General features: G+C 45.6%; 15 non-coding genes across 15 annotated transcripts; all 15 read right to left on the bottom strand.

Annotated features, from left to right (window-relative positions):
* Positions 1-9,636: 9,636 nt before the first annotated feature.
* On the bottom strand, positions 9,637-9,708 carry trnaq-cug (transfer RNA glutamine (anticodon CUG)). Its single transcript has one exon. It is a non-coding gene; the product is annotated as a tRNA-Gln (tRNA).
* A 2,079-nt stretch (positions 9,709-11,787) lies between these two features.
* Positions 11,788-11,859, bottom strand: trnaq-cug (transfer RNA glutamine (anticodon CUG)). Its single transcript has one exon. It is a non-coding gene; the product is annotated as a tRNA-Gln (tRNA).
* Positions 11,860-12,631: 772 nt separating this feature from the next.
* Positions 12,632-12,704, bottom strand: trnaf-gaa (transfer RNA phenylalanine (anticodon GAA)). Its single transcript has one exon. It is a non-coding gene; the product is annotated as a tRNA-Phe (tRNA).
* Positions 12,705-14,848: 2,144 nt separating this feature from the next.
* On the bottom strand, positions 14,849-14,921 carry trnac-gca (transfer RNA cysteine (anticodon GCA)). Its single transcript has one exon. It is a non-coding gene; the product is annotated as a tRNA-Cys (tRNA).
* A 2,145-nt stretch (positions 14,922-17,066) lies between these two features.
* trnac-gca (transfer RNA cysteine (anticodon GCA)) lies at positions 17,067-17,139 on the bottom strand. The gene has a single exon. It is a non-coding gene; the product is annotated as a tRNA-Cys (tRNA).
* A 2,531-nt stretch (positions 17,140-19,670) lies between these two features.
* Positions 19,671-19,743, bottom strand: trnaf-gaa (transfer RNA phenylalanine (anticodon GAA)). Its single transcript has one exon. It is a non-coding gene; the product is annotated as a tRNA-Phe (tRNA).
* Positions 19,744-21,887: 2,144 nt separating this feature from the next.
* trnaf-gaa (transfer RNA phenylalanine (anticodon GAA)) lies at positions 21,888-21,960 on the bottom strand. The gene has a single exon. It is a non-coding gene; the product is annotated as a tRNA-Phe (tRNA).
* Positions 21,961-23,983: 2,023 nt separating this feature from the next.
* Positions 23,984-24,056, bottom strand: trnaf-gaa (transfer RNA phenylalanine (anticodon GAA)). Its single transcript has one exon. It is a non-coding gene; the product is annotated as a tRNA-Phe (tRNA).
* Positions 24,057-26,079: 2,023 nt separating this feature from the next.
* trnaf-gaa (transfer RNA phenylalanine (anticodon GAA)) lies at positions 26,080-26,152 on the bottom strand. The gene has a single exon. It is a non-coding gene; the product is annotated as a tRNA-Phe (tRNA).
* Positions 26,153-28,175: 2,023 nt separating this feature from the next.
* trnaf-gaa (transfer RNA phenylalanine (anticodon GAA)) lies at positions 28,176-28,248 on the bottom strand. The gene has a single exon. It is a non-coding gene; the product is annotated as a tRNA-Phe (tRNA).
* Positions 28,249-30,270: 2,022 nt separating this feature from the next.
* Positions 30,271-30,343, bottom strand: trnac-gca (transfer RNA cysteine (anticodon GCA)). The gene has a single exon. It is a non-coding gene; the product is annotated as a tRNA-Cys (tRNA).
* A 2,144-nt stretch (positions 30,344-32,487) lies between these two features.
* On the bottom strand, positions 32,488-32,560 carry trnac-gca (transfer RNA cysteine (anticodon GCA)). The gene has a single exon. It is a non-coding gene; the product is annotated as a tRNA-Cys (tRNA).
* A 2,144-nt stretch (positions 32,561-34,704) lies between these two features.
* trnaf-gaa (transfer RNA phenylalanine (anticodon GAA)) lies at positions 34,705-34,777 on the bottom strand. Its single transcript has one exon. It is a non-coding gene; the product is annotated as a tRNA-Phe (tRNA).
* Positions 34,778-36,800: 2,023 nt separating this feature from the next.
* On the bottom strand, positions 36,801-36,873 carry trnaf-gaa (transfer RNA phenylalanine (anticodon GAA)). Its single transcript has one exon. It is a non-coding gene; the product is annotated as a tRNA-Phe (tRNA).
* Positions 36,874-39,018: 2,145 nt separating this feature from the next.
* On the bottom strand, positions 39,019-39,091 carry trnaf-gaa (transfer RNA phenylalanine (anticodon GAA)). The gene has a single exon. It is a non-coding gene; the product is annotated as a tRNA-Phe (tRNA).
* Between the last annotated feature and the right edge of the window lie 16,471 nt (positions 39,092-55,562).

A 55,562-nucleotide genomic window follows, 5' to 3' on the forward strand; every position in this document is an offset into this window, starting at 1 on the left:
ACCTGTGATGGGCACTCGAGTTAAAGCATTGGGAATATAAAACCTTAAACAGTGGGAAAATACGTAACACAAGGTGAAACATGCGGTGTACGGAGTTGATTCGGACAAACATTCATGGCATAATCACATAAAACATAGTTTTCATCGGGGCGTCCTCCTGTAAGACTGTGGGGGAGAAGGTCTGTTATCGCCAAAGTCACAGCGGCTCCCTGCGGTGAGGGAGAGAGGGAGAAAGAAAACCCCCCAATGTTCAAAGAGAGATTTTCCGTTATCTGGCCGTGGAATGTCCATCTCCATTCCCCTACACTTGCAATGAGTTCAAATATAGGACAAACCTATTGTCAGGAGTGGGATTAGAACCCATTCCTCCACTTGGTGACCAAATTTGCTTACGCTTAGGTAGGAGTTTACCTTGACCCTGACACCTTGGACATTTCAGCGATGCTGACATTGAGCTCCCTTATCTCGAAGATAACGTTACAAAAATCAGTACAAAGTAAATGCTTTGGCAACCTTACACTAGATGAAGTCTTTCCAATTATGTACAGTCCATATAAAGAGATGACTTTAACAGGTGATGAGAATTGAGTGAAATAGTTGAAATCTCATTGTTACAGAGGGTTTAATTATTCTTCTTTCGGTTCCAACAGAAGAAAATTTATGACCAAGATTTCACGGGTTGTAATGGCAAGCAGTCCATAAAGCTTAAAATCAACTCCCCCCAATGTGGGCCTCGAACCCACGACCCTGAGATTAAGAGTCTCATGCTCTACCGACTGAGCTTGCCAGGCTGGCTGTCCAAAAGTCAAGAAAAGGTCATCATGAAAACCCAGAATTTTTCAGTTCTAAGTCTGGTAAATTAATCTGTCACTTTAATTTCTCAGTGAGTGGTCACAATTACAGTATAAGACATATGATACAGTTCACTCTGAATGTACTCAATGCTTTGACAGTACAGCATCTACGTAGTAGATTGGCCATCACATCACAATTCATCATTGGAAGTAACACTTCATTTGAAATCTTAACCCTTTAGGCGCCAGAGATTATGGATGAAATAAATGTATAAATAAAAAACTTCCTGAGATACAGAGAACTGAAGACGGGGCACAGCTCTGGGTCGGCAGTGCCCCTGGAGGCCCGTAGAAGCTCCACACTCCAGTTGATTCTTGGATAAAAGGGCACCCAGCCGGTCTCGAACTCGCGTGAGGCGGAGCAGGGATCATCCACCCCGCACACGGCCAGACTTTGCCCGGCCAGGGAGCACCTTCTGCGGGTCGGAGGCTCCGGGTCGGAGCCCCTGGAGCCTGGAGCCCTCACCGGGCCCCGAACTCGGCTGCCGGAGGCAGTGCAGTGCCTCATGGATAAAAGGGCACTCAGCCGGTCTCGAACTCGCGTGAGGCGGAGCAGGGATCATCCACCCCGCACACGGCCAGACTTTGCCCGGCCAGGGAGCACCTTCTGCGGATCGGAGGGTCCGGGTCGGAGCCCCTGGAGCCTGGAGCCCTCACCGGGCCCCGAACTCGGCTGCCGGAGGCAGTGCAGTGCCTCATGGATAAAAGGGCACCCAGCCGGTCTCGAACTCGCGTGAGGCGGAGCAGGGATCATCCACCCCGCACAAGGCCAGACTTTGCCCGGCCAGGGAGCACCTTCTGCGGGTTGGAGGCTCCGGGTCGGAGCCCCTGGAGCCTGGAGCCCTCACCGGGCCCCGAACTCGGCTGCCGGAGGCAGTGCAGTGCCTCATGGATAAAAGGGCACCCAGCCGGTCTCGAACTCGCGTGAGGCGGAGCAGGGATCATCCACCCCGCACACGGCCAGACTTTGCCCGGCCAGGGAGCACCTTCTGCGGGTCGGAGGCTCCGGGTCGGAGCCCCTGGAGCCTGGAGCCCTCACCGGGCCCCGAACTCGGCTGCCGGAGGCAGTGCAGTGCCTCATGGATAAAAGGGCACCCAGCCGGTCTCGAACTCGCGTGAGGCGGAGCAGGGATCATCCACCCCGCACACGGCCAGACTTTGCCCGGCCAGGGAGCACCTTCTGCGGGTCGGAGGCTCCGGGTCGGAGCCCCTGGAGCCTGGAGCCCTCACCGGGCCCTGAACTCGGCTGCCGGAGGCAGTGCAGTGCCTCATGGATAAAAGGGCACCCAGCCGGTCTCGAACTCACGTGAGGCGGAGCAGGGATCATCCACCCCGCACACGGCCAGACTTTGCCCGGGGAAGGGCCACTCTGGCTGGGCATGGCCCCCACTGAGCACCCCCTGGAACCCCTGGAGCCCCCGGAGCACCTCCAGAGCCACCCCCCACTCTCCCCAGATTCTGCCCGGGGAAGGGCCACTCTGGCTGGGCATGGCCTCCGCCGAGCACCCCCTGGAACCCCTGGAGCCCCTCCAGAGCCACCCCCCACTCCTCCAGACTCACCCCGGGGAAGGGCCACTCTGGCTGGGCATGGCCTCCGCTGAGCACCCCCTGGAACCCCTGGAGCCCTTCCAGAGCCACCCCCCACTCCTCCAGACTCACCCCGGGGAAGGGCCACTCTGGCTGGGCATGGCCCCCACTGAGCACCCCCTGGAACCCCTGGAGCCCCCGGAGCACCTCCAGAGCCACCCCCCACTCTCCCCAGATTCTGCCCGGGGAAGGGCCACTCTGGCTGGGCATGGCCTCGACTGAGCACCCCCTGGAGCCCCCGGAGCACCTCCAGAGCCACCCCCCACTCTACCCAGACTCTGCCCGGGGAAGGGCCACTCTGGCTGGGCATGGCCTCCGCCGAGCACCCCCTGGAACCCCTGGAGCCCCTCCAGAGCCACCCCCCACTCCTCCAGACTCACCCCGGGGAAGGGCCACTCTGGCTGGTCATGGCCCCCACTGAGCACCCCCTGGAACCCCTGGAACCCCTGGAGCTCCTCCAGAGCCACCCCGCATTCCCCCAAACTCAGTCTGGGGACGGGCCACTCTGGCTGGGCATGGCCTCCACTGAACACCCCCTGGAACCCCTGGAGCCCCCGGAGCACCTCCAGAGCCACCCCCCACTCTCCCCAGATTCTGCCCGGGGAAGGGCCACTCTGGCTGGGCATGGCCTCCGCCGAGCACCCCCTGGAGCCCCCGGAGCACCTCCAGAGCCACCCCCCACTCTCCCCAGACTCTGCCCGGGGAAGGGCCACTCTGGCTGGGCATGGCCTCCGCTGAGCACCCCCTGGAACCCCTGGAACCCCCGGAGCCCCTCCAGAGCCACCCCCCACTCTCCCCAGACTCACCCCGGGGAAGGGACACTCTGGCTGGGCATGGCCTCCACTGAGCACCCCCTGGAGCCCCCGGAGCACCTCCAGAGCCACCCCCCACTCTCCCCAGACTCACCACGGGGAAGGGCCACTCTGGCTGGGCATGGCCTCCGCTGAGCACCCCCTGGAACCCCTGGAGCCCCCGGAGCACCTCCAGAGCCACCCCCCACTCCTCCAGACTCTGCCCGGGGAAGGGACACTCTGGCTGGGCATGGCCTCCACTGAGCACCCCCTGGAGCCCCCGGAGCACCTCCAGAGCCACCCCCCACTCTCCCCAGACTCTGCCCGGGGAAGGGCCACTCTGGCTGGGTATGGCCTCCGCCGAGCACCCCCTGGAACCCCTGGAGCCCCTCCAGAGCCACCCCCCACTCCTCCAGACTCACCCCGGGGAAGGGCCACTCTGGCTGGGCATGGCCCCCACTGAGCACCCCCTGGAACCCCTGGAGCCCCCGGAGCACCTCCAGAGCCACCCCCCACTCTCCCCAGATTCTGCCCGGGGAAGGGCTTCTCTGGCTGGGCATGGCCTCCACTGAGCACCCCCTGGAGCCCCCGGAGCACCTCCAGAGCCACCCCCCACTCTCCCCAGACTCTGCCCGGGGAAGGGCCACTCTGGCTGGGCATGGCCTCCACTGAGCACCCCCTGGAGCCCCCGGAGCACCTCCAGAGCCACCCCCCACTCTCCCCAGACTCTGCCCGGGGAAGGGCCACTCTGGCCGGGCATGGCCTCCGCTGAGCACCCCCTGGAACCCCTGGAACCCCCGGAGCCACCCCCCACTCTCCCCAGACTCACCCCGGGGAAGGGCCACTCTGGCTGGGCATGGCCCCCACTGAGCACCCCCTGGAACCCCTGGAGCCCCCGGAGCACCTCCAGAGCCACCCCCCCACTCTCCCCAGATTCTGCCCGGGGAAGGGCCACTCTGGCTGGGCATGGCCTCCGCCGAGCACCCCCTGGAACCCCTGGAGCCCCTCCAGAGCCACCCCGCATTCCCCCAAACTCAGTCTGGGGACGGGCCACTCTGGCCGGGCATGGCCTCCGCTGAGCACCCCCTGGAACCCCTGGAACCCCCGGAGCCCCTCCAGAGCCACCCCCCACTCTCCCCAGACTCACCCCGGGGAAGGGACACTCTGGCTGGGCATGGCCTCCACTGAGCAACCCCTGGAGCCCCCGGAGCACCTCCAGAGCCACCCCCCACTCTCCCCAGACTCACCCCGGGGAAGGGCCACTCTGGCTGGGCATGGCCTCCGCTGAGCACCCCCTGGAACCCCTGGAGCCCCCGGAGCACCTCCAGAGCCACCCCCCACTCCTCCAGACTCTGCCCGGGGAAGGGACACTCTGGCTGGGCATGGCCTCCACTGAGCACCCCCTGGAGCCCCCGGAGCACCTCCAGAGCCACCCCCCACTCTCCCCAGACTCTGCCCGGGTAAGGGCCACTCTGGCTGGGCATGGCCTCCGCCGAGCACCCCCTGGAACCCCTGGAGCCCCTCCAGAGCCACCCCCCACTCCTCCAGACTCACCCCGGGGAAGGGCCACTCTGGCTGGGCATGGCCCCCACTGAGCACCCCCTGGAACCCCTGGAGCCCCCGGAGCACCTCCAGAGCCACCCCCCACTCTCCCCAGATTCTGCCCGGGGAAGGGCCACTCTGGCTGGGCATGGCCTCCACTGAGCACCCCCTGGAGCCCCCGGAGCACCTCCAGAGCCACCCCCCACTCTCCCCAGACTCTGCCCGGGGAAGGGCCACTCTGGCTGGGCATGGCCTCCGCCGAGCACCCCCTGGAACCCCTGGAGCCCCTCCAGAGCCACCCCCCACTCCTCCAGACTCACCCCGGGGAAGGGCCACTCTGGCTGGGCATGGCCCCCACTGAGCACCCCCTGGAACCCCTGGAGCCCCCGGAGCACCTCCAGAGCCACCCCCCCACTCTCCCCAGATTCTGCCCGGGGAAGGGCCACTCTGGCTGGGCATGGCCTCCGCCGAGCACCCCCTGGAACCCCTGGAGCCCCTCCAGAGCCACCCCGCATTCCCCCAAACTCAGTCTGGGGACGGGCCACTCTGGCTGGGCATTGCCTCCACTGAACACCCCCTGGAACCCCTGGAGCCCCCGGAGCACCTCCAGAGCCACCCCCCACTCTCCCCAGATTCTGCCCGGGGAAGGGCCACTCTGGCTGGGCATGGCCTCCACTGAACACCCCCTGGAACCCACGGAGCACCTCCAGAGCCACCCCGCATTCCCCCAAACTCAGTCTGGGGACGGGCCACTCTTCCCCGGGTTGCAGGCTCTGGGACTCCGGGGATGACCACCGGGGACCAGGCCCTCCCTTCGAACCCGGGGACCCACACTTAAGCACCCCCACACGGGCTACACACCCTTGGTTCAGCCCCCTGGAGGTCCGTGCCCTTGGTACTATACCATGGAAGTCCGTGCCCTTGGTACTCTGACTGGAGTACCAAGGGAACGGCCCAGCACTCACCACAGAGGCTCGCGCCGGCCCACCTTTCGTCCCCGGGTACCCACACTTAAGCACCCCCACACGAGCTACACACCCTTGGTGCAGCCCCCTGGAAGTCCGTGCCCTTGGTACTCTGAGCCACTTTAAAAGATAAAAAGCACCAGGACCCCAAGGCCCTGGCTCCCCTGTCCCCTACATCACACTTGGAGGCAGATTCCTTGCCCTCCACTGGCTGCCCCCGCGCCCAATGTACTCCATAACCGAAGAAGAGAGGGGGACCCGGAGGCCGGCCTACTAGGGTAACAGGTTTAATTTAGAGCCGGGGCTCTGGACCACCAATGCCAACAACCCCGCAGTGCGCAGGAGCCTTCGAAGCTGGATGAAACCAGAACGGGGCCCTACGATGGCGGTGACCAGCCAGTTGATAGCAAAGTGAGCCCTGGACAGGCGCTGCATTTGACAAACTCAGAGACGAGGAAGGGACCGGAGTCGGACCAAAAATATGCGCCGGCCCTGCCCCCCGCCCCGCGCAGAGCCATCGGACACGTTGAGGCTGAAGGGGACTGGCGCAGAGCCCTTGGGCCCAGGGGCTAAGCGCAGCCATCATCCTTCAAGCCGCGCCTCCTGCTGCGCGGGGGTGAGTGACAATGGGCTCGGACTGTGGTTCCGTCGGACGCGTTGAGGCTGAAGGAGACTGGCGCAGAGCCCCTGTAACAGGGGCTAAGCGCAGCCATCATCCTCCAAGCCGCGCGTCCTTCAGTGCGGGGGTGAGTGACAGTGGGCCTGGACTGTTGTTCCACCGGACGCGTTGAGGCTGAAGGGGACTGGTGCAGAGCCCCTGTGCCAGGGGCTAAGCGCAGCCATCATCCTCCAAGCCGCGCGTCCTTCTGCGCAGGGGTGAGTGACAGTGGACCCGGACTGTGTTCCCACCGGACGCGTTGAGGCTGAAGGGGACTGGCTCAGAGCCCCTGGCACAGGGGCTAAGCACAGCCATCATCCTTCAAGCCGCGCGTCCTTCAGTGCGGGGGTGAGTGACAGAGGGCCTGGACTGTTGTTCCACCGGACGCGTTGAGGCTGAAGGGGACTGGTGCAGAGCCCCTGTGCCAGGGGCTAAGCGCAGCCATCATCCTCCAAGCCGCGCGTCCTTCTGCGCAGGGGTGAGTGACAATGGACCCGGACTGTGTTCCCACCGGACGCGTTGAGGCTGAAGGGGACTGGCTCAGAGCCCCTGGCACAGGGGCTAAGCGCAGCCATCATCCTTCAAGCCGCGCGTCCTTCAGTGCGGGGGTGAGTGACGGTCCCATCTCCGGAGACGAGGGGCCAGGCGCGGGGGAAGCCAGTCAGACTGACGCCCCGCGCCTGGTGGGACCTCTGTCTCGGCCTCGCTTCCAACGTGTCCGGCGTGAGGTTAGCCGGAGCAAACCACAGCCGCAAAATGTAAACAAACCCGCAGTGCGCAGGAGCCTTCGAAGCTGGATAAAACCAGAACGGGGCCCTACGATGGCGGGTCTTGAGTGCCAATAGACCAAGCTCCTTGTCTGGTATACATAGAACCATGATTTGTACCATTTTCATGGTTGATTCATGGATCCCTGCTCCGCCTCACGCGAGTTCGAGACCGGCTGGGTGCACTTTTATCCATGAGGCACTGCACTGCCTCCGGCAGCCGAGTTCGGGGCCCGGTGAGGGCTCCAGGCTCCAGGGGCTCCGACCCGGAGCCTCCGACCCGCAGAAGGTGCTCCCTGGCCGGGCAAAGTCTGGCCGTGTGCGGGGTGGATGGCCCTGGGTCTGGGCGGCGCTAAGATCACGGAGCGGGTCACCTCCGCGTACAGCCCGTGGTCAGCGTGACACTGTGCTCTGCCCCGAGCAATCAGAGCAAACAGCAAGCTTCTGGAAGTGCCCGGGAGTCTGGTAAAATCAAGCCGAAAATAGACCCTCTCATGCCGGGTCTGAGCGGCGCTTAGAGCCCGGAGGAGCGCGGAGCGCGGGGCTCCATTCAGAGGCTCCGTGATCCGCCTTACAACCAGCTCTCACCTCCGCGTACAGCCCGTGGTCAGCGTGACACTGTGCTCTGCCCCGAGCAATCAGAGCAAACAGCAAGCTTCTGGAAGTGCCCGGGAGTCTGGTAAAATCAAGCCGAAAATAGACCCTCTCATGCCGATAACGATTTCCTGGTTTCCTTACATAATTACACACAGTGGTTACTTCTGGGATTGTATTTCTTGCTTGCTCTGGCAAGGTGAGCAGTCGTCCCTGGGTGGGCTCGAACAGCCGAAGGCGCTAGCCGATTGCGCCACAGAGACGAGAATATAGGCGTATCCATAAAAGACTTGTGCCTCTAATTGCAATAAGAAATGAAGAAAAACTCTGGATTCAGAGCGCTAACGGCTATACCGTTGAACCACACCTTTCTACAGGATGTCCTGTTTTGAAAATAAGTATGACATTTGATCATTGGGCTATATCAAAGAGAGCAGCATTGAAGTAGGCAAACTTCTGCTTCATGGTTTCATTGTGTGGTGGTCATCACATCTGCCCTACACGCAGAAGGTCTTGGGTACAACATTCAGCGAAACCAAACATGTTACCAAACATGTTCATGCTAACAATGTTCCAACGAAAGCATGCTGTTTATGTTTTATAGATCCTTTCCAGGCCATTTATGTCCTGATCTCGCAAAATATCCAATAGACCCAGCATTCCTATTCATTGTATTTTTGAGCAAAGACTAACATTCAGGTACACATGCCGAAACCCGTGATTGAACCAGGAATAACGTAGCGAGAAAATGAACTAGTTCTGTGTGTCCTTTTTTCTTTTCTTTTGATTAAACATAAAACAATACAGGACACGACCAGGGAGAAAAAATCGTAATTAAAAGAACTTAATAGTTACATAAAACATAACATAAAATAAAATAAAACAAAATCACATTTAAATGAAAATAAGGGTCCTACTTGGTCCAAGTCAATCAAATTAGTGCTTATCCAAGTTAAGCCTGAATGTCACTGTTTTCCATTCATCCAATGTCTAATGTCTGTTACTATGTCAGTCAAGTCTTTGATCGTTGGCGTGGTTGGTGTCGAGCATTTCTTTGTGATGGCCTTTTTCTCTACAGCCAAAAGTATGTTCCAAGGGTATCCATTTATTGTGTCCATGGCAGGAGTGTTGAGGCCCAAGTACATAGTTTTAAATTTGAGTGGGATGGCAAAGTCAAAAACAGTCTGCAGTGCCCTGTGAATTTCAGTCCATTATTTTTGAGCAACAGCACAGCCCCAAAACACCTGATAGTGGTTTGCCTGCTGGGTTCTCCAGCAGTTAGCATTTCCTTGTGAATAATGGGCACTTTGACATGGTGTGGTGAAAAAAACATATTTTTCCCCTTCAGGCATGTGATTTTGTGGTCTTCCTCAGGGCTGTTCCTACATTTCCACACTCTTGGTCAGACAAAACCAGGTTAACTTCTCGTTCCCATTGGTTTAGAATATACTTAGCAGAACGTTGTCCAGATCACCAATGCATTGAGATCATTTAGAAATGATTCCCCTCGCAAGTTCTGATTGATTGGTTTCAACAAAGATTACTGTCAGAGGATTATAGTGGTCATTTCTTTGTTTCATTTCTTGCTTATAATAAGTCCTATAAAAGTCCTGTCTCTCCAAGTCAAAGGATTCCTTCAACACATCAATGCTTTTCATTTGATTTTCTTTTGCAATGCGGTGAAACGTTTACGCCTTTTGTAATCCAGGCGTTGAATCATAAGCTTGGTCATAAGAAAACCAGCTCCAGATTTTAACAGCTTTGTTTAGTTTGTATGCTTTGGTTGGCTCCTTTCAGAGGGTAAGCACAGATTTTACCCAAAGATTCTTCTTGTTTCTGCACTTTTTCAAAAGAGTAGCGCTGCTCTTAGGGCACTCAAGGTTCCCCCGAGATTTGAACTCGGATCGCTGGATTCAGAGTCCAGAGTGCTAACCATTACACCATGGAACCGCAAACTCCTCCTTGGAAGGATAACGGTCATCCAAAGCTACAAGTCTTTACGTCAATCATCCCTTGCCAAAAAAATGAGAAACAAGGAGTGAAAACAGTGCAAATAATCTTGATGTGCAGCAATACTTTTCCCTCTCTTAATACAAAGTGTAGCAGCAGTAAACTAGAGGGAGAAAGGTATGGGTTTGAGGGCTCTTCTTGTGGGCTTTTCTGTCCTTGTAAATATTTTTCATAGACAAAAGAGTAGGCATTCCCTGTTTACTAAACAGGCCCTTTGACCAAGGAAGCCGCAGCGCCATAACGATTTCCTGGTTTCCTTACATAATTACATACAGTGGTTACTTTTGGGATTGTATTTCTTGCTTGCTCTGGCAAGGTGAGCAGTCGTCCCTGGGTGGGCTCGTACCACCAACCTTTCGGTTAACAGCCGAACGCACTAGCCGATTGCGCCACAGAGACGAGAATCTAGGCATATCCATAAAAGACTTGTGCATCTAATTGCAATAAGAAATGAAGAAAAACTCTGGATTCAGAGCGCTAACCGCTATACCGTTGAACCACACCTTTCTACAGGATGTCCTGTTTTGAAAATAAGTATGACATTTGATCATTGGGCTATATCAAAGAGAGCAGCATTGAAGTAGGCAAACTTCTGCTTCATGGTTTCATTGTGTGGTGGTCATCACATCTGCCCTACACGCAGAAGGTCTTGGGTACAACATTCAGCGAAACCAAACATGTTACCAAACATGTTCATGCTAACAATGTTCCAACGAAAGCATGCTGTTTATGTTTTATAGATCCTTTCCAGGCCATTTATGTCCTGATCTCGCAAAATATCCAATAGACCCAGCATTCCTATTCATTGTATTTTTGAGCAAAGACTAACATTCAGGTACACATGCCGAACCCGGGATTGAACCAGGAATAACGTAGCGAGAAAATGAACTAGTTCTGTGTGTCCTTTTTTCTTTTCTTTTGATTAAACATAAAACAATACAGGACACGACCAGGTAGCAAAAATCGTAATTAAAAGAACTTAATAGTTACATAAAACATAACATAACATAAAATAAAATAAAAACAAAATCACATTTAAATGAAAATAAGGGTCCTACTTGGTCCAAGTCAATCAAATTAGTGCTTATCCAAGTTAAGCCTGAATGTCACTGTTTTCCATTCATCCAATGTCTAATGTCTGTTACTATGTCAGTCAAGTCTTTGATCGTTGGCGTGGTTGGTGTCGAGCATTTCTTTGTGATGGCCTTTTTCTCTACAGCCAAAAGTATGTTCCAAGGGTATCCATTTATTGTGTCCATGGCAGGAGTGTTGAGGCCCAAGTACATAGTTTTAAATTTGAGTGGGATGGCAAAGTCAAAAACAGTCTGCAGTGCCCTGTGAATTTCAGTCCATTATTTTTGAGCAACAGCACAGCCCTAAAACACCTGATAGTGGTTTGCCTGCTGGGTTCTCCAGCAGTTAGCATTTCCTTGTGAATAATGGGCACTTTGACATGGTGTGGTGAAAAAAACATATTTTTCCCCTTCAGGCATGTGATTTTGTGGTCTTCCTCAGGGCTGTTCCTACATTTCCACACTCTTGGTCAGACAAAACCAGGTTAACTTCTCGTTCCCATTGGTTTAGAATATACTTAGCAGAACGTTGTTCAGATTACCAATGCATTGAGATCATTTAGAAATGATTCCCCTCGCAAGTTCTGATTGATTGGTTTCAACAAAGATTACAGTCAGAGGATTATAGTGGTCATTTCTTTGTTTCATTTCTTGCTTATAATAAGTCCTATAAAAGTCCTGTCTCTCCAAGTCAAAGGATTCCTTCAACACATCAATGCTTTTCATTTGATTTTCTTTTGCAATGCGGTGAAACGTTTACGCCTTTTGTAATCCAGGCGTTGAATCATAAGCTTGGTCATAAGAAAACCAGCTCCAGATTTTAACAGCTTTGTTTAGTTTGCATGCTTTGGTTAGCTCCTTTCAGGGGGTAAGCACAGATTTTACCCAAAGATTCTTCTTGTTTCTGCACTTTTTCAAAGGAGTAGCGGTGCTCTCGGGGCACTCAAGGTTCCACCGAGATTTAAACTCGGATCGCTGGATTCAGAGTCCAGAGTGCTAACCATTACACCATGGAACCGCAGACTCCTCCTTGGAAGGATAACGGTCATCCAAAGCTACAAGTCTTTACGTCAATCATCCCTTGCCAAAAAAATGAGAAACAAGGAGTGAAAACAGTGCAAATAATCTTGATGTGCAGCAATACTTTTCCCTCTCTTAATGCAAAGTGTAGCAGCAGTAAACTTGAGGGAGAAAGGTATGGGTTTGAGGGCTCTTCTTGTGGGCTTTACTGTCCTTGTAAATCTTTTTCATAGACAATAGAGTAGGCATTTCCTTTTTACTAAACAGGCCCTAAACGAACCACCAACCTTTCGCCTACCAGCAGAACGCGCTAGCCGATTGCGCCACAGAGGCGAGAATCTTGACATACCCATAAAAGGGTTACCCCTCTAATTGCAATTAGAAATGAAGAAAAACTCTGGATTCAGAGCGCTAACCGCTATACCGTTGAACCACACCTTTCTACAGGATGTCCTGTTTTGAAAATAAGTATGACATTTGATCATTGGGCTATATCAAAGAGAGCAGCATTGAAGTAGGCAAACTTCTGCTTCATGGTTTCATTGTGTGGTGGTCATCACATCTGCCCTACACGCAGAAGGTCTTGGGTACAACATTCAGCAAAACCAAACATGTTACCAAACATGTTCATGCTAACAATGTTCCAACGAAAGCATGCTGTTTATGTTTTATAGATCCTTTCCAGGCCATTTATGTCCTGATCTCGCAAAATATCCAATAGACCCAGCATTCCTATTCATTGTATTTTTGAGCAACCTTTTTGGTACACCTGCCGAAACCCGGGATTGAACCAGGGACCTTTAGATCTTCAGTCTAACGCTCTCCCAACTGAGCTATTTCAGCTACTTTTTTAGTAAATTAGGCAAGGGAGCGAAACGTGTGGCATAACGTAGCGAGAAAATGAACTAGTTCTGTGTGTCCTTTTTTCTTTTCTTTCGATTAAACATAAAACAATACAGGACACGACCAGGGAGCAAAAATCGAAATAAAAAGAACATAAATAGCACTAAACATAAAATAAAAACAAAATCACATTTAAATGAAAATAGGGGTCCTACTTGGTCCAAAGTCGATCAAATTAGTGCTTATCCAAATTAAGTCTGAATGTCACTGTTTTCCATTCATCCAATGTCTAATGTCTGTTACTATGTCAGTCAAGTCTTTGATCGTTGGCGTGGTTGGTGTCGAGCATTTCTTTGTGATGGCCTTTTTCTCTACAGCCAAAAGTATGTTCCAAGGGTATCCATTTATTGTGTCCATGGCAGGAGTGTTGAGGCCCAAGTACATAGTTTTAAATTTGAGTGGGATGGCAAAGTCAAAAACAGTCTGCAGTGCCCTGTGAATTTTAGTCCAATTTTTTTGAGCAACAGCACAGCCCCAAAACACCTGATAGTGGTTTGCCTGCTGGGTTCTCCAGCAGTTAGCATTTCCTTGTGAATAATGGGCACTTTGACATGGTGTGGTGAAAAAAACATATTTTTCCCCTTCAGGCATGTGATTTTGTGGTCTTCCTCAGGGCTGTTCCTACATTTCCACACTCTTGGTCAGACAAAACCAGGTTCACTTCTCGTTCCCATTGGTTTAGAATATACTTAGCAGAACGTTGTCCAGATTACCAATGCATTGAGATCATTTAGAAATGATTCCCCTCGCAAGTTCTGATTGATTGGCTTCAACGAAGATTACTGTCAGAGGATTATAGTGGTAATTTCTTTGTTTCATTTCTTGCTTATAATAAGTCCCATAAAAGTCCTGTCTCTCCAAGTCAAAGGATTCCTTCAACACATCAATGCTTTTCATTTGATTTTCTTTTGCAATGCGGTGAAACGTTTACGCCTTTTGTAATCCAGGCGTTGAATCATAAGCTTGGTCATAAGAAAACCAGCTCCAGATTTTAACAGCTTTGTTTAGTTTGTATGCTTTGGTTAGCTCCTTTCAGGGGGTAAGCACAGATTTTACCCAAAGATTCTTCATGTTTCTGCACTTTTTCAAAAGAGTAACGCTACTCTCGGGGCACTCAAGGTTCCACTGAGATTTGAACTCGGATCGCTGGATTCAAAGTGTGCTAACCATTACACCATGGAACCGCAGACTGCTCCTTGGAAGGATAACGGTGATCCAAAGCTACAAGTCTTACATCAATCATCCCTTGCCCAAAAAATGAGAAACAAGGAGTGCAAACAGTGCAAACAATCTTGATGTGCAGCAATACTTTTCCCTCTCTTAATGCAAAGTGTAGCAGCAGTAAACTTGAGGGAGAAAGGTATGGGTTTGAGGGCTCTTCTTGTGGGCTTTACTGTCCTTGTAAATCTTTTTCATAGACAAAAAGTAGGCATTTCCTGTTAACTAAACAGGCCCTTTGACCAAGGAAGCCCCAGCGCCGTAATGATTTCCTGGTTTCCTTAGATAATTACATTCAGTGGTTACTTGTGGGATTGTATTTCTTGCTTGCTCTGGCAAGGTGAGCAGTCGTCCCTGGGTGGGCTCAAACCACCAACTTTTCACCTACCAGCAGAACGCGCTAGCCGATTGCGCCACAGAGGCGAGAATCTTGACATACCCGTAAAAGGGTTACCCCTCTAATTGCAATTAGAAATGAATAAAAACTCTGGATTCAGAGCTCTAACCGCTATACCGTTGAACCACACCTTTCTACAGGATGTCCTGTTTTGAAAATAAGTATGACATTTGATCATTGGGCTATATCAAAGAGAGCAGCATTGAAGTAGGCAAACTTCTGCTTCATGGTTTCATTGTGTGGTGGTCATCACATCTGCCCTACACGCAGAAGGTCTTGGGTACAACATTCAGCAAAACCAAACATGTTACCAAACATGTTCATGCTAACAATGTTCCAACGAAAGCATGCTGTTTATGTTTTATAGATCCTTTCCAGGCCATTTATGTCCTGATCTCGCAAAATATCCAATAGACCCAGCATTCCTATTCATTGTATTTTTGAGCAAAGACTAACATTCAGGTACACCTGCCGAAACCCGGGATTGAACCAGGGACCTTTAGATCTGCAGTCTAACGCTCTCCCAACTGTGCTATTTTGGCTACTTTTTCACCGAATTAGGCAAGGGATCAAAACGTGTGGCATAACGTAGCGAGAAAAATGAACTAGTTCTGTGTGTCCTTTTTTCTTTTCTTTCGATTAAACATAAAACAATACAGGACACGACCAGGGAGCAAAAATCGAAATAAAAAGAACATAAATAGCACTAAACATAAAATAAAAACAAAATCACATTTAAATGAAAATAGGGGTCCTACTTGGTCCAAAGTCGATCAAATTAGTGCTTATCCAAATTAAGCCTGAATGTCACTGTTTTCCATTCATCCAATGTCTAATGTCTGTTACTATGTCAGTCAAGTCTTTGATCGTTGGCGTGGTTGGTGTCGAGCATTTCTTTGTGATGGCCTTTTTCTCTACAGCCAAAAGTATGTTCCAAGGGTATCCATTTATTGTGTCCATGGCAGGAGTGTTGAGGCCCAAGTACATAGTTTTAAATTTGAGTGGGATGGCAAAGTCAAAAACAGTCTGCAGTGCCCTGTGAATTTCAGTCCATTATTTTTGAGCAACAGCACAGCCCCAAAACACCTGATAGTGGTTTGCCTGCTGGGTTCTCCAGCAGTTAGCATTTCCTTGTGAATAATGGGCACTTTGACATGGTGTGGTGAAAAAAACATATTTTTCCCCTTCAGGCATGTGATTTTGTGGTCTTCCTCAGGGCTGTTCCTACATTTCCACACTCTTGGTCAGACAAAACCAGGTTCACTTCTCGTTCCCATTGGTTTAGAATATACTTAGCAGAACGTTGTCCAGATTACCAATGCATTGAGATCATTTAGAAATGATTCCCCTCGCAAGTTCTGATTGATTGGCTTCAACGAAGATTACTGTCAGAGGATTATAGTGGTAATTTCTTTGTTTCATTTCTTGCTTATAATAAGTCCCATAAAAGTCCTGTCTCTCCAAGTCAAAGGATTCCTTCAACACATCAATGCTTTTCATTTGATTTTCTTTTGCAATGCGGTGAAACGTTTACGCCTTTTGTAATCCAGGCGTTGAATCATAAGCTTGGTCATAAGAAAACCAGCTCCAGATTTTAACAGCTTTGTTTAGTTTGTATGCTTTGGTTAGCTCCTTTCAGGGGGTAAGCACAGATTTTACCCAAAGATTCTTCATGTTTCTGCACTTTTTCAAAAGAGTAACGCTACTCTCGGGGCACTCAAGGTTCCACTGAGATTTGAACTCGGATCGCTGGATTCAAAGTGTGCTAACCATTACACCATGGAACCGCAGACTGCTCCTTGGAAGGATAACGGTGATCCAAAGCTACAAGTCTTACATCAATCATCCCTTGCCCAAAAAATGAGAAACAAGGAGTGCAAACAGTGCAAACAATCTTGATGTGCAGCAATACTTTTCCCTCTCTTAATGCAAAGTGTAGCAGCAGTAAACTTGAGGGAGAAAGGTATGGGTTTGAGGGCTCTTCTTGTGGGCTTTACTGTCCTTGTAAATCTTTTTCATAGACAAAAAGTAGGCATTTCCTGTTAACTAAACAGGCCCTTTGACCAAGGAAGCCCCAGCGCCGTAATGATTTCCTGGTTTCCTTAGATAATTACATTCAGTGGTTACTTGTGGGATTGTATTTCTTGCTTGCTCTGGCAAGGTGAGCAGTCGTCCCTGGGTGGGCTCAAACCACCAACTTTTCACCTACCAGCAGAACGCGCTAGCCGATTGCGCCACAGAGGCGAGAATCTTGACATACCCGTAAAAGGGTTACCCCTCTAATTGCAATTAGAAATGAATAAAAACTCTGGATTCAGAGCTCTAACCGCTATACCGTTGAACCACACCTTTCTACAGGATGTCCTGTTTTGAAAATAAGTATGACATTTGATCATTGGGCTATATCAAAGAGAGCAGCATTGAAGTAGGCAAACTTCTGCTTCATGGTTTCATTGTGTGGTGGTCATCACATCTGCCCTACACGCAGAAGGTCTTGGGTACAACATTCAGCAAAACCAAACATGTTACCAAACATGTTCATGCTAACAATGTTCCAACGAAAGCATGCTGTTTATGTTTTATAGATCCTTTCCAGGCCATTTATGTCCTGATCTCGCAAAATATCCAATAGACCCAGCATTCCTATTCATTGTATTTTTGAGCAAAGACTAACATTCAGGTACACCTGCCGAAACCCGGGATTGAACCAGGGACCTTTAGATCTGCAGTCTAACGCTCTCCCAACTGTGCTATTTTGGCTACTTTTTCACCGAATTAGGCAAGGGATCAAAACGTGTGGCATAACGTAGCGAGAAAATGAACTAGTTCTGTGTGTCCTTTTTTCTTTTCTTTCGATTAAACATAAAACAATACAGGACACGACCAGGGAGCAAAAATCGAAATAAAAAGAACATAAATAGCACTAAACATAAAATAAAAACAAAATCACATTTAAATGAAAATAGGGGTCCTACTTGGTCCAAAGTCGATCAAATTAGTGCTTATCCAAATTAAGCCTGAATGTCACTGTTTTCCATTCATCCAATGTCTAATGTCTGTTACTATGTCAGTCAAGTCTTTGATCGTTGGCGTGGTTGGTGTCGAGCATTTCTTTGTGATGGCCTTTTTCTCTACAGCCAAAAGTATGTTCCAAGGGTATCCATTTATTGTGTCCATGGCAGGAGTGTTGAGGCCCAAGTACATAGTTTTAAATTTGAGTGGGATGGCAAAGTCAAAAACAGTCTGCAGTGCCCTGTGAATTTCAGTCCATTATTTTTGAGCAACAGCACAGCCCCAAAACACCTGATAGTGGTTTGCCTGCTGGGTTCTCCAGCAGTTAGCATTTCCTTGTGAATAATGGGCACTTTGACATGGTGTGGTGAAAAAAACATATTTTTCCCCTTCAGGCATGTGATTTTGTGGTCTTCCTCAGGGCTGTTCCTACATTTCCACACTCTTGGTCAGACAAAACCAGGTTCACTTCTCGTTCCCATTGGTTTAGAATATACTTAGCAGAACGTTGTCCAGATTACCAATGCATTGAGATCATTTAGAAATGATTCCCCTCGCAAGTTCTGATTGATTGGCTTCAACGAAGATTACTGTCAGAGGATTATAGTGGTCATTTCTTTGTTTCATTTCTTGCTTATAATAAGTCCTATAAAAGTCCTGTCTCTCCAAGTCAAAGGATTCCTTCAACACATCAATGCTTTTCATTTGATTTTCTTTTGCAATGCGGTGAAACGTTTACGCCTTTTGTAATCCAGGCGTTGAATCATAAGCTTGGTCATAAGAAAACCAGCTCCAGATTTTAACAGCTTTGTTTAGTTTGTATGCTTTGGTTAGCTCCTTTCAGGGGGTAAGCACAGATTTTACCCAAAGATTCTTCATGTTTCTGCACTTTTTCAAAAGAGTAACGCTACTCTCGGGGCACTCAACGTTCCACTGAGATTTGAACTCGGATCGCTGGATTCAAAGTGTGCTAACCATTACACCATGGAACCGCAGACTGCTCCTTGGAAGGATAACGGTGATCCAAAGCTACAAGTCTTACATCAATCATCCCTTGCCCAAAAAATGAGAAACAAGGAGTGCAAACAGTGCAAACAATCTTGATGTGCAGCAATACTTTTCCCTCTCTTAATGCAAAGTGTAGCAGCAGTAAACTTGAGGGAGAAAGGTATGGGTTTGAGGGCTCTTCTTGTGGGCTTTACTGTCCTTGTAAATCTTTTTCATAGACAGAAAGTAGGCATTTCCTGTTAACTAAACTGGCCCTTTGACCAAGGAAGCCCCAGCGCCGTAATGATTTCCTGGTTTCCTTACATAATTACATTCAGTGGTTACTTGTGGGATTGTATTTCTTGCTTGCTCTGGCAAGGTGAGAAGTCGTCCCTGGGTGGGCTCGAACCACCAACTTTTCGCCTACCAGCAGAACGCGCTAGCCGATTGCGCCACAGAGGCGAGAATCTTGACATATCCGTAACAGGGTTACGCCTCTAATTGCAATTAGAAATGAAGAAAAACTCTGGATTCAGAGCGCTAACCGCTATACCGTTGTCTTTACATCAATCATCCCTTGCCCAAAAAATGAGAAACAAGGAGTGCAAACAGTGCAAACAATCTTGATGTGCAATAATACTTTTCCCTCTCTTAATGCAAAGTGTAGCAGCAGTAAACTTGAGGGAGAAAGGTATGGGTTTGAGGGCTCTTCTTGTGGGCTTTACTGTCCTTGTAAATCTTTTTCATAGACAATAGAGTAGGCATTTCCTTTTTACTAAACAGGCCCTAAACGAACCACCAACCTTTCGCCTACCAGCAGAACACGCTAGCCGATTGCGCCACAGAGGCGAGAATCTTGACATACCCATAAAAGGGTTACCCCTCTAATTGCAATTAGAAATGAAGAAAAACTCTGGATTCAGAGCGCTAACCGCTATACCGTTGAACCACACCTTTCTACAGGATGTCCTGTTTTGAAAATAAGTATGACATTTGATCATTGGGCTATATCAAAGAGAGCAGCATTGAAGTAGGCAAACTTCTGCTTCATGGTTTCATTGTGTGGTGGTCATCACATCTGCCCTACACGCAGAAGGTCTTGGGTACAACATTCAGCAAAACCAAACATGTTACCAAACATGTTCATGCTAACAATGTTCCAACGAAAGCATGCTGTTTATGTTTTATAGATCCTTTCCAGGCCATTTATGTCCTGATCTCGCAAAATATCCAATAGACCCAGCATTCCTATTCATTGTATTTTTGAGCAAAGACTAACAATCATGTACACCTGCCGAAACCCGGGATTGAACCAGGGACCTTTAGATCTTCAGTCTTACGCTCTCCCAACTGAGCATTTTCGGCTACTTTTTCAGCAAATTAGGCAAGGGAGCGAAACGTGTGGCATAACGTAGCGAGAAAATGATCTAGTTCTGTGTGTCCTTTTTTCTTTTCTTTTGATTAAACATAAAACAATACAGGACGCGACCAGGGAGCAAAAATCGAAATAAAAAGAACATAAATAGCACTAAACATAAAATAAAAACAAAATCACATTTAAATGAAAATAGGGGTACTACTTGGTCCAAAGTCGATCAAATTAGTGCTTATCCAAATTAAGCCTGAATGTCACTGTTTTCCATTCATCCAATGTCTAATGTCTGTTACTATGTCAGTCAAGTCTTTGATCGTTGGCGTGGTTGGTGTCGAGCATTTCTTTGTGATGGCCTTTTTCTCTACAGCCAAAAGTATGTTCCAAGGGTATCCATTTATTGTGTCCATGGCAGGAGTGTTGAGGCCCAAGTACATAGTTTTAAATTTGAGTGGGATGGCAAAGTCAAAAACAGTCTGCAGTGCCCTGTGAATTTCAGTCCATTATTTTTGAGCAACAGCACAGCCCCACAACACCTAATAGTGGTTTGCCTGCTGGGTTCTCCAGCAGTTAGCATTTCCTTGTGAATAATGGGCACTTTGACATGGTGTGGTGAAAAAAACATATTTTTCCCCTTCAGGCATGTGATTTTGTGGTCTTCCTCAGGGCTGTTCCTACATTTCCACACTCTTGGTCAGACAAAACCAGGTTCACTTCTCGTTCCCATTGGTTTAGAATATACTTAGCAGAACGTTGTCCAGATTACCAATGCATTGAGATCATTTAGAAATGATTTCCCTCGCAAGTTCTGATTGATTGGCTTCAACGAAGATTACTGTCAGAGGATTATAGTGGTCATTTCTTTGTTTCATTTCTTGCTTATAATAAGTCCCATAAAAGTCCTGTCTCTCCAAGTCAAAGGATTCCTTCAACACATCAATGCTTTTCATTTGATTTTCTTTTGCAATGCGGTGAAACGTTTACGCCTTTTGTAATCCAGGCGTTGAATCATAAGCTTGGTCATAAGAAAACCAGCTCCAGATTTTAACAGCTTTGTTTAGTTTGTATGCTTTGGTTAGCTCCTTTCAGGGGGTAAGCACAGATTTTACCCAAAGATTCTTCATGTTTCTGCACTTTTTCAAAAGAGTAACGCTACTCTCGGGGCACTCAAGGTTCCACTGAGATTTGAACTCGGATCGCTGGATTCAAAGTGTGCTAACCATTACACCATGGAACCGCAGACTGCTCCTTGGAAGGATAACAGTGATCCAAAGCTACAAGTCTTACATCAATCATCCCTTGCCCAAAAAATGAGAAACAAGGAGTGCAAACAGTGCAAATAATCTTGATGTGCAGCAATACTTTTCCCTCTCTTAATGCAAAGTGTAGCAGCAGTAAACTTGAGGGAGAAAGGTATGGGTTTGAGGGCTCTTCTTGTGGCCTTTACTGTCCTTGTAAATCTTTTTCATAGACAAAAAGTAGGCATTTCCTGTTAACTAAACAGGCCCTTTGACCAAGGAAGCCCCAGCGCCGTAATGCTTTCCTGGTTTCCTTACATAATTACATTCAGTGGTTACTTGTGGGATTGTATTTCTTGCTTGCTCTGGCAAGGTGAGCAGTCGTCCCTGGGTGGGCTCGAACCACCAACTTTTCGCCTACCAGCAGAACGCGCTAGCCGATTGCGCCACAGAGGCGAGAATCTTGACATACTCGTAAAAGGGTTACCCCTCTAATTGCAATTAGAAATGAAGAAAAACTCTGGATTCAGAGCGCTAACCGCTATACCGTTGAACCACACCTTTCTACAGGATGTCCTGTTTTGAAAATAAGTATGACATTTGATCATTGGGCTATATCAAAGAGAGCAGCATTGAAGTAGGCAAACTTCTGCTTCATGGTTTCATTGTGTGGTGGTCATCACATCTGCCCTACACGCAGAAGGTCTTGGGTACAACATTCAGCGAAACCAAACATGTTACCAAACATGTTCATGCTAACAATGTTCCAACGAAAGCATGCTGTTTATGTTTTATAGATCCTTTCCAGGCCATTTATGTCCTGATCTCGGAAAATATCCAATAGACCCAGCATTCCTATTCATTGTATTTTTGAGCAAAGACTAACATTCAGGTACACCTGCCGAAACCCGGGATTGAACCAGGGCCCTTTAGATCTTCAGTCTAAGGCTCTCCCAACTGAGCTATTTCGGCTTCTTTTTCAGTAAATTAGGCAAGGGAGCGAAACGTGTGGCATAACGTAGCGAGAAAATGAACTAGTTCTGTGTGTCCTTTTTTCTTTTCTTTCGAAGAAACATAAAACAATACAGGACACGACCAGGGAGCAAAAATCGAAATAAAAAGAACATAAATAGCACTAAACATAAAATAAAAACAAAATCACATTTAAATGAAAATAGGGGTCCTACTTGGTCCAAAGTCGATCAAATTAGTGCTTATCCAAATTAAGTCTGAATGTCACTGTTTTCCATTCATCCAATGTCTAATGTCTGTTACTATGTCAGTCAAGTCTTTGATCGTTGGCGTGGTTGGTGTCGAGCATTTCTTTGTGATGGCCTTTTTCTCTACAGCCAAAAGTATGTTCCAAGGGTATCCATTTATTGTGTCTATGGCAGGAGTGTTGAGGCCCAAGTACATAGTTTTAAATTTGAGTGGGATGGCAAAGTCAAAAACAGTCTGCAGTGCCCTGTGAATTTCAGTCCATTATTTTTGAGCAACAGCACAGCCCCAAAACACCTGATAGTGGTTTGCCTGCTGGGTTCTCCAGCAGTTAGCATTTCCTTGTGAATAATGGGCACTTTGACATGGTGTGGTGAAAAAAACATATTTTTCCCCTTCAGGCATGTGATTTTGTGGTCTTCCTCAGGGCTGTTCCTACATTTCCACACTCTTGGTCAGACAAAACCAGGTTCACTTCTCGTTCCCATTGGTTTAGAATATACTTAGCAGAACGTCGTCCAGATTACCAATGCATTGAGATCATTTAGAAATGATTCCCCTCGCAAGTTCTGATTGATTGGTTTCAACGAAGATTACTGTCAGAGGATTATAGTGGTCATTTCTTTGTTTCATTTCTTGCTCATAATAAGTCCTATAAAAGTCCTGTCTCTCCAAGTCAAAGGATTCCTTCAAAACGTCAATGCTTTTCATTTGATTTTCTTTTGCAATGCGGTGAAACGTTTACGCCTTTTGTAATCCAGGCGTTGAATCATAAGCTTGGTCATAAGAAAACCAGCTCCAGATTTTAACAGCTTTGTTTAGTTTGTATGCTTTGGTTAGCTCCTTTCAGGGGGTAAGCACAGATTTTACCCAAAGATTCTTCATGTTTCTGCACTTTCTCAAAAGAGTAACGCTACTCTCGGGGCACTCAAGGTTCCACCGAGATTTGAACTCGGATCGCTAGATTCAAAGTGTGCTAACCATTACACCATGGAACCGCAGACTGCTCCTTGGAAGGATAACGGTGATCCAAAGCTACAAGTCTTTACATCAATCATCCCTTGCCCAAAAAATGAGAAACAAGGCTGTGCAAACAGTGCAAACAATCTTGATGTGCAGCAATACTTTTCCCTCTCTTAATGCAAAGTGTAGCAGCAGTAAACTTGAGGGAGAAAGGTATGGGTTTGAGGGCTCTTCTTGTGGGCTTTACTGTCCTTGTAAATCTTTTTCATAGACAATAGAGTAGGCATTTCCTTTTTACTAAACAGGCCCTAAACGAACCACCAACCTTTCGCCTACCAGCAGAACGCGCTAGCCGATTGCGCCACAGAGGCGAGAATCTTGACATACCCATAAAAGGGTTACCCCTCTAATTGCAATTAGAAATGAAGAAAAACTCTGGATTCAGAGCGCTAACCGCTATACCGTTGAACCACACCTTTCTACAGGATGTCCTGTTTTGAAAATAAGTATGACATTTGATCATTGGGCTATATCAAAGAGAGCAGCATTGAAGTAGGCAAACTTCTGCTTCATGGTTTCATTGTGTGGTGGTCATCACATCTGCCCTACACGCAGAAGGTCTTGGGTACAACATTCAGCGAAACCAAACATGTTACCAAACATGTTCATGCTAACAATGTTCCAACGAAAGCATGCTGTTTATGTTTTATAGATCCTTTCCAGGCCATTTATGTCCTGATCTCGCAAAATATCCAATAGACCCAGCATTCCTATTCATTGTATTTTTGAGCAAAGACTAACATTCAGGTACACCTGCCGAAACCCGGGATTGAACCAGGGCCCTTTAGATCTTCAGTCTAAGGCTCTCCCAACTGAGCTATTTCGGCTTCTTTTTCAGTAAATTAGGCAAGGGAGCGAAACGTGTGGCATAACGTAGCGAGAAAATGAACTAGTTCTGTGTGTCCTTTTTTCTTTTCTTTCGAAGAAACATAAAACAATACAGGACACGACCAGGGAGCAAAAATCGAAATAAAAAGAACATAAATAGCACTAAACATAAAATAAAAACAAAATCACATTTAAATGAAAATAGGGGTCCTACTTGGTCCAAAGTCGATCAAATTAGTGCTTATCCAAATTAAGTCTGAATGTCACTGTTTTCCATTCATCCAATGTCTAATGTCTGTTACTATGTCAGTCAAGTCTTTGATCGTTGGCGTGGTTGGTGTCGAGCATTTCTTTGTGATGGCCTTTTTCTCTACAGCCAAAAGTATGTTCCAAGGGTATCCATTTATTGTGTCTATGGCAGGAGTGTTGAGGCCCAAGTACATAGTTTTAAATTTGAGTGGGATGGCAAAGTCAAAAACAGTCTGCAGTGCCCTGTGAATTTCAGTCCATTATTTTTGAGCAACAGCACAGCCCCAAAACACCTGATAGTGGTTTGCCTGCTGGGTTCTCCAGCAGTTAGCATTTCCTTGTGAATAATGGGCACTTTGACATGGTGTGGTGAAAAAAACATATTTTTCCCCTTCAGGCATGTGATTTTGTGGTCTTCCTCAGGGCTGTTCCTACATTTCCACACTCTTGGTCAGACAAAACCAGGTTCACTTCTCGTTCCCATTGGTTTAGAATATACTTAGCAGAACGTCGTCCAGATTACCAATGCATTGAGATCATTTAGAAATGATTCCCCTCGCAAGTTCTGATTGATTGGTTTCAACGAAGATTACTGTCAGAGGATTATAGTGGTCATTTCTTTGTTTCATTTCTTGCTCATAATAAGTCCTATAAAAGTCCTGTCTCTCCAAGTCAAAGGATTCCTTCAAAACGTCAATGCTTTTCATTTGATTTTCTTTTGCAATGCGGTGAAACGTTTACGCCTTTTGTAATCCAGGCGTTGAATCATAAGCTCTGTCATAAGAAAACCAGCTCCAGATTTTAACAGCTTTGTTTAGTTTGTATGCTTTGGTTAGCTCCTTTCAGGGGGTAAGCACAGATTTTACCCAAAGATTCTTCATGTTTCTGCACTTTCTCAAAAGAGTAACGCTACTCTCGGGGCACTCAAGGTTCCACCGAGATTTGAACTCGGATCGCTCGATTCAAAGTGTGCTAACCATTACACCATGGAACCGCAGACTGCTCCTTGGAAGGATAACGGTGATCCAAAGCTACAAGTCTTTACATCAATCATCCCTTGCCCAAAAAATGAGAAACAAGGCTGTGCAAACAGTGCAAACAATCTTGATGTGCAGCAATACTTTTCCCTCTCTTAATGCAAAGTGTAGCAGCAGTAAACTTGAGGGAGAAAGGTATGGGTTTGAGGGCTCTTCTTGTGGGCTTTACTGTCCTTGTAAATCTTTTTCATAGACAATAGAGTAGGCATTTCCTTTTTACTAAACAGGCCCTAAACGAACCACCAACCTTTCGCCTACCAGCAGAACGCGCTAGCCGATTGCGCCACAGAGGCGAGAATCTTGACATACCCATAAAAGGGTTACCCCTCTAATTGCAATTAGAAATGAAGAAAAACTCTGGATTCAGAGCGCTAACCGCTATACCGTTGAACCACACCTTTCTACAGGATGTCCTGTTTTGAAAATAAGTATGACATTTGATCATTGGGCTATATCAAAGAGAGCAGCATTGAAGTAGGCAAACTTCTGCTTCATGGTTTCATTGTGTGGTGGTCATCACATCTGCCCTACACGCAGAAGGTCTTGGGTACAACATTCAGCAAAACCAAACATGTTACCAAACATGTTCATGCTAACAATGTTCCAACGAAAGCATGCTGTTTATGTTTTATAGATCCTTTCCAGGCCATTTATGTCCTGATCTCGCAAAATATCCAATAGACCCAGCATTCCTATTCATTGTATTTTTGAGCAAAGACTAACAATCATGTACACCTGCCGAAACCCGGGATTGAACCAGGGACCTTTGGATCTTCAGTCTAACGCTCTCCCAACTGAGCTATTTCGGCTACTTTTTCAGCAAATTAGGCAAGGGAGGGAAACGTGTGGCATAACGTAGCGAGAAAATGAACTAGTTCTGTGTGTCCTTTTTTCTTTTCTTTTGATTAAACATAAAACAATACAGGACGCGACCAGGGAGCAAAAATCGAAATAAAAAGAACATAAATAGCACTAAACATAAAATAAAAACAAAATCACATTTAAATGAAAATAGGGGTCCTACTTGGTCCAAAGTCGATCAAATTAGTGCTTATCCAAATTAAGTCTAAATGTCACTGTTTTCCATTCATCCAATGTCTAATGTCTGTTACTATGTCAGTCAAGTCTTTGATCGTTGGCGTGGTTGGTGTCGAGCATTTCTTTGTGATGGCCTTTTTCTCTACAGCCAAAAGTATGTTCCAAGGGTATCCATTTATTGTGTCCATGGCAGGAGTGTTGAGGCCCAAGTACATAGTTTTAAATTTGAGTGGGATGGCAAAGTCAAAAACAGTCTGCAGTGCCCTGTGAATTTCAGTCCATTATTTTTGAGCAACAGCACAGCCCCAAAACACCTGATAGTGGTTTGCCTGCTGGGTTCTCCAGCAGTTAGCATTTCCTTGTGAATAATGGGCACTTTGACATGGTCTGGTGAAAAAAACATATTTTTCCCCTTCAGGCATGTGATTTTGTGGTCTTCCTCAGGGCTGTTCCTACATTTCCACACTCTTGGTCAGACAAAACCAGGTTCACTTCTCGTTCCCATTGGTTTAGAATATAATTAGCAGAACGTCGTCCAGATTACCAATGCATTGAGATCATTTAGAAATGATTCCCCTCGCAAGTTCTGATTGATTGGTTTCAACGAAGATTACTGTCAGAGGATTATAGTGGTCATTTCTTTGTTTCATTTCTTGCTCATAATAAGTCCTATAAAAGTCCTGTCTCTCCAAGTCAAAGGATTCCTTCAAAACGTCAATGCTTTTCATTTGATTTTCTTTTGCAATGCGTTGAAACGTTTACGCCTTTTGTAATCCAGGCGTTGAATCATAAGCTTGGTCATAAGAAAACCAGCTCCAGATTTTAACAGCTTTGTTTAGTTTGTATGCTTTGGTTAGCTCCTTTCAGGGGGTAAGCACAGATTTTACCCAAAGATTCTTCATGTTTCTGCACTTTTTCAAAAGAGTAACGCTACTCTCGGGGCACTCAAGGTTCCACTGAGATTTGAACTCGGATCGCTGGATTCAAAGTGTGCTAACCATTACACCATGGAACCGCAGACTGCTCCTTGGAAGGATAACGGTGATCCAAAGCTACAAGTCTTTACATCAATCATCCCTTGCCCAAAAAATGAGAAACAAGGCTGTGCAAACAGTGCAAACAATCTTGATGTGCAGCAATACTTTTCCCTCTCTTAATGCAAAGTGTAGCAGCAGTAAACTTGAGGGAGAAAGGTATGGGTTTGAGGGCTCTTCTTGCGGGCTTTACTGTCCTTGTAAATCTTTTTCATAGACAATAGAGTAGGCATTTCCTTTTTACTAAACAGGCCCTAAACGAACCACCAACCTTTCGCCTACCAGCAGAACGCGCTAGCCGATTGCGCCACAGAGGCGAGAATCTTGACATACCCATAAAAGGGTTACCCCTCTAATTGCAATTAGAAATGAAGAAAAACTCTGGATTCAGAGCGCTAACCGCTATACCGTTGAACCACACCTTTCTACAGGATGTCCTGTTTTGAAAATAAGTATGACATTTGATCATTGGGCTATATCAAAGAGAGCAGCATTGAAGTAGGCAAACTTCTGCTTCATGGTTTCATTGTGTGGTGGTCATCACATCTGCCCTACACGCAGAAGGTCTTGGGTACAACATTCAGCAAAACCAAACATGTTACCAAACATGTTCATGCTAACAATGTTCCAACGAAAGCATGCTGTTTATGTTTTATAGATCCTTTCCAGGCCATTTATGTCCTGATCTCGCAAAATATCCAATAGACCCAGCATTCCTATTCATTGTATTTTTGAGCAAAGACTAACATTCAGGTACACCTGCCGAAACCCGGGATTGAACCAGGGACCTTTAGATCTTCAGTCTAACGCTCTCCCAACTGAGCTATTTCGGCTACTTTTTAGTGAATTAGGCAAGGGAGCGAAACGTGTGGCATAACGTAGCGAGAAAATGAACTAGTTCTGTGTGTCCTTTTTTCTTTTCTTTCGATTAAACATAAAACAATACAGGACACGACCAGGGAGCAAAAATCGAAATAAAAAGAACATAAATAGCACTAAACATAAAATAAAAACAAAATCACATTTAAATGAAAATAGGGGTCCTACTTGGTCCAAAGTCGATCAAATTAGTGCTTAACCAAATTAAGTCTGAATGTCACTGTTTTCCATTCATCCAATGTCTAATGTCTGTTACTATGTCAGTCAAGTCTTTGATCGTTGGCGTGGTTGGTGTCGAGCATTTCTTTGTGATGGCCTTTTTCTCTATAGCCAAAAGTATGTTCCAAGGGTATCCATTTATTGTGTCCATGGCAGGAGTGTTGAGGCCCAAGTACATAGTTTTAAATTTGAGTGGGATGGCAAAGTCAAAAACAGTCTGCAGTGCCCTGTGAATTTCAGTCCATTATTTTTGAGCAACAGCACAGCCCCAAAACACCTGATAGTGGTTTGCCTGCTGGGTTCTCCAGCAGTTAGCATTTCCTTGTGAATAATGGGCACTTTGACATGGTGTGGTGAAAAAAACATATTTTTCCCCTTCAGGCATGTGATTTTGTGGTCTTCCTCAGGGCTGTTCCTACATTTCCACACTCTTGGTCAGACTAAACCAGGTTCACTTCTCGTTCCCATTGGTTTAGAATATAATTAGCAGAACGTTGTCCAGATTACCAATGCATTGAGATCATTTAGAAATGATTCCCCTCGCAAGTTCTGATTGATTGGTTTCAACGAAGATTACTGTCAGAGGATTATAGTGGTCATTTCTTTGTTTCATTTCTTGCTCATAATAAGTCCTATAAAAGTCCTGTCTCTCCAAGTCAAAGGATTCCTTCAAAACGTCAATGCTTTTCATTTGATTTTCTTTTGCAATGCGGTGAAACGTTTACGCCTTTTGTAATCCAGGCGTTGAATCATAAGCTTGGTCATAAGAAAACCAGCTCCAGATTTTAACAGCTTTGTTTAGTTTGTATGCTTTGGTTAGCTCCTTTCAGGGGGTAAGCACAGATTTTACCCAAAGATTCTTCTTGTTTCTGCACTTTTTCAAAAGAGTAACGCTACTCTCGGGGCACTCAAGGTTCCACTGAGATTCTAACTTGGATCGCTGGATTCAAAGTGTGCTAACCATTACACCATGGAACCGCAGACTGCTCCTTGGAAGGATAACGGTGATCCAAAGCTACAAGTCTTTACATCAATCATCCCTTGCCCAAAAAATGAGAAACAAGGCTGTGCAAACAGTGCAAACAATCTTGATGTGCAGCAATACTTTTCCCTCTCTTAATGCAAAGTGTAGCAGCAGTAAACTTGAGGGAGAAAGGTATGGGTTTGAGGGCTCTTCTTGTGGGCTTTACTGTCCTTGTAAATCTTTTTCATAGACAATAGAGTAGGCATTTCCTTTTTACTAAACAGGCCCTAAACGAACCACCAACCTTTCGCCTACCAGCAGAACGCGCTAGCCGATTGCGCCACAGAGGCGAGAATCTTGACATACCCATAAAAGGGTTACCCCTCTAATTGCAATTAGAAATGAAGAAAAACTCTGGATTCAGAGCGCTAACCGCTATACCGTTGAACCACACCTTTCTACAGGATGTCCTGTTTTGAAAATAAGTATGACATTTGATCATTGGGCTATATCAAAGAGAGCAGCATTGAAGTAGGCAAACTTCTGCTTCATGGTTTCATTGTGTGGTGGTCATCACATCTGCCCTACACGCAGAAGGTCTTGGGTACAACATTCAGCAAAACCAAACATGTTACCAAACATGTTCATGCTAACAATGTTCCAACGAAAGCATGCTGTTTATGTTTTATAGATCCTTTCCAGGCCATTTATGTCCTGATCTCGCAAAATATCCAATAGACCCAGCATTCCTATTCATTGTATTTTTGAGCAAAGACTAACATTCAGGTACACCTGCCGAAACCCGGGATTGAACCAGGGACCTTTAGATCTGCAGTCTAACGCTCTCCCAACTGAGCTATTTTGGCTACTTTTTCACCGAATTAGGCAAGGGATCAAAACGTGTGGCATAACGTAGCGAGAAAATGAACTAGTTCTGTGTGTCCTTTTTTCTTTTCTTTCGATGAAACATAAAACAATACAGGACACGACCAGGGAGCAAAAATCGAAATAAAAAGAACATAAATAGCACTAAACATAAAATAAAAACAAAATCACATTTAAATGAAAATAGGGGTCCTACTTGGTCCAAAGTCGATCAAATTAGTGCTTATCCAAATTAAGCCTGAATGTCACTGTTTTCCATTCATCCAATGTCTAATGTCTGTTACTATGTCAGTCAAGTCTTTGATCGTTGGCGTGGTTGGTGTCGAGCATTTCTTTGTGATGGCCTTTTTCTCTACAGCCAAAAGTATGTTCCAAGGGTATCCATTTATTGTGTCCATGGCAGGAGTGTTGAGGCCCAAGTACATAGTTTTAAATTTGAGTGGGATGGCAAAGTCAAAAACAGTCTGCAGTGCCCTGTGAATTTCAGTCCATTATTTTTGAGCAACAGCACAGCCCCAAAACACCTGATAGTGGTTTGCCTGCTGGGTTCTCCAGCAGTTAGCATTTCCTTGTGAATAATGGGCACTTTGACATGGTGTGGTGAAAAAAACATATTTTTCCCCTTCAGGCATGTGATTTTGTGGTCTTCCTCAGGGCTGTTCCTACATTTCCACACTCTTGGTCAGACAAAACCAGGTTCACTTCTTGTTCCCATTGGTTTAGAATATACTTAGCAGAACGTTGTCCAGATTACCAATGCATTGAGATCATTTAGAAATGATTCCCCTCGCAAGTTCTGATTGATTGGCTTCAACGAAGATTACTGTCAGAGGATTATAGTGGTCATTTCTTTGTTTCATTTCTTGCTTATAATAAGTCCTATAAAAGTCCTGTCTCTCCAAGTCAAAGGATTCCTTCAACACATCAATGCTTTTCATTTGATTTTCTTTTGCAATGCGGTGAAACGTTTACGCCTTTTGTAATCCAGGCGTTGAATCATAAGCTTGGTCATAAGAAAACCAGCTCCAGATTTTAACAGCTTTGTTTAGTTTGTATGCTTTGGTTAGCTCCTTTCAGGGGGTAAGCACAGATTTTACCCAAAGATTCTTCATGTTTCTGCACTTTTTCAAAAGAGTAACGCTACTCTCGGGGCACTCAAGGTTCCACTGAGATTTGAACTCGGATCGCTGGATTCAAAGTGTGCTAACCATTACACCATGGAACCGCAGACTGCTCCTTGGAAGGATAACGGTGATCCAAAGCTACAAGTCTTACATCAATCATCCCTTGCCCAAAAAATGAGAAACAAGGAGTGCAAACAGTGCAAACAATCTTGATGTGCAGCAATACTTTTCCCTCTCTTAATGCAAAGTGTAGCAGCAGTAAACTTGAGGGAGAAAGGTATGGGTTTGAGGGCTCTTCTTGTGGGCTTTACTGTCCTTGTAAATCTTTTTCATAGACAAAAAGTAGGCATTTCCTGTTAACTAAACAGGCCCTTAGACCCAGGAAGCCCCAGCGCCGTAATGATTTCCTGGTTTCCTTAGATAATTACATTCAGTGGTTACTTGTGGGATTGTATTTCTTGCTTGCTCTGGCAAGGTGAGCAGTCGTCCCTGGGTGGGCTCAAACCACCAACTTTTCACCTACCAGCAGAACGCGCTAGCCGATTGCGCCACAGAGGCGAGAATCTTGACATACCCGTAAAAGGGTTACCCCTCTAATTGCAATTAGAAATGAATAAAAACTCTGGATTCAGAGCTCTAACCGCTATACCGTTGAACCACACCTTTCTACAGGATGTCCTGTTTTGAAAATAAGTATGACATTTGATCATTGGGCTATATCAAAGAGAGCAGCATTGAAGTAGGCAAACTTCTGCTTCATGGTTTCATTGTGTGGTGGTCATCACATCTGCCCTACACGCAGAAGGTCTTTGGTACAACATTCAGCAAAACCAAACATGTTACCAAACATGTTCATGCTAACAATGTTCCAACGAAAGCATGCTGTTTATTTTTTATAGATCCTTTCCAGGCCATTTATGTCCTGATCTCGCAAAATATCCAATAGACCCAGCATTCCTATTCATTGTATTTTTGAGCAAAGACTAACATTCAGGTACACCTGCCGAAACCCGGGATTGAACCAGGGACCTTTAGATCTGCAGTCTAACGCTCTCCCAACTGTGCTATTTTGGCTACTTTTTCACCGAATTAGGCAAGAGATCAAAACGTGTGGCATAACGTAGCGAGAAAATGAACTAGTTCTGTGTGTCCTTTTTTCTTTTCTTTCGATTAAACATAAAACAATACAGGACACGACCAGGGAGCAAAAATCGAAATAAAAAGAACATAAATAGCACTAAACATAAAATAAAAACAAAATCACATTTAAATGAAAATAGGGGTCCTACTTGGTCCAAAGTCGATCAAATTAGTGCTTATCCAAATTAAGTCTGAATGTCACTGTTTTCCATTCATCCAATGTCTAATGTCTGTTACTATGTCAGTCAAGTCTTTGATCGTTGGCGTGGTTGGTGTCGAGCATTTCTTTGTGATGGCCTTTTTCTCTACAGCCAAAAGTATGTTCCAAGGGTATCCATTTATTGTGTCTATGGCAGGAGTGTTGAGGCCCAAGTACATAGTTTTAAATTTGAGTGGGATGGCAAAGTCAAAAACAGTCTGCAGTGCCCTGTGAATTTCAGTCCATTATTTTTGAGCAACAGCACAGCCCCAAAACACCTGATAGTGGTTTGCCTGCTGGGTTCTCCAGCAGTTAGCATTTCCTTGTGAATAATGGGCACTTTGACATGGTGTGGTGAAAAAAACATATTTTTCCCCTTCAGGCATGTGATTTTGTGGTCTTCCTCAGGGCTGTTCCTACATTTCCACACTCTTGGTCAGACAAAACCAGGTTCACTTCTCGTTCCCATTGGTTTAGAATATACTTAGCAGAACGTTGTCCAGATTACCAATGCATTGAGATCATTTAGAAATGATTCCCCTCGCAAGTTCTGATTGATTGGCTTCAACGAAGATTACTGTCAGAGGATTATAGTGGTCATTTCTTTGTTTCATTTCTTGCTTATAATAAGTCCTATAAAAGTCCTGTCTCTCCAAGTCAAAGGATTCCTTCAACACATCAATGCTTTTCATTTGATTTTCTTTTGCAATGCGGTGAAACGTTTACGCCTTTTGTAATCCAGGCGTTGAATCATAAGCTTGGTCATAAGAAAACCAGCTCCAGATTTTAACAGCTTTGTTTAGTTTGTATGCTTTGGTTAGCTCCTTTCAGGGGGTAAGCACAGATTTTACCCAAAGATTCTTCATGTTTCTGCACTTTTTCAAAAGAGTAACGCTACTCTCGGGGCACTCAAGGTTGCACTGAGATTTGAACTCGGATCGCTGGATTCAAAGTGTGCTAACCATTACACCATGGAACCGCAGACTGCTCCTTGGAAGGATAACGGTGATCCAAAGCTACAAGTCTTACATCAATCATCCCTTGCCCAAAAAATGAGAAACAAGGAGTGCAAACAGTGCAAATAATCTTGATGTGCAGCAATACTTTTCCCTCTCTTAATGCAAAGTGTAGCAGCAGTAAACTTGAGGGAGAAAGGTATGGGTTTGAGGGCTCTTCTTGTGGGCTTTACTGTCCTTGTAAATCTTTTTCATAGACAAAAAGTAGGCATTTCCTGTTAACTAAACAGGCCCTTTGACCAAGGAAGCCCCAGCGCCGTAATGCTTTCCTGGTTTCCTTACATAATTACATTCAGTGGTTACTTGTGGGATTGTATTTCTTGCTTGCTCTGGCAAGGTGAGCAGTCGTCCCTGGGTGGGCTCGAACCACCAACTTTTCGCCTACCAGCAGAACGCGCTAGCCGATTGCGCTACAGAGGCGAGAATCTTCACATACCTGTAAAAGGGTTACCCCTCTAATTGCAATTAGAAATGAAGAAAAACTCTGGATTCAGAGCGCTAACCGCTATACCGTTGAACCACACCTTTCTACAGGATGTCCTGTTTTGAAAATAAGTATGACATTTGATCATTGGGCTATATCAAAGAGAGCAGCATTGAAGTAGGCAAACTTCTGCTTCATGGTTTCATTGTGTGGTGGTCATCACATCTGCCCTACACGCAGAAGGTCTTGGGTACAACATTCAGCAAAACCAAACATGTTACCAAACATGTTCATGCTAACAATGTTCCAACGAAAGCATGCTGTTTATGTTTTATAGATCCTTTCCAGGCCATTTATGTCCTGATCTCGCAAAATATCCAATAGACCCAGCATTCCTATTCATTGTATTTTTGAGCAAAGACTAACAATCATGTACACCTGCCGAAACCCGGGATTGAACCAGGGACCTTTAGATCTTCAGTCTAACGCTCTCCCAACTGAGCTATTTCGGCTACTTTTTCAGCAAATTAGGCAAGGGAGGGAAACGTGTGGCATAACGTAGCGAGAAAATGAACTAGTTCTGTGTGTCCTTTTTTCTTTTCTTTTGATTAAACATAAAACAATACAGGACGCGACCAGGGAGCAAAAATCGAAATAAAAAGAACATAAATAGCACTAAACATAAAATAAAAACAAAATCACATTTAAATGAAAATAGGGGTCCTACTTGGTCCAAAGTCGATCAAATTAGTGCTTAACCAAATTAAGTCTGAATGTCACTGTTTTCCATTCATCCAATGTCTAATGTCTGTTACTATGTCAGTCAAGTCTTTGATCGTTGGCGTGGTTGGTGTCGAGCATTTCTTTGTGATGGCCTTTTTCTCTATAGCCAAAAGTATGTTCCAAGGGTATCCATTTATTGTGTCCATGGCAGGAGTGTTGAGGCCCAAGTACATAGTTTTAAATTTGAGTGGGATGGCAAAGTCAAAAACAGTCTGCAGTGCCCTGTGAATTTCAGTCCATTATTTTTGAGCAACAGCACAGCCCCAAAACACCTGATAGTGGTTTGCCTGCTGGGTTCTCCAGCAGTTAGCATTTCCTTGTGAATAATGGGCACTTTGACATGGTGTGGTGAAAAAAACATATTTTTCCCCTTCAGGCATGTGATTTTGTGGTCTTCCTCAGGGCTGTTCCTACATTTCCACACTCTTGGTCAGACTAAACCAGGTTCACTTCTCGTTCCCATTGGTTTAGAATATAATTAGCAGAACGTTGTCCAGATTACCAATGCATTGAGATCATTTAGAAATGATTCCCCTCGCAAGTTCTGATTGATTGGTTTCAACGAAGATTACTGTCAGAGGATTATAGTGGTCATTTCTTTGTTTCATTTCTTGCTCATAATAAGTCCTATAAAAGTCCTGTCTCTCCAAGTCAAAGGATTCCTTCAAAACGTCAATGCTTTTCATTTGATTTTCTTTTGCAATGCGGTGAAACGTTTACGCCTTTTGTAATCCAGGCGTTGAATCATAAGCTTGGTCATAAGAAAACCAGCTCCAGATTTTAACAGCTTTGTTTAGTTTGTATGCTTTGGTTAGCTCCTTTCAGGGGGTAAGCACAGATTTTACCCAAAGATTCTTCTTGTTTCTGCACTTTTTCAAAAGAGTAACGCTACTCTCGGGGCACTCAAGGTTCCACTGAGATTTGAACTTGGATCGCTGGATTCAAAGTGTGCTAACCATTACACCATGGAACCGCAGACTGCTCCTTGGAAGGATAACGGTGATCCAAAGCTACAAGTCTTTACATCAATCATCCCTTGCCCAAAAAATGAGAAACAAGGCTGTGCAAACAGTGCAAACAATCTTTATGTGCAGCAATACTTTTCCCTCTCTTAATGCAAAGTGTAGCAGCAGTAAACTTGAGGGAGAAAGGTATGGGTTTGAGGGCTCTTCTTGTGGGCTTTACTGTCCTTGTAAATCTTTTTCATAGACAATAGAGTAGGCATTTCCTTTTTACTAAACAGGCCCTAAACGAACCACCAACCTTTCGCCTACCAGCAGAACGCGCTAGCCGATTGCGCCACAGAGGCGAGAATCTTGACATACCTGTAAAAGGGTTACCCCTCTAATTGCAATTAGAAATGAAGAAAAACTCTGGTTTCAGAGCGCTAACCGCTATACCGTTGAACCACACCTTTCTACAGGATGTCCTGTTTTGAAAATAAGTATGACATTTGATCATTGGGCTATATCAAAGAGAGCAGCATTGAAGTAGGCAAACTTCTGCTTCATGGTTTCATTGTGTGGTGGTCATCACATCTGCCCTACACGCAGAAGGTCTTGGGTACAACATTCAGCAAAACCAAACATGTTACCAAACATGTTCATGCTAACAATGTTCCAACGAAAGCATGCTGTTTATGTTTTATAGATCCTTTCCAGGCCATTTATGTCCTGATCTCGCAAAATATCCAATAGACCCAGCATTCCTATTCATTGTATTTTTGAGCAAAGACTAACAATCATGTACACCTGCCGAAACCCGGGATTGAACCAGGGACCTTTAGATCTTCAGTCTAACGCTCTTCCAACTGAGCTATTTCGGCTACTTTTTCAGCAAATTAGGCAAGGGAGCGAAACGTGTGGCATAACGTAGCGAGAAAATGAACTAGTTCCGTGTGTCCTTTTTTCTTTTCTTTTGATTAAACATAAAACAATACAGGACGCGACCAGGGAGCAAAAATCGAAATAAAAAGAACATAAATAGCACTAAACATAAAATAAAAACAAAATCACATTTAAATGAAAATAGGGGTCCTACTTGGTCCAAAGTCGATCAAATTAGTGCTTATCCAAATTAAGCCTGAATGTCACTGTTTTCCATTCATCCAATGTCTAATGTCTGTTACTATGTCAGTCAAGTCTTTGATCGTTGGCGTGGTTGGTGTCGAGCATTTCTTTGTGATGGCCTTTTTCTCTACAGCCAAAAGTATGTTCCAAGGGTATCCATTTATTGTGTCCATGGCAGGAGTGTTGAGGCCCAAGTACATAGTTTTAAATTTGAGTGGGATGGCAAAGTCAAAAACAGTCTGCAGTGCCCTGTGAATTTCAGTCCATTATTTTTGAGCAACAGCACAGCCCCAAAACACCTGATAGTGGTTTGCCTGCTGGGTTCTCCAGCAGTTAGCATTTCCTTGTGAATAATGGGCACTTTGACATGGTGTGGTGAAAAAAACATATTTTTCCCCTTCAGGCATGTGATTTTGTGGTCTTCCTCAGGGCTGTTCCTACATTTCCACACTCTTGGTCAGACAAAACCAGGTTCACTTCTTGTTCCCATTGGTTTAGAATATACTTAGCAGAACGTTGTCCAGATTACCAATGCATTGAGATCATTTAGAAATGATTCCCCTCGCAAGTTCTGATTGATTGGCTTCAACGAAGATTACTGTCAGAGGATTATAGTGGTCATTTCTTTGTTTCATTTCTTGCTTATAATAAGTCCTATAAAAGTCCTGTCTCTCCAAGTCAAAGGATTCCTTCAACACATCAATGCTTTTCATTTGATTTTCTTTTGCAATGCGGTGAAACGTTTACGCCTTTTGTAATCCAGGCGTTGAATCATAAGCTTGGTCATAAGAAAACCAGCTCCAGATTTTAACAGCTTTGTTTAGTTTGTATGCTTTGGTTAGCTCCTTTCAGGGGGTAAGCACAGATTTTACCCAAAGATTCTTCATGTTTCTGCACTTTTTCAAAAGAGTAACGCTACTCTCGGGGCACTCAAGGTTCCACTGAGATTTGAACTCGGATCGCTGGATTCAAAGTGTGCTAACCATTACACCATGGAACCGCAGACTGCTCCTTGGAAGGATAACGGTGATCCAAAGCTACAAGTCTTTACATCAATCATCCCTTGCCCAAAAAATGAGAAACAAGGAGTGCAAACAGTGCAAAGAATCTTGATGTGCAGCAATACTTTTCCCTCTCTTAATGCAAAGTGTAGCAGCAGTGAACTTGAGGGAGAAAGGTATGGGTTTGAGGGCTCTTCTTGTGGGCTTTACTGTCCTTGTAAATCTTTTTCATAGACAAAAAGTAGGCATTTCCTGTTAACTAAACAGGCCCTTTGACCAAGGAAGCCCCAGCGCCGTAATGATTTCCTGGTTTCCTTACATAATTACATACTGTGGTTACTTGTGGGATTGTATTTCTTGCTTGCTCTGGCAAGGTGAGCAGTCGTCCCTGGGTGGGCTCGAACCACCAACTTTTCGCCTACCAGCAGAACGCGCTAGCCGATTGCGCCACAGAGGCGAGAATCTTGACACACCCGTAAAAGGGTTACCCCTCTAATTGCAATTAGAAATGAAGAAAAACTCTGGATTCAGAGCGCTAACCGCTATACTGTTGAACCACACCTTTCTACAGGATGTCCTGTTTTGAAAATAAGTATGACATTTGATCATTGGGCTATATCAAAGAGAGCAGCATTGAAGTAGGCAAACTTCTGCTTCATGGTTTCATTGTGTGGTGGTCATCACATCTGCCCTACACGCAGAAGGTCTTGGGTACAACATTCAGCAAAACCAAACATGTTACCAAACATGTTCATGCTAACAATGTTCCAACGAAAGCATGCTGTTTATGTTTTATAGATCCTTTCCAGGCCATTTATGTCCTGATCTCGCAAAATATCCAATAGACCCAGCATTCCTATTCATTGTATTTTTGAGCAAAGACTAACATTCAGGTACACCTGCCGAAACCCGGGATTGAACCAGGGACCTTTAGATCTTCAGTCTAACGCTCTCCCTACTGAGCTATTTCGGCTACTTTTTCAGCAAATTAGGCAAGGGAGCGAAACGTGTGGCATAACGTAGCGAGAAAATGAACTAGTTCTGTGTGTCCTTTTTTCTTTTCTTTCGATGAAACATAAAACAATACAGGACACGACCAGGGAGCAAAAATCGAAATAAAAAGAACATAAATAGCACTGAACATAAAATAAAAACAAAATCACATTTAAATGAAAATAGGGGTCCTACTTGGTCCAAAGTCGATCAAATTAGTGCTTATCCAAACTAACCCTTTAAGCGCCAAAGTCGCAGAAATGCAACTTTACCGTACAAGGAAATTAATGAAATAATAGTAGAAAATGAATCACTTCAGTCATTGGTCGGTTCGGTGCAACTTCCCTTTATTAGCCAGGTATGATCCAGGGCAGATCCGGTAAGGAAAAAAATGGCTGGAGGAAGTACACGTGGCATGCAATTTACAGCAGATTCTGACTCTGAAGGAAATTATCTCCCCGAGAGTGACTATGGATTTCCAAGTGGAGATGAAGGGACTTCGAAACAACGGACAGGTGCAAAGGACAGACGGAGGCGAGGAACCAGTGGAACCAGTGGCTGCAGTAAAACTTGCCCGGTGGATGAGAGCTGGGACATGCTGAGAGAGGTCGAGGTATTTGAGGCATGGATCAAACCTTTTGAAGACCCAGTTGGCTACACAGGAGAGATGGATCTGACGGATGCTAATCCATTTGATATTCTGTCACTCTTTCTGACCGATCAGTTTTGGACTTTCATTACTGATGAGACAAATAGATATGCACATCAGTGTATGGCACCTATGATTCTGAAGCCACATTCAAGATTTCTTGAGTGGTATGATGTATCAGTCACCGAAATGAAAGCTTTCTTCGCTTTGCATCTCTCCATGGGCCTTGTTGAGAAACCTGAAATCGAGGATTACTGGGGAACATTTTGGCTTACACAAACGCCTGGATTTGGAAATGTAATGTCAAGAAACAGATTTGAAATCATTCTTTCGTTCTTTCATTTTGTCAACAATAATGATTATGTGAGAACAGGCGAGCCCGGGCATGATAAACTGTTCAAAGTCCGCCCAATAATAGATTTGATTATTCCCAAATTTGCAGCAGTTTACAGTCCAATCAAGGAGCTTTCTTTAGATGAAATGACAATAGCTTTCAAGGGGAGATCTTCACTAAAATGTTACTCTCCGAATAAACCTGACAAATATGGCTATAGAGTGTATGCCCTGAGTGAAAGCTGTTCAGGGTATGTTTTGCGCTGGTCAATGCACACTGGACAGTACAAAAATAATGCAAGCAACATCAGTGCAACACACGCAGTTGTCCGTGAGTTGGTTTCTCCCTTTACGGGCAAAGGACACGAGATTTACATGGACAGTTACTATACCTCGCCTGTAATTGCAAATGAATTAGCAGATTTGGAAACTGGACTGTGTGGGACGGTAAGGATTACCAGGTTGGGGATGCCAAAATGCCTTGGTAAAAGTGTCTTACAGCTGAAAAAAGGAGATGACCCAGTTTTTTGCAGAAAGGGAAAACTCCTGGCTTGTGCTTGGCACGATACTAAACGTCTCACCATGTTGTCCACAGTCCATGGAAATGATTGTGTTCAGAGGAGGATCCGATCCAAGACAGATGACACTGGCTTCCGTGACATCAAAAGACCTGTATGTGTCGACCAGTACAACGCCTACATGGGTGGAGTGGACACTGCTGACCAGAGGATGAAGACATACCTCTTTCCACACAGGTCCCGGAAATGGTATCATCGCATATTCAATGCCATTATAAGCATAAGTATTGTCAACTCACACATCATATACACCAAATCCACTCCAGGCCCACACAAACCTTTAAAGGTTTACATTCAGAACATTATTGATGCATTACTGGCTGATCACTCCAAAAAACAAGAAAGGCGCTCAAGACCGGAGGGTGAAATGCCACAGAGACTCACAGAGCGTCATTGGCTTTGTCAAGCAGAGGGACGTCCAGACTGCACCGTGTGCTCTGACCGCTCTCGTACCAAAGGCAGGCGGCAAACAAAGTACAGGTGCCGTCAGTGTGGCGTTGGCCTCTGTGCGGTTCCATGCAAAGAGAGATACCATACGCTAAAAAACTTTAAATGCTGTCATTTGGATATGTAAAAGTGCAGGGTACCTTGACCCTGGATGGACATCTTTTCTGTGATGGCTCTCTCCTTTCTTCACTGCTTTCTCCACAACCTGCCTGGCACCAATGATGGATGTATAAGTTGGAAAAATAAAAAAAATGAAAAAAAAAAATACATAATAAATACCGTGTTTGTCATCATTTGGTCAGAACTTGTAATCAGGGCCCGAGTTTGAAGATGTGAGCAAAAGGGGTGAAAATGGGTTAAAATGTGAAAAAACACCAAAATGAGCAAAATGAAATAATCCCCCATCATCAGTGCACAGTTTGCCCCCAGAAAAGCACTCCCCTGGGGCCTGGAGGTGATCTGACCACCAGAATATAGTACCATATACCCCTGCTGGACTTAGAAAAAAAACCGAGCTTCCAGCCAATAGTACACTATACCCGAGGGACTCTGTCGTTTTTCGGCAATAGTACACTATACCCGAGGGACTCTGTCGTTTTTTGGCAATAGTACACTATACCCGAGGGACTCTGTCGTTTTTCGGCAATAGTACACTATACCCGAGGGACTCTGTCGTTTTTCGGCAATAGTACACTATACCCGAGGGACTCTGTCGTTTTTCGGCAATAGTACACTATACCCGAGGGACTCTGTCGTTTTTCGGCAATAGTACACTATACCCGAGGGACTCTGTCGTTTTTCCGGGCCGTAGTATGAAGTTGTGAGCAAAAGGGGTGAAAATGGGTTAAAATGTGAAAAAACACCAAAATGAGCAAAATGAAATAATCCCCCATCATCAGTGCACTGTTTGCCCCCAGAAAAGCACTCCCCTGGGGCCTGGAGGTGATCTGACCATCAGAGTATAGCACCATATGCCCCTGAGGGACTTAGAGTAAAAACCGAAATAGTACACTATGCCTGAAAAGACTCTGTCGTTTTTCGGCAATAGTACACTATACCCGAGGGACTCTGTCGTTTTTCCGGGGCGTAGTATGAAGTTGTGAGCAAAAGGGGTGAAAATGGGTTAAAATGTGAAAAAACACCAAAATGAGCAAAATGAAATAATCCCCCATCATCAGTGCACTGTTTGCCCCCAGAAAAGCACTCCCCTGGGGCCTGGAGGTGATCTGACCATCAGAGTATAGCACCATATGCCCCTGAGGGACTTAGAGTAAAAACCGAAATAGTACACTATGCCTGAAAAGACTCTGTCGTTTTTCGGCAATAGTACACTATACCCGAGGGACTCTGTCGTTTTTCCGGGCCGTAGTATGAAGTTGTGAGCAAAAGGGGTGAAAATGGGTTAAAATGTGAAAAAACACCAAAATGAGCAAAATGAAATAATCCCCCATCATCAGTGCACTGTTTGCCCCCAGAAAAGCACTCCCCTGGGGCCTGGAGGTGATCTGACCATCAGAGTATAGCACCATATGCCCCTGAGGGACTTAGAGTAAAAAACGAAATAGTACACTATACCCGAGGGACTCTGTCGTTTTTCGGCAATAGTACACTATACCCGAGCGACTCTGTCGTTTTTCCGGGCCGTAGTATGAAGTTGTGAGCAAAAGGGGTGAAAATGGGTTAAAATGTGAAAAAACACCAAAATGAGCTAAATGAAATAATCCCCCATCATCAGTGCACTGTTTGCCCCCAGAAAAGCACTCCCCTGGGGCCTGGAGGTGATCTGACCATCAGAGTATAGCACCATATGCCCCTGAGGGACTTAGAGTAAAAACCGAAATAGTACACTATGCCTGAAAAGACTCTGTCGTTTTTCGGCAATAGTACACTATACCCGAGGGACTCTGTCGTTTTTCCGGGCCGTAGTATGAAGTTGTGAGCAAAAGGGGTGAAAATGGGTTAAAATGTGAAAAAACACCAAAATGAGCAAAATGAAATAATCCCCCATCATCAGTGCACTGTTTGCCCCCAGAAAAGCACTCCCCTGGGGCCTGGAGGTGATCTGACCATCAGAGTATAGCACCATATGCCCCTGAGGGACTTAGAGTAAAAACCGAAATAGTACACTATACCCGAGGGACTCTGTCGTTTTTCGGCAATAGTACACTATACCCGAGGGACTCTGTCGTTTTTCCGGGCCGTAGTATGAAGTTGTGAGCAAAAGGGGTGAAAATGGGTTAAAATGTGAAAAAACACCAAAATGAGCAAAATGAAATAATCCCCCATCATCAGTGCACTGTTTGCCCCCAGAAAAGCACTCCCCTGGGGCCTGGAGGTGATCTGACCATCAGAGTATAGCACCATATGCCCCTGAGGGACTTAGAGTAAAAACCGAAATAGTACACTATGCCTGAAAAGACTCTGTCGTTTTTCGGCAATAGTACACTATACCCGAGGGACTCTGTCGTTTTTCCGGGCCGTAGTATGAAGTTGTGAGCAAAAGGGGTGAAAATGGGTTAAAATGTGAAAAAACACCAAAATGAGCAAAATGAAATAATCCCCCATCATCAGTGCACTGTTTGCCCCCAGAAAAGCACTCCCCTGGGGCCTGGAGGTGATCTGACCATCAGAGTATAGCACCATATGCCCCTGAGGGACTTAGAGTAAAAAACGAAATAGTACACTATACCCGAGGGACTCTGTCGTTTTTCGGCAATAGTACACTATACCCGAGCGACTCTGTCGTTTTTCCGGGCCGTAGTATGAAGTTGTGAGCAAAAGGGGTGAAAATGGGTTAAAATGTGAAAAAACACCAAAATGAGCAAAATGAAATAATCCCCCATCATCAGTGCACTGTTTGCCCCCAGAAAAGCACTCCCCTGGGGCCTGGAGGTGATCTGACCATCAGAGTATAGCACCATATGCCCCTGAGGGACTTAGAGTAAAAACCGAAATAGTACACTATGCCTGAAAAGACTCTGTCGTTTTTCGGCAATAGTACACTATACCCGAGGGACTCTGTCGTTTTTCCGGGCCGTAGTATGAAGTTGTGAGCAAAAGGGGTGAAAATGGGTTAAAATGTGAAAAAACACCAAAATGAGCAAAATGAAATAATCCCCCATCATCAGTGCACTGTTTGCCCCCAGAAAAGCACTCCCCTGGGGCCTGGAGGTGATCTGACCATCAGAGTATAGCACCATATGCCCCTGAGGGACTTAGAGTAAAAACCGAAATAGTACACTATACCCGAGGGACTCTGTCGTTTTTCGGCAATAGTACACTATACCCGAGGGACTCTGTCGTTTTTCCGGGCCGTAGTATGAAGTTGTGAGCAAAAGGGGTGAAAATGGGTTAAAATGTGAAAAAACACCAAAATGAGCAAAATGAAATAATCCCCCATCATCAGTGCACTGTTTGCCCCCAGAAAAGCACTCCCCTGGGGCCTGGAGGTGATCTGACCATCAGAGTATAGCACCATATGCCCCTGAGGGACTTAGAGTAAAAACCGAAATAGTACACTATGCCTGAAAAGACTCTGTCGTTTTTCGGCAATAGTACACTATACCTGAGGGACTCTGTCGTTTTTCCGGGCCGTAGTATGAAGTTGTGAGCAAAAGGGGTGAAAATGGGTTAAAATGTGAAAAAACACCAAAATGAGCAAAATGAAATAATCCCCCATCATCAGTGCACTGTTTGCCCCCAGAAAAGCACTCCCCTGGGGCCTGGAGGTGATCTGACCATCAGAGTATAGCACCATATGCCCCTGAGGGACTTAGAGTAAAAAACGAAATAGTACACTATACCCGAGGGACTCTGTCGTTTTTCGGCAATAGTACAATATACCCGAGCGACTCTGTCGTTTTTCCGGGCCGTAGTATGAAGTTGTGAGCAAAAGGGGTGAAAATGGGTTAAAATGTGAAAAAACACCAAAATGAGCTAAATGAAATAATCCCCCATCATCAGTGCACTGTTTGCCCCCAGAAAAGCACTCCCCTGGGGCCTGGAGGTGATCTGACCATCAGAGTATAGCACCATATGCCCCTGAGGGACTTAGAGTAAAAACCGAAATAGTACACTATGCCTGAAAAGACTCTGTCGTTTTTCGGCAATAGTACACTATACCCGAGGGACTCTGTCGTTTTTCCGGGCCGTAGTATGAAGTTGTGAGCAAAAGGGGTGAAAATGGGTTAAAATGTGAAAAAACACCAAAATGAGCAAAATGAAATAATCCCCCATCATCAGTGCACTGTTTGCCCCCAGAAAAGCACTCCCCTGGGGCCTGGAGGTGATCTGACCATCAGAGTATAGCACCATATGCCCCTGAGGGACTTAGAGTAAAAACCGAAATAGTACACTATACCCGAGGGACTCTGTCGTTTTTCGGCAATAGTACACTATACCCGAGGGACTCTGTCGTTTTTCCGGGCCGTAGTATGAAGTTGTGAGCAAAAGGGGTGAAAATGGGTTAAAATGTGAAAAAACACCAAAATGAGCTAAATGAAATAATCCCCCATCATCAGTGCACTGTTTGCCCCCAGAAAAGCACTCCCCTGGGGCCTGGAGGTGATCTGACCATCAGAGTATAGCACCATATGCCCCTGAGGGACTTAGAGTAAAAACCGAAATAGTACACTATACCCGAGGGACTCTGTCGTTTTTCGGCAATAGTACACTATACCCGAGGGACTCTGTCGTTTTTCCGGGCCGTAGTATGAAGTTGTGAGCAAAAGGGGTGAAAATGGGTTAAAATGTGAAAAAACACCAAAATGAGCAAAATGAAATAATCCCCCATCATCAGTGCACTGTTTGCCCCCAGAAAAGCACTCCCCTGGGGCCTGGAGGTGATCTGACGATCAGAGTATAGCACCATATGCCCCTGAGGGACTTAGAGTAAAAACCGAAATAGTACACTATGCCTGAAAAGACTCTGTCGTTTTTCGGCAATAGTACACTATACCCGAGGGACTCTGTCGTTTTTCCGGGCCGTAGTATGAAGTTGTGAGCAAAAGGGGTGAAAATGGGTTAAAATGTGAAAAAACACCAAAATGAGCAAAATGAAATAATCCCCCATCATCAGTGCACTGTTTGCCCCCAGAAAAGCACTCCCCTGGGGCCTGGAGGTGATCTGACCATCAGAGTATAGCACCATATGCCCCTGAGGGACTTAGAGTAAAAACCGAAATAGTACACTATACCCGAGGGACTCTGTCGTTTTTCGGCAATAGTACACTATACCCGAGGGACTCTGTCGTTTTTCCGGGCCGTAGTATGAAGTTGTGAGCAAAAGGGGTGAAAATGGGTTAAAATGTGAAAAAACACCAAAATGAGCAAAATGAAATAATCCCCCATCATCAGTGCACTGTTTGCCCCCAGAAAAGCACTCCCCTGGGGCCTGGAGGTGATCTGACCATCAGAGTATAGCACCATATGCCCCTGAGGGACTTAGAGTAAAAAACGAAATAGTACACTATACCCGAGGGACTCTGTCGTTTTTCGGCAATAGTACACTATACCCGAGGGACTCTGTCGTTTTTCCGGGCCGTAGTATGAAGTTGTGAGCAAAAGGGGTGAAAATGGGTTAAAATGTGAAAAAACACCAAAATGAGCAAAATGAAATAATCCCCCATCATCAGTGCACTGTTTGCCCCCAGAAAAGCACTCCCCTGGGGCCTGGAGGTGATCTGACCATCAGAGTATAGCACCATATGCCCCTGAGGGACTTAGAGTAAAAACCGAAATAGTACACTATACCCGAGGGACTCTGTCGTTTTTCGGCAATAGTACACTATACCCGAGGGACTCTGTCGTTTTTCCGGGCCGTAGTATGAAGTTGTGAGCAAAAGGGGTGAAAATGGGTTAAAATGTGAAAAAACACCAAAATGAGCAAAATGAAATAATCCCCCATCATCAGTGCACTGTTTGCCCCCAGAAAAGCACTCCCCTGGGGCCTGGAGGTGATCTGACCATCAGAGTATAGCACCATATGCCCCTGAGGGACTTAGAGTAAAAAACGAAATAGTACACTATACCCGAGGGACTCTGTCGTTTTTCGGCAATAGTACACTATACCCGAGGGACTCTGTCGTTTTTCCGGGCCGTAGTATGAAGTTGTGAGCAAAAGGGGTGAAAATGGGTTAAAATGTGAAAAAACACCAAAATGAGCAAAATGAAATAATCCCCCATCATCAGTGCACTGTTTGCCCCCAGAAAAGCACTCCCCTGGGGCCTGGAGGTGATCTGACCATCAGAGTATAGCACCATATGCCCCTGAGGGACTTAGAGTAAAAACCGAAATAGTACACTATACCCGAGGGACTCTGTCGTTTTTCGGCAATAGTACACTATACCCGAGGGACTCTGTCGTTTTTCCGGGCCGTAGTATGAAGTTGTGAGCAAAAGGGGTGAAAATGGGTTAAAATGTGAAAAAACACCAAAATGAGCAAAATGAAATAATCCCCCATCATCAGTGCACTGTTTGCCCCCAGAAAAGCACTCCCCTGGGGCCTGGAGGTGATCTGACCATCAGAGTATAGCACCATATGCCCCTGAGGGACTTAGAGTAAAAACCGAAATAGTACACTATGCCTGAAAAGACTCTGTCGTTTTTCGGCAATAGTACACTATACCCGAGGGACTCTGTCGTTTTTCCGGGCCGTAGTATGAAGTTGTGAGCAAAAGGGGTGAAAATGGGTTAAAATGTGAAAAAACACCAAAATGAGCAAAATGAAATAATCCCCCATCATCAGTGCACTGTTTGCCCCCAGAAAAGCACTCCCCTGGGGCCTGGAGGTGATCTGACCATCAGAGTATAGCACCATATGCCCCTGAGGGACTTAGAGTAAAAAACGAAATAGTACACTATACCCGAGGGACTCTGTCGTTTTTCGGCAATAGTACACTATACCCGAGGGACTCTGTCGTTTTTCCGGGCCGTAGTATGAAGTTGTGAGCAAAAGGGGTGAAAATGGGTTAAAATGTGAAAAAACACCAAAATGAGCAAAATGAAATAATCCCCCATCATCAGTGCACTGTTTGCCCCCAGAAAAGCACTCCCCTGGGGCCTGGAGGTGATCTGACCATCAGAGTATAGCACCATATGCCCCTGAGGGACTTAGAGTAAAAACCGAAATAGTACACTATACCCGAGGGACTCTGTCGTTTTTCGGCAATAGTACACTATACCCGAGGGACTCTGTCGTTTTTCCGGGCCGTAGTATGAAGTTGTGAGCAAAAGGGGTGAAAATGGGTTAAAATGTGAAAAAACACCAAAATGAGCAAAATGAAATAATCCCCCATCATCAGTGCACTGTTTGCCCCCAGAAAAGCACTCCCCTGGGGCCTGGAGGTGATCTGACCATCAGAGTATAGCACCATATGCCCCTGAGGGACTTAGAGTAAAAACCGGAATAGTACACTATGCCTGAAAAGACTCTGTCGTTTTTCGGCAATAGTACACTATACCCGAGGGACTCTGTCGTTTTTCCGGGCCGTAGTATGAAGTTGTGAGCAAAAGGGGTGAAAATGGGTTAAAATGTGAAAAAACACCAAAATGAGCAAAATGAAATAATCCCCCATCATCAGTGCACTGTTTGCCCCCAGAAAAGCACTCCCCTGGGGCCTGGAGGTGATCTGACCATCAGAGTATAGCACCATATGCCCCTGAGGGAATTAGAGTAAAAAACGAAATAGTACACTATACCCGAGGGACTCTGTCGTTTTTCGGCAATAGTACACTATACCCGAGCGACTCTGTCGTTTTTCCGGGCCGTAGTATGAAGTTGTGAGCAAAAGGGGTGAAAATGGGTTAAAATGTGAAAAAACACCAAAATGAGCTAAATGAAATAATCCCCCATCATCAGTGCACTGTTTGCCCCCAGAAAAGCACTCCCCTGGGGCCTGGAGGTGATCTGACCATCAGAGTATAGCACCATATGCCCCTGAGGGACTTAGAGTAAAAACCGAAATAGTACACTATGCCTGAAAAGACTCTGTCGTTTTTCGGCAATAGTACACTATACCCGAGGGACTCTGTCGTTTTTCCGGGCCGTAGTATGAAGTTGTGAGCAAAAGGGGTGAAAATGGGTTAAAATGTGAAAAAACACCAAAATGAGCAAAATGAAATAATCCCCCATCATCAGTGCACTGTTTGCCCCCAGAAAAGCACTCCCCTGGGGCCTGGAGGTGATCTGACCATCAGAGTATAGCACCATATGCCCCTGAGGGACTTAGAGTAAAAAACGAAATAGTACACTATACCCGAGGGACTCTGTCGTTTTTCGGCAATAGTACACTATACCCGAGCGACTCTGTCGTTTTTCCGGGCCGTAGTATGAAGTTGTGAGCAAAAGGGGTGAAAATGGGTTAAAATGTGAAAAAACACCAAAATGAGCAAAATGAAATAATCCCCCATCATCAGTGCACTGTTTGCCCCCAGAAAAGCACTCCCCTGGGGCCTGGAGGTGATCTGACCATCAGAGTATAGCACCATATGCCCCTGAGGGACTTAGAGTAAAAACCGAAATAGTACACTATGCCTGAAAAGACTCTGTCGTTTTTCGGCAATAGTACACTATACCCGAGGGACTCTGTCGTTTTTCCGGGCCGTAGTATGAAGTTGTGAGCAAAAGGGGTGAAAATGGGTTAAAATGTGAAAAAACACCAAAATGAGCAAAATGAAATAATCCCCCATCATCAGTGCACTGTTTGCCCCCAGAAAAGCACTCCCCTGGGGCCTGGAGGTGATCTGACCATCAGAGTATAGCACCATATGCCCCTGAGGGACTTAGAGTAAAAACCGAAATAGTACACTATACCCGAGGGACTCTGTCGTTTTTCGGCAATAGTACACTATACCCGAGGGACTCTGTCGTTTTTCCGGGCCGTAGTATGAAGTTGTGAGCAAAAGGGGTGAAAATGGGTTAAAATGTGAAAAAACACCAAAATGAGCAAAATGAAATAATCCCCCATCATCAGTGCACTGTTTGCCCCCAGAAAAGCACTCCCCTGGGGCCTGGAGGTGATCTGACCATCAGAGTATAGCACCATATGCCCCTGAGGGACTTAGAGTAAAAACCGAAATAGTACACTATGCCTGAAAAGACTCTGTCGTTTTTCGGCAATAGTACACTATACCCGAGGGACTCTGTCGTTTTTCCGGGCCGTAGTATGAAGTTGTGAGCAAAAGGGGTGAAAATGGGTTAAAATGTGAAAAAACACCAAAATGAGCAAAATGAAATAATCCCCCATCATCAGTGCACTGTTTGCCCCCAGAAAAGCACTCCCCTGGGGCCTGGAGGTGATCTGACCATCAGAGTATAGCACCATATGCCCCTGAGGGACTTAGAGTAAAAACCGAAATAGTACACTATACCCGAGGGACTCTGTCGTTTTTCGGCAATAGTACACTATACCCGAGGGACTCTGTCGTTTTTCCGGGCCGTAGTATGAAGTTGTGAGCAAAAGGGGTGAAAATGGGTTAAAATGTGAAAAAACACCAAAATGAGCAAAATGAAATAATCCCCCATCATCAGTGCACTGTTTGCCCCCAGAAAAGCACTCCCCTGGGGCCTGGAGGTGATCTGACCATCAGAGTATAGCACCATATGCCCCTGAGGGACTTAGAGTAAAAACCGAAATAGTACACTATGCCTGAAAAGACTCTGTCGTTTTTCGGCAATAGTACACTATACCCGAGGGACTCTGTCGTTTTTCCGGGCCGTAGTATGAAGTTGTGAGCAAAAGGGGTGAAAATGGGTTAAAATGTGAAAAAACACCAAAATGAGCAAAATGAAATAATCCCCCATCATCAGTGCACTGTTTGCCCCCAGAAAAGCACTCCCCTGGGGCCTGGAGGTGATCTGACCATCAGAGTATAGCACCATATGCCCCTGAGGGACTTAGAGTAAAAAACGAAATAGTACACTATACCCGAGGGACTCTGTCGTTTTTCGGCAATAGTACACTATACCCGAGCGACTCTGTCGTTTTTCCGGGCCGTAGTATGAAGTTGTGAGCAAAAGGGGTGAAAATGGGTTAAAATGTGAAAAAACACCAAAATGAGCAAAATGAAATAATCCCCCATCATCAGTGCACTGTTTGCCCCCAGAAAAGCACTCCCCTGGGGCCTGGAGGTGATCTGACCATCAGAGTATAGCACCATATGCCCCTGAGGGACTTAGAGTAAAAAACGAAATAGTACACTATACCCGAGGGACTCTGTCGTTTTTCGGCAATAGTACACTATACCCGAGCGACTCTGTCGTTTTTCCGGGCCGTAGTATGAAGTTGTGAGCAAAAGGGGTGAAAATGGGTTAAAATGTGAAAAAACACCAAAATGAGCAAAATGAAATAATCCCCCATCATCAGTGCACTGTTTGCCCCCAGAAAAGCACTCCCCTGGGGCCTGGAGGTGATCTGACCATCAGAGTATAGCACCATATGCCCCTGAGGGACTTAGAGTAAAAACCGAAATAGTACACTATGCCTGAAAAGACTCTGTCGTTTTTCGGCAATAGTACACTATACCCGAGGGACTCTGTCGTTTTTCCGGGCCGTAGTATGAAGTTGTGAGCAAAAGGGGTGAAAATGGGTTAAAATGTGAAAAAACACCAAAATGAGCAAAATGAAATAATCCCCCATCATCAGTGCACTGTTTGCCCCCAGAAAAGCACTCCCCTGGGGCCTGGAGGTGATCTGACCATCAGAGTATAGCACCATATGCCCCTGAGGGACTTAGAGTAAAAAACGAAATAGTACACTATACCCGAGGGACTCTGTCGTTTTTCGGCAATAGTACACTATACCCGAGCGACTCTGTCGTTTTTCCGGGCCGTAGTATGAAGTTGTGAGCAAAAGGGGTGAAAATGGGTTAAAATGTGAAAAAACACCAAAATGAGCTAAATGAAATAATCCCCCATCATCAGTGCACTGTTTGCCCCCAGAAAAGCACTCCCCTGGGGCCTGGAGGTGATCTGACCATCAGAGTATAGCACCATATGCCCCTGAGGGACTTAGAGTAAAAACCGAAATAGTACACTATGCCTGAAAAGACTCTGTCGTTTTTCGGCAATAGTACACTATACCCGAGGGACTCTGTCGTTTTTCCGGGCCGTAGTATGAAGTTGTGAGCAAAAGGGGTGAAAATGGGTTAAAATGTGAAAAAACACCAAAATGAGCAAAATGAAATAATCCCCCATCATCAGTGCACTGTTTGCCCCCAGAAAAGCACTCCCCTGGGGCCTGGAGGTGATCTGACCATCAGAGTATAGCACCATATGCCCCTGAGGGACTTAGAGTAAAAAACGAAATAGTACACTATACCCGAGGGACTCTGTCGTTTTTCGGCAATAGTACACTATACCCGAGCGACTCTGTCGTTTTTCCGGGCCGTAGTATGAAGTTGTGAGCAAAAGGGGTGAAAATGGGTTAAAATGTGAAAAAACACCAAAATGAGCAAAATGAAATAATCCCCCATCATCAGTGCACTGTTTGCCCCCAGAAAAGCACTCCCCTGGGGCCTGGAGGTGATCTGACCATCAGAGTATAGCACCATATGCCCCTGAGGGACTTAGAGTAAAAACCGAAATAGTACACTATGCCTGAAAAGACTCTGTCGTTTTTCGGCAATAGTACACTATACCCGAGGGACTCTGTCGTTTTTCCGGGCCGTAGTATGAAGTTGTGAGCAAAAGGGGTGAAAATGGGTTAAAATGTGAAAAAACACCAAAATGAGCAAAATGAAATAATCCCCCATCATCAGTGCACTGTTTGCCCCCAGAAAAGCACTCCCCTGGGGCCTGGAGGTGATCTGACCATCAGAGTATAGCACCATATGCCCCTGAGGGACTTAGAGTAAAAACCGAAATAGTACACTATACCCGAGGGACTCTGTCGTTTTTCGGCAATAGTACACTATACCCGAGGGACTCTGTCGTTTTTCCGGGCCGTAGTATGAAGTTGTGAGCAAAAGGGGTGAAAATGGGTTAAAATGTGAAAAAACACCAAAATGAGCAAAATGAAATAATCCCCCATCATCAGTGCACTGTTTGCCCCCAGAAAAGCACTCCCCTGGGGCCTGGAGGTGATCTGACCATCAGAGTATAGCACCATATGCCCCTGAGGGACTTAGAGTAAAAACCGAAATAGTACACTATGCCTGAAAAGACTCTGTCGTTTTTCGGCAATAGTACACTATACCCGAGGGACTCTGTCGTTTTTCCGGGCCGTAGTATGAAGTTGTGAGCAAAAGGGGTGAAAATGGGTTAAAATGTGAAAAAACACCAAAATGAGCAAAATGAAATAATCCCCCATCATCAGTGCACTGTTTGCCCCCAGAAAAGCACTCCCCTGGGGCCTGGAGGTGATCTGACCATCAGAGTATAGCACCATATGCCCCTGAGGGACTTAGAGTAAAAACCGAAATAGTACACTATACCCGAGGGACTCTGTCGTTTTTCGGCAATAGTACACTATACCCGAGGGACTCTGTCGTTTTTCCGGGCCGTAGTATGAAGTTGTGAGCAAAAGGGGTGAAAATGGGTTAAAATGTGAAAAAACACCAAAATGAGCAAAATGAAATAATCCCCCATCATCAGTGCACTGTTTGCCCCCAGAAAAGCACTCCCCTGGGGCCTGGAGGTGATCTGACCATCAGAGTATAGCACCATATGCCCCTGAGGGACTTAGAGTAAAAACCGAAATAGTACACTATACCCGAGGGACTCTGTCGTTTTTCGGCAATAGTACACTATACCCGAGGGACTCTGTCGTTTTTCCGGGCCGTAGTATGAAGTTGTGAGCAAAAGGGGTGAAAATGGGTTAAAATGTGAAAAAACACCAAAATGAGCAAAATGAAATAATCCCCCATCATCAGTGCACTGTTTGCCCCCAGAAAAGCACTCCCCTGGGGCCTGGAGGTGATCTGACCATCAGAGTATAGCACCATATGCCCCTGAGGGACTTAGAGTAAAAAACGAAATAGTACACTATACCCGAGGGACTCTGTCGTTTTTCGGCAATAGTACACTATACCCGAGCGACTCTGTCGTTTTTCCGGGCCGTAGTATGAAGTTGTGAGCAAAAGGGGTGAAAATGGGTTAAAATGTGAAAAAACACCAAAATGAGCAAAATGAAATAATCCCCCATCATCAGTGCACTGTTTGCCCCCAGAAAAGCACTCCCCTGGGGCCTGGAGGTGATCTGACCATCAGAGTATAGCACCATATGCCCCTGAGGGACTTAGAGTAAAAAACGAAATAGTACACTATACCCGAGGGACTCTGTCGTTTTTCGGCAATAGTACACTATACCCGAGCGACTCTGTCGTTTTTCCGGGCCGTAGTATGAAGTTGTGAGCAAAAGGGGTGAAAATGGGTTAAAATGTGAAAAAACACCAAAATGAGCAAAATGAAATAATCCCCCATCATCAGTGCACTGTTTGCCCCCAGAAAAGCACTCCCCTGGGGCCTGGAGGTGATCTGACCATCAGAGTATAGCACCATATGCCCCTGAGGGACTTAGAGTAAAAACCGAAATAGTACACTATGCCTGAAAAGACTCTGTCGTTTTTCGGCAATAGTACACTATACCCGAGGGACTCTGTCGTTTTTCCGGGCCGTAGTATGAAGTTGTGAGCAAAAGGGGTGAAAATGGGTTAAAATGTGAAAAAACACCAAAATGAGCAAAATGAAATAATCCCCCATCATCAGTGCACTGTTTGCCCCCAGAAAAGCACTCCCCTGGGGCCTGGAGGTGATCTGACCATCAGAGTATAGCACCATATGCCCCTGAGGGACTTAGAGTAAAAACCGAAATAGTACACTATACCCGAGGGACTCTGTCGTTTTTCGGCAATAGTACACTATACCCGAGGGACTCTGTCGTTTTTCCGGGCCGTAGTATGAAGTTGTGAGCAAAAGGGGTGAAAATGGGTTAAAATGTGAAAAAACACCAAAATGAGCAAAATGAAATAATCCCCCATCATCAGTGCACTGTTTGCCCCCAGAAAAGCACTCCCCTGGGGCCTGGAGGTGATCTGACCATCAGAGTATAGCACCATATGCCCCTGAGGGACTTAGAGTAAAAACCGAAATAGTACACTATGCCTGAAAAGACTCTGTCGTTTTTCGGCAATAGTACACTATACCCGAGGGACTCTGTCGTTTTTCCGGGCCGTAGTATGAAGTTGTGAGCAAAAGGGGTGAAAATGGGTTAAAATGTGAAAAAACACCAAAATGAGCAAAATGAAATAATCCCCCATCATCAGTGCACTGTTTGCCCCCAGAAAAGCACTCCCCTGGGGCCTGGAGGTGATCTGACCATCAGAGTATAGCACCATATGCCCCTGAGGGACTTAGAGTAAAAACCGAAATAGTACACTATACCCGAGGGACTCTGTCGTTTTTCGGCAATAGTACACTATACCCGAGGGACTCTGTCGTTTTTCC

Source organism: Eucyclogobius newberryi, unplaced genomic scaffold (genome assembly GCF_026437365.1).
Source record: "Eucyclogobius newberryi isolate DKJ021-1_F unplaced genomic scaffold, fEucNew1.0.hap1 SCAF_130, whole genome shotgun sequence".
Lineage (NCBI taxonomy): Eukaryota > Metazoa > Chordata > Actinopteri > Gobiiformes > Gobiidae > Eucyclogobius > Eucyclogobius newberryi.